At 41.7% G+C, this 67,763-nt stretch overlaps 2 protein-coding genes across 2 annotated transcripts; one reads left to right on the top strand and one right to left on the bottom strand.

Moving 5' to 3' along the window:
• Positions 1-27,290: 27,290 nt before the first annotated feature.
• CNRIP1 (cannabinoid receptor interacting protein 1) lies at positions 27,291-34,196 on the bottom strand. The gene is made up of 3 exons (XM_082047932.1): positions 33,955-34,196; positions 33,190-33,334; positions 27,291-28,736 (listed from the first exon to the last, which is right to left on the bottom strand). Exons 1-3 carry the CDS (start codon positions 34,131-34,133, stop codon positions 28,572-28,574), a joined length of 489 nt encoding a protein of 162 aa, XP_081904058.1. The 5' UTR covers positions 34,134-34,196; the 3' UTR covers positions 27,291-28,571.
• A 7,603-nt stretch (positions 34,197-41,799) lies between these two features.
• Positions 41,800-57,524, top strand: PLEK (pleckstrin). Its single transcript, XM_082048509.1, has 9 exons — positions 41,800-42,057; positions 45,469-45,624; positions 47,803-47,984; positions 49,205-49,296; positions 50,285-50,469; positions 52,090-52,194; positions 53,893-53,976; positions 55,303-55,372; positions 56,193-57,524. Exons 1-9 carry the CDS (start codon positions 42,010-42,012, stop codon positions 56,330-56,332), a joined length of 1,062 nt encoding a protein of 353 aa, XP_081904635.1. The 5' UTR covers positions 41,800-42,009; the 3' UTR covers positions 56,333-57,524.
• The last annotated feature ends 10,239 nt before the right edge of the window (positions 57,525-67,763 follow it).

Raw genomic sequence — 67,763 nt, 5'->3', positions numbered from 1 at the left:
ATACACAATGTCCTTTGTTAGTGTGTAGATAAGAGTTTGTAGAAAACCATAACTTGCATTTAACACGCTTTGCATTTTATTATCTGAATAGTGAATAGTATTTTTGCAAATATTGATATCTGACTGGTTTTTAGAGTAAGTTTCAGACAATGGTGTATTTAGTTAGTTTCTGATTTTGGTAAAGCTCCTTTGCAGCAAAATTACAACCAAACTCGGACAAATATGTATCTTCATGTAATTAAAAACTGTTTTGAGTTTTGAATTTTATTTTGGTTTTTAATATAGCATGTATCTTTGATCCCCTAAGCATATTTTCCTTTGTTTTGCCTTGTGCTCCTCTACATATAAACATCCCTTACCAATGTAGATGGATGTATTTGGTGTGGAGCCTTCCTATCTCTGTTAACCCAGGGTGAGGGCTGCCAGCTAATTAAATAATCTCCTGTCCTGGCCCTTAACAGGCTGTAAGCAGCTTTTCCCAGCAAAGCAGGTAAACCCTTGGGATGCTGCAGTAAAGGTTGAAAATACAGAATTTTTAAGCATATGCATGGTGTTACAGTATTTTATTAAAAAAAAAATAAACTACTCTTCTTTAATGCTCTAGAAGGGGTAACCTCACACACACACACACAGAAACAAAACAAAACCACCTTTTATGAACTGGCTTTGAGGGAAAGTGCTTTCAGCTGCGGTGGGTGGGGGAAGCTGCATTTTATCAGCAAAAGAGGAAGCCTTTTCAGATAGAAATGAAAACTGTCCTTTCTTGCCATGTTTGAATTGCCCCATTACTGCAGGTCCTGGACTCTAGTGCCTGTAAAACCCATGCACCACATTCGTCTGTAATAACAGGTAGAATAATAAGCAAATCTAAAGATACAACACTGACTAGAACTGACAAATAATTGGAAAGATGAAGTGCCTCTCATTGTGTCTCTCTTACACCTACATCTGTCAGAGAAAGCAAAGGGAATCTGCCCTTATTTTCTTGCATATTTGTGAGAGCGTGTATAAATTGCCAAGGTTTGGGAGGAGAGGAAGATGACACTTTTCAGATCCAGTAAGCAACTTGATTTCAAATTTCTAGAGCAGATGCAGGTGTACAGTTGCCTTTATCATATGTGCATTTACCAAAATGGTGGTTATAAATGCTTCTGATCTGTGGATCTTGCTGCCCAAGGTGGTGTCAATCCTGACAGTAGGATTATTTCTTCAGGTACCCTTTTCAGTTCTTGGTGGTAATTAACAGCCCTCAAGGATTTAAAGCCACAGATTGAAAATCACTGCATGAAGTTTCTTATTTTTCCCCCCTCTTAACTGGGTTATAAAGAGTGGTCTTCTGATTTCTAAGACTTACTGCCAGTTCTGGGTAGGATAAACTGAGGATAAAAAATGCTTTCTGTATCTTTGACCCTGTGTCTATAATGGTATCACTGTATCAGAAAACTCTCCGCAGAACAAATATATGGAAACAATTTGCAGGAAAGATTGAGACTGAAAGGTTACATTTTTCTTGAGACTCTGCTGCTGGCATAATAATTTCATGTAGTGATCTTATTTGCCTAGCAGCTGATAAGATTTCTTGATGGCATCCAGCTGTAGCTGGGGTTGGTATAATTGGCTGCTTTTTTTTTGCAGGCGTTTGTTCTGGGGAGCTCTGGTATGATCTGTGGGTTGACTGCTCAAAGGCCTTGCAGCAACTGGGGGTAAGTGCTGCAAGCACAAGTACAGTGTGGATTTTTTTTATTATATGTATTTTTTTACACTGTTTTGCTTGTCTACTATCATTGTAAAGGGTTATTGCTTTTGTTTAAGGGATATACATGTTTTGATCTGACTTACAAAGTTCTTATCTTCTTGCATTAACTGATTAGATTGGCTTGTGCAGGATATTAAATGAGCTATTAATGTATGTAACTTCAATCTTGTGGAAACAATCCCTTGAATTATTCCCAGGTAGTACCTGTTTTATCACTGGTCATGTGTTGGCTGACTGGTTCAGATTCAGGCCAGTACCAATTCTGAAGGTGATGACTCAGGCAGCAAACTAGGCTGATAATTTAATAGTGAAACAATAGAGTCTGAACTGAAACAATGCCAAAAGATCTTGATTTGTTCTTTCTTTTTATGTGGCAGAGAGAAAACTGGGAAATGGCTTGATTGTTGATCCCTTAACAGTTTCAGTTGGGAACAAATTTTGAATACCAGTAAGTAATCTGACTCTTTTTAAATGAATCAAAATAAACGTTGTTGTTGCGTGGAGTACCTTTTAGCATATCAGGAGGTGAGAGTTTAATGACCGTACTGTGATTTTCTGTAGCTGTTAACCTTTTTTGTTGTCATGGGAGAGAAAAATAATAGCTGTCTGTGGCATGATATGGTAAACTGCATCCATCTTAGCTGTGGATTTTTCCGTAGATTTGATTGCTGTGATCTCAGTGCTCATGTAATCTGTTTTCATTTACAGTGGCATCACTGTGTGAAAAATTAAGTACCTTGTTAGAGCCTTCAAGGAAAACATGATGCAGCATGATCACATGTGTTCATCTAAATGTTCAAGGCCCCCTCAGCTGAGGAGATGAGACCACGCTGAGGTGAGCACCGCATCTGTGATTCTCCACTCTGTGTCTCTGCCCATGCAGAGACTGTCTTGGGAATGGATATTGAGGACTGTATGGTTTGTAGTTTCAATTTGAGAAATAGGAGGGAGTATAACCCTATACCCCAACTAGGTCTGTTTGCCACAGGAGGTGTTGGTTTTGATTTTTGTTGTTTGGTTTTGCATGTGTTTTGTTTCCACAGGAATTTAGAAGTGTATCTAAGACCTCTCAAGTAACTAATTTGGTGCTACTACAGCATACTTTCTGTATTTTTATAGCCATGACAGGTTTTACTATTTTAGACATGGTGAAACTGGTTTTGGTGATGCTCATTCCTTGAGATGCAAAACTAGTGTATCATCTGTGCCTGTCCATTGGTGTTTGGATCATCATTGGATACTGTCTTTTACCACGGTAGTCTACGGATATTGTGGATCTGCAGTGCTGAACTAGAAAATCGCCACAGTTCTTTAGTGGTGGAGGAAGTTTCAGTCCTGCTGTGCTGCTTTCCCTAGAAGAGTGATGTTACTCTCAAGCTGCTTGGTGGGGATTCTGTGCTTTGTACCCAGAAGCAAGTTCAGGTCCGGAATCTGAAGTGTTTGTGCATCCTGGGGTTTATCCTTTTGCCCCGGTGCTGGAAGGGATGGAATCTGCCACTGAATGCTTGGTCTTAGCATGGTACAGTCACCTAAGGAGTCATATAGCAACTATGCTTCCTGGCTTTCCTTAGAGAAAGAATAGTTAAAAGACTGCAACATTTGTTGTACAGAGTTGTTACAGGTTCTGGTAGCTCTTGCTTTGTGCAGAGGCTAAAGAATCCCTTACAGGAATTATAATTTGGCTGGACTTGCTGTTAATCTGTTTTAATCTGAAGATCTTGTGTGATTTAAGTCTTTGGGCCTTCATGTTGCACAAGACTGCCTAATTAAAAGGGGCACTCATCGGGAATGGGGTACAGCTTGTTACTGTGGTATGTTTTAAGTCATATGTGCCATCTACTTTCTGGATTGCAATGGATGTATAACTCCAGTGGATTGAACCTTAGCTTCTGATCAATTGTGATGTTGCTGAGCTATCCCACAAGAAAAGGTGAAGATTTTCCTTTTCCAGAAGGACCTGCAGGGTTTCCAGAGGAGATTTCAAAAGTCAAAATAAAGACATTTGTGCATATTTTCATATCAGACTTAGCCTCGCTACTTCTGTCTCCCTGCAGACAGAAGGTATGCATCATGAAAGTGAAGTTCCTAAGTAAATACCATGTAATTCTGGGTGACTTAGGTATACGGTACTGTTTTTCTTCCCTCTGTCAATAGGGAAGAATTGTGCGCTCTTGAAATTTTGTGGTTTTATTTTGCAGCCTGCACACTAAAAACAACTTCAGATTTTGTATTACTGGAATTTTACTGTGTCCTAAACAATTTTACTACTGGACAAAAGTTTCCTCAAGTGTGCTGTCCCTATTTTAAGCAGCATACGTGCTCCAGGCTGCCCTCAATGTGACATCTAGTTGCAAATTACACTCCTCTAAGCCTTTTCTGTGGCAGGAGGAGTAAGACCAATAATGATTCTAATGCTTCTCAGCTGGTGGGGAACTCAACAGAATATCTTGTGGCTTGGGTGCATGTGTTTATGCATAAATAACCGAATTGAGGTTTAAGAGAACAGTATCACACAAAGAATAGTGCAGATCATTCATCATCAGGATAATACTAATGACATGAGACTATTTGTTTTGAAAAAAATCATATTATTGTGTAAAGAACTTCAAGTTTGTCTTTTCCCATTCAGCTGAAGGTACGTGACCCTTTCTCCAGACTTGGGGATAGTTGGTAAAATTGCAACAGAGTTAATGAGTGGGTAGGTGAAGTATGTGATTGTATTGGAGTGTTGTGAGAGCTCTGTAATGTATGTAAATCTTGGTATTAAAAGGAAACAAACAAACAAACAAACAAACCACAACCAAAGACTTGTTTAATGTTGTAACAAATGTGTTACCTCTAAGTAATGCTATGACTGCATGGATTGAAACTGGACAAAGCTTTACTGAGGTGTATATGGTTCTGCTGGACCCACTATTCCCAAGATACCAGCAGGCTAGGGGTGAGACAGCACTGCCATTCTGACAAACCTGCTTCGTATCGTTGCAGTCAGTGCCTTTTTCCTGTCATAGCTCTTGCCAATTTTGGACTGGAATAAACAACACTGTAGTGGCTTTTTGGTCAAAGTAATATGCAGTTTTCTGGCTGACTTGTGCTCACAGGAGCACTTTGCTACCTTCCTGTTGCTAACCAGCAGAGCTAAAGGGGTAGGTTGTGTCTGGGAAATGTTTATGTTGTGACCCTCTTGCAAATAGAAACTGTTCTGAGAAACAGCCCCCACGGCATGAGGAGGCAGTGCACTACTTACTGGTTTTGGCCTGTGTAGTAACGAATCAATACAAGTCATCAATACTATCTTGTAATACTTTGAGCAGGAACTCAGTAGCAAGCACCTGAGAGCTTTCATTCCCTGTGTGTGTGTCCTGTAATTGTACCCTGGGGTGAAAGGGCCAAACTGATGCCTCAATACCAGGGAACATGTAGGCAGTCTTCCACAGAGCAAACACTGGATTTAGTACTGGATTTAGCTTGGGATGGGGGGGTGGGAAGAGAAGGACTGCTGTTAGGGAGAAGGAGGGGACCATATAGATAATCATCTTGGGAGTGAATCCCTTTCTTCCTCCGCCAATCAGGACAGTCTTGATTGTTACCATGTCACATGTACCCACATGTAGTAGAGTGAGAAAATTTGTCTAGTGTGTATGGAGGCTTCCTCTTTGACACATAAATGAAGATCTACCTTTCATGTTCTGTCTGGTGACTGATGATAGGACCTGAGGGAATGGCAGGAAAATGTGCCAGTGGAGTTTAGTTTGGATATTAGGAAAAGGTTCTTCACCCATAGGGTGCTGGAGCACTGGGACAGGCTCCCCAGGGAAGTGTCACAGCCCCATGCCTGACAGTGTTCAAGAAGCAGTTGGACAACGCCCTCAGACACATGGTGTGAATTTTGGGGTTGTCCTGTGCAGGGACAGGAGTTGGACTCGATGATCCTTGTGGGTCCCTTTCAACTCAGGACATTCTGTGTTGAACAACCTGCAGCCCTCCTTGTATGGGCTGTTTTGGGTTGTATTTTTTTTAAGCACTGCTGTTTTGAGTGCAACAGCGAATATTTTAGATGAATTCTCCAGGGAAATTATTTTCAGTAAACCTGGTTGTCAACACTCAGAAGGCTTTGGATACAGCTTAAAACTGTTTGCAAACTTTGAAAGGTCAGGGCCTTTGAAATAGTTGGGTGGAGAAAGCAGTGTTTTAAAAATAAAATAGAAAAACTTGCCCAGAATCTGAGCTGTGTTGCTTCCAGAGCCTCCCAGTTCCTGTAAAGTCTGAGTGACCCTGCAAATGGACTTTTTAAAGAGGAAATGCTGCTACCTGATCAAGGCCCTTGAAGGTGCTAGAAAAGAGCAGAAAATGTCTAAACCCGGTAAATTTTGTGGTAGCAGGATGAAAAACACGTATCGTTGAAGTAGTCAGAGCTGGAGTCCTCTAAAGTGCTTGGGACCTGTGGACAAAGCACCAGATTCTTGGGAGTTCTGTAACAGAACTAAAATACAACTTAAGCAAGGACTATGTCATCTTTTAATTCATGTTGATGTGGAGTGAAATGTGTGTAAGAGTTAAAAAACAAAATCAAAAAACCCAAACCAAGAAACTTGCTCTACTGTAACTCCAGGTTTGGGAATATATCTTGTTTTTACAGTGGTTGATTAAGTATTTGGTTTGTCTAGTAGTTAAGGAAGAACTTGCCTCTTTAATGGTAAATAGTTTATTGGTATTTTAGTAACATTCAGTGCATGTTTTACTGCTTAAATGGTTAATTTGTTAGTGAACATGTACCTTTATCTTCTGAATATGTGGGTGTTTGTTCTGACTGAATGCATATATCTGTAGTTGAATGCTATATAATATAATGAAAGTTTAAAATATGTGATTCTTGGCATCAGAGCAGCCAGTTTAAGCATTTGCTCGAGATCTCCGTTCATGAGTAGCCAGCTTTGAGTCTTCTCCAGTATATTTCGTGACAGTGTTGAGATAATTATGTTTTGAGGAAGCCTGGGTTAGGGGGAACTTTGCAGGTAACTTCTAGTTAGGAAATTAAAATAGTTTCCCAGGGATCCTGGTTCTACTGAGATAAGAGCTCGAGCTGGAAGTGAGCTGAACCCCTGGGCAGAGCAGTGTCGCGGATGAGCGATTGAGGCTCCTGCTTGCCGCAGAGCAGCGTTTAGATCACTTAAAGAAAAGTGTAACTTAACAGAGTTTGATGGCGAGGTTCACTCTTACTACTGCATGGAGGAAACATGCCAAGCAGAATCGGGTGAGAGTTGTTTTTCAAGTGATTTCTCTGGGGACAGGAGATGCGAAGTAGGAGATGTCCTCCAGTTGAGTCATGAGGTTCAGAACAAACCCCCTTATTTTCTAAACTGCTTCTCAGAGAGGAGTCTAAGTGTGGCTAGATCCAAACTTAGCTCCTGACTTGATCATTGGTTCAAGTCTAAGAGACATAGAGGGTAAGGGAGAACAGGTAAGGGATTATACGTATATATATGTATTAGAAGGGGGTTGGTTAGTAGGTCGAGAGATGTTCTCCTTCCCCTCTACTCTGCCCTGGTGAGACCACATCCGGAATATTGTGTCCAGTTCTGGGCCCCTCAGTTCCAGAAGGACAGGGAGCTGCTGGAGAGAGTCCAGTGCAGGGCAACAAAGATGCTGAAGGGAGTGGAGCATCTCCCTTATGAGGAAAGGCTGAGGGAGCTGGGATTCTTTAGTTTTGAGAAGAGGAGACTGAGGGGTGACCTCATTAATGCTTGTAAATATATAAAGGCTGAGTGTTATGGGGATGGAGCCAGGCTCTTCTCAGTGACAACCAATGGTAAGACAAGGGGTAATGGGTATAAACTGGAACACAAGAGGTTCCACTTAAATTTGAGAAGAAACTTCTTCTCAGTGAGGGTGACAGACACTGGAACAGGCTGCCCAGGGGGGTTGTGGAGTCTCCTACTCTAGAGACATTTAAAACCTGCCTGGATGCCTTCCTGTGTAACCTCATCTGGGTGTTCCTGCTCCGTCAGGGGGATTGGACTGGATGATCTTTTGAGGTCCCTTCCAATCCCTAACATTCTGTGATTATATGTATTTATGGCCAAAGGATTGTATGTGCACACTTGATTCTGTATATAGCTTGGCTAGGCTTTCAAAGTTTTCTTTATTCTGCATCTCAACCTGCTTAGCTGCCCTCCAGCATCCTGATGTCAGGTTGTTCTGAAGTCTGGATCCAACGTCTCTCAAAGCAAACTTTTGGGCATTAAAGTTTGTAGAAATAAATGATTTAATGGAGTAGTACAGCAGTAGGGTTGCTCAAGCTGGGTGCTTTTGCAGAGATCCCAGCCAAGTGTAGAAATCCTTGGGATTTTATACTGTTACAAAATATTTACCCACCCCTCACATCATGATTCAGCCCAATAGCAATATTTGAGTCTGGGGTTCTCTTGCTTCTCATTGGATCCTTTTCACTGATCTCAGATGAGTCTTTTGTTTGCTGTAGATATTGTTTACAGTTCATAGCCTTGAAGATGTTGTTTTGTCGAAATGAATCCTGTTTCTTCTCAGCAAAGCGCAGAACAGGCCTTATCTCACAGATGTCCACAGTAAACTGTAGCTTCTTTTACATTAAGTAGATGCAGATTTGGTAAATATGAGCAGAACTTTATAGCGTGCAGCTTAAGGTTTCAGCAAATTCAGCTTACTAAGTAACATGAAGTAGACAGTATATTAAAAATCACATAACCTTAGAATTCTAAGTAATTAATGCTATTTAGCACACATTTACTTAAGCTAAATGACTGATGTGAAACTTACATTGGGCTCATCCAGTGATCTGTGAATAGTAAAAAAATAATTGCTGTACGGCCAGCTTGTGTAGCAGAGAGAGCTCAAAGCAGACTCACCCAGGCTGTCATATTTATGGGATAAAGTGGTTGGCCTGTAGTCAAATTGCATGCAGTGAGCCTTAGGGCTGGGATACAGGCTCGCCAGCATCCTGAAACTCACCCTGTGGTGTGGTCCTGTTCAGGAACCAGACCTTGGTCATATGTGTTCTAATGTATTCTTACATCTTTACTTGCATAAGGTTCAGCTTACACCCCATTATTTCTGTTCTGGTTTGTGGAATTACTAGGTGCTTCAGTACTTAAGTTTCCTGCAGAGCTGGGGGTGCCAAACCTTGATCAGGACCACAGTGGTTCTTTGCTACAACTATTAGCAAATCGATCTCTTTAACATCTATGAGGTGGGTAAGTGTTAACCCTAAAGCCAAAGACAAATTTTCTAGTGTACGTACTTTTCTGGATGGCACCAGGGTAGCACCTCCACTAATACTCTGTTCACAGCACTGAGTTTAAATAGGGAATTTTTACTACCAAATTTTTCACCTATTTGCTGTGTGACCTCACACACTGCGTGTTTCAGGTGGACATATAAACTTTAAGGTCTCCTTTGAAATGTCATCTTTGAAAGGCAATAACACTACTAGATGAAGGATTTAGAAATTCTTATACAAATACAGTGTATTTATATGTGCATTGATATTTATATAGTATAAACCATAATTACAAAGCAATACATATTTGCATATATACAATATATGGTAAACCCAACATTGCTTGACATGTCCAGCCTAAATACTTTTTTGTAGAGTGGTGAAAAAAAAATTAAGGATTCCTATTGACTTCTAAAAGCTTCAAAGCATAATATAAACAGTGTTAGATGAATTTTCTTCTTGTCTGCAAAAACCTTTGTAAGAGAGAAACAGAATAGCTCACTAATAATATTTCCGCTATCGAAAGAGAGAAAAGACTCAAAAGCTGCATATTTTCTTTGCTTCAGTCCTGCACTAAAGTCATGGTGACTCCAGTCTTTTAAAGATATTCAAGCAGACTTTACTGTTTCATGTGTAAATGAAAACAGGATCTCTAAGACTGTGTACCATCAGGTTTGAAAACAACTCAAAATATTAAAAGCATTAATAAGAAAATCCACTTTGAGTTTGCTTAGCTGTACAATAAGTAATTTACCTGGCTCTCAGCACAACCGGTAGCTTCTGTGTCAGTATTTGGGATGATTGGTCCCTTGCTATGGATTATCTTGTAAACATAAATGTTTTGTGAATTAATAATAGCATGTTTTTTAAGGATAAAAGGAGATATAAACCTAATTATCTAGTTATTGTATTTTGCAACAACACATTGCTCCCTACAGCTATAGCTAAATATCCAACTGAAACAAAGATCACTTCTATACATTTGTAAGCATTTTTCACTTAAAAATCCTTTGGTAAAAGATGCTAAAGCTGTAAACCTCGGTGTTGAGAAGATCTGATTTTGATCTGGATGGTCCCTACAGAGATATTCAGATTCTAAGTTGAGTTTCTTCCCTCAAATACATGCATTGTCTTCAGTAATAAGTTTGCATGTGAACTGGAGGAAGCTGTTTGGCTTATTCTTGGAGCAAGTCAAAATTACACCCGGCTTCTTCATGATCAGCTGTAGATCTTCCTGTTATCTCTTGTGTATTATTAATGTGTGGAAGGCACAGAAGAAAATCTTTGCCTTGGAGGAATTCACTGCCTAAATGTAGACAAAAATGAAATGTTATTAGACTATTTTATTATTAGGATTTAGATCTCACTATTTTTTTTACTACGAGGAGGAAGAGTATATGCTGTCAGTTTTGCTCTTCTTACTGGAAGTTTCCCCCATATGATCTACTTGCATGAACCTGCTTCCTAATTCAGTTCTTAAAATATTATCCCTCTTAGCTAAAACACTTCATGTAGTTGAAGTTTTTTCTACAGTTAATTACTCTGACAACTGGGCTGGGGAGCGAATACACATGCAGTTACGTTGGCAGACTGGGGAGAAGGGAAAAAATTAAATGAAAAGAGCGGTAATAAGTGGCAGGGAGTAGGAGCTTCTTCACTTTCCCGCTGTCACCAAAGCATCTCCAACCACAGGGGTAGTTCTTGACATCCATTGGATGAGTAAAGCTGGATTTTGTTATCAGACTGGAGACCAGGGCTGGATCTGGATCACGCTGAGTCGGAGTGTGGTGTATGTGGACACGGAAGAGCTGGCAACAGATGGCATCAGAGTGGAAAGAATGAGGCAGCTCAGCAGCTGGCAATGTTCCTGCTGCATTTTGCCAATTATTTGTTTTTCTTTAGGGAGGAATTTGGTGTTGCTTAAGTTTTGTTATTAGTTTTTATAGTCATTGATCCTAGGAAATCATCTTGTCTCCTCTGAATTTAGTATTCCTTAAATTTAAACCAATTTTAGATGCTAAGGAATATGACTAGTGATCACATTTTAGGCCTGGATTTTCTTAATTTAAAAAAAGTCTGAGTTATGCATAAACATTATGGCAAAGGGTTCCCCAAAACCCTCAGCAGAATATTCCACTCTGTGGCAGATGGTTCTACTGTAATTACTGATTCATAATCTTTTGAAAAAGGAAGGAAGCTACTCATGAATTTATGAACTAAGCATTTCAGCTAAATTAACTTGTTCATGTCAGCTTACTGCTTTCACAATAAGCTCAGTGTTAGAAAATACTGCTTGTATTTTACAAGTAGGGGTGATTTAGTTAGTGATTGCATAGAAGAAGAGGACTCATACTTTAAAAAAAAAATTTATAAGTATCTCTTAAGCTTTGTTAAATAGATATTTTTATCAATCATTCCTGTTTTTCTTAAGCAAAAACCTAAAATCTATAAAACCAAGCATTAAGTTAAGCTCTAGGAAGTTTAGCAATTTAGTTTTCAGAAGAGATGGGATGCTCATTGGCTAATTTTTCATGTGCTTTAAGTCTTGCCATAGGTTTAAATTATCAATAACTTGTTAATGAATAACAGTGACCATTAAGCTTGAATTTTAATACTTTTTATATGTCTGTTTAGTTAAAAAAAATATGCGTAGCTGCCTGTGAGGAGGACAACTGCTTTCTTGAAGGGAGAATTTATCTAATTATACATAAACATTTATTCCATGCTCATCACCATAGTAACTGAGGCCTGAAGTTGCTGTGCTTTGCTGAGCAGGGTTGCAAATACTGCGGTGAGCCGGGGCCTGAACCTTCTGTATGAAGATGCTGTTGGTGCATTCGTTTGGGGCACATCTTGTGCCACTATTCGTACTCCTGTGGCTGCAAGCGTGGTGGAAACAGAGGGCTAGTGTGCCTGAAAAATAACCTCCCCAAAAATTAATGTACACCAAATTGTCCTTCTGAGCTGGCTGACCACAATGATTGCATGAGCACTGGGGAGAGTCATGAATGTGTGATTGTGAGAAGTGTGGGGAGTGACAACTACAAATTAGGCTGATTTGAAAAGCTGCCACTGAAGCTACTTGTTTAGGGCCTGACTATGCTGCAGCTGGAATGGTTGAAAAACAGGTATTGGGTTGGGCGTTAAGCCAGCTTAAGTGAGGAAATGATCTAACCCATATTAATTTTGAAGTGTTTTTGTGACTTTAGCAGTACATTCCTGTGCCAAGTATATCTACTGCCTATACTGAAGTGATGTGCTGAGAAAGGAAAATGCTAAAAGGATGGAAATTTGATGTCTCATATGCTGACTTCTGAAAAGTGGCCACAGAATTTTATCAGAATGTTGACTTCAGAGACGCATATCTTTATTTTCAGTCTTATACTCTTTTTATCTGTACCTAGACAATTGCTTTCTGAGATGCCTGATCTTTTTACTTCAGCTTTCTTTTTAACAGCGGGAAGGGTAGTAGTGACCATGTTTCCCTGAAAATAAGACAGGGTCTATATTAATTTTTGCTAAAAAAAAATGTGTTGGGGCTTATTTCCAGGGGATGTCTTATTTATTTATTTATTTATTCTTAATAAAAAAAAATCAGAATTTATTCAAATATAGTCATGTGATCACATTCTGTCACATCTGTTCTGTTGCATTCTATTGCCAGTTAATTTTACTTTTTTACATGTGTAGCTGCCTGGACACTGTTTAAATTGACTTTTTAAAATGAACTGTAACTAGGACTTATTTTTGGAGTAGGACTTGTATTTTAAGCATCCTCAAAAATCCTGAAAAATCATGCTAGGGCTTATTTTTGGGGAAACAGGGTAGCTATCTCTATAGCCTATTTGTAAATAAATCTTAGAGATATTCCTTTTCTGCTACTCCCTCTGTCTTTTAAAACATTGTAATAGAATGTGTTTTGTAACTACAAAACTTTACAGACTCAGCTTCTGAAACATTTATCCTAAAAACCTGAGGGCTTTTACTTTTTATCTGTTATGTTAACTGCGCCTTCACTTTAAGCCTTTAAAATTACGGTGCTGTTTTATTTTCCAGTGAACTTTAGATCATCACTTCTCCATTCAAGGTCCTGATTCCATGGAGACTTGCGCATTTAACTGTGGATGTTTCGAGCAGCACCACTGATTTATTGCTGTTCCTCTACTGTTACCTGATTTGAAGACAGGTACTGGGGCATCTACATTGTTTCTGCAGTATTTGCAAAAAGATAAATGATTTGCAGGTGTAACAAAGCACTACAGTTAATCACGCAAGCAAACTGCACTGTGAAATGTGATCTCCTATAGCCATTTATAGTCTGAGTTTTTCAGAGCTGTAACTCTGCTGTTGGCTTCACTTCTGTGGCTGTTGTAGATTACACTTGCAATCGAGTTGTTGCCAAACTTCCACTGGATGTTAAGGTCATGTTTACTACTGCGCAACTGCATAATGAAGAGTTGCAGTAAAAGCAAAATAAACTTTAAGACTCTTGACAAAGCAGCTCAGCATCGCTCTATGGGAGCCTGATAGCAAGTGGACGTTGGGCAGAAGCTCAAACTGACTGTAGACTGAAGCAGAATGTTGTTGGCAGCAGTTAAATTTTACTGTTTCATTATAGCTGATGTGTCCTTGACTGCAGCTCTAATAAAAACATCATGTGCGTGTTCTGAGCGCTGTTTAAAAAAGAACGTAGATGTAAGAAAACTGAAGTGTGCGGCTCTCCATATGTGGTGTTAGTTCTGTGCAAGGTTTTTGTCTTGTTAACCAGATCGAGTGATCTGGTAGCCTCCTAGAAGAATCGTGCACATTCAATTTCTGGCACTGCTGATGAAAAGAAAGCTGTTACTGGAAGATTTGAGTTCTTGTTATTCTTTCAGGGAATGCATAGAAAGACTAAATGTGGTCCTCCTGGCTGAGGGTTAAGGTGTGCTGGCAGTGAGCTGCAATGGAGCTCACATTATGGCCAGAACTGTTCTGTATTACGCATTCACACACCCCTTTTTTGTTTGAAAATCTTGCAGATAGCTGTATTTTGCTGGTGTGTGAAAGCCAGCAGCTATTTGATCTTCAGGAAAACAAACCCCAAGCCAAAACCCAAAAAACACGTTACAGCCAAGGGAAGGAGTATGACTGCTGCTGACATTTTGAGAAGCCTTTTTTACTGAGCTTTAAGAACAAGGTGTATGCAGTGATGGTCAGCTGCATTTGACAAGTGAAATTCTTGAATACATTAAGTTCCTTGTGTGAAAACAGGCCACAGAGGAGAGAGATTATTTATTTGTTATCTTTATAGAAGGGAAGATAAATCTCATTTTTGTTAAACACCAAAAATCCATAAAGGACCAACACTTTATTGTCCCACTTGTATAAAAGGCTTCAGCTGGAGGGCTCAACTTTTTAAAGACTGGACAACCAAATATCGAATATTAGTGTGCAAGAATCAGAATTTTATTTCTGATACTATGGACTTTTTTTTTTTTTCCTTATTTCTCCCCAGTTTTCAGTTCCTGAAAAGCTGAGACAAGTAGTAGTTTGGGGGATTATTTTGCTGACTTTCTGGTGTGTCACAAAAACATGTGCAAAAGTTCACAGAATGGTGTTAGGATTGGAAATATAATAGTTATGGCCAGACCCAGCAAGGTTTGTATAATTTCAAATCCCAATGAACCTGATGGGGTCTGAAACCTTTTATCACAACGGGACTCAGCGCCTTTTTTCTACTGTCAATTACTTTTGCTGATCTATTTTTGTTCTACTATTATTTCCTATTATAAATATGATTAAAAGCAATTTGGAGTAATTCCAATACTTGTGTATCAGGGAGGATGTGCACTACCAAAACGGGATCAATTTTAGTTCCTCTGCTTCAATATGATCAATATCTTTTAAATATCAGTGAAGATGCTTATATGCTTTCTAAATATTTTTTCCTTAAGTATCAGGTATTTTTGTCGACAACTTTTAGTTCAACGTGGCCGTGTTTGCAAGCTCCTGCTCTTATTTCATTATTTGTGTTCAAAGTATGGAAGATAAAAACACTTTTGTCTCCATTGATATTTCACAGATGCACATTACTCAGAAATGGCAGCGCATCACATAGAATGTTGTAAATGCTCTCTTCTACCAGGCAGGTCAAATAACTTAAATAAAGCCATTCTGCATTGTAAAACCTCTGAAAGGTTTCAATGCGTTCTTGAAAGCTTCATGTATGTTGTAATGATATCCATACAAGTGAGCTTCCAAATCAATATATTGACTTTGCTCCTAAACTGGAGGTGCTGTAGTTGCTGAGATCCAAGTTTCACACTCAAATATAATTAACAGTCTTTTTATTATTTATTAATTATTAATTATATTAACAGAGATGTCCTGATAACTGTTCTGGTTTTCTATGCTTGTGTTTTGTGCTTGCTTTGCCAGGCAGGAGTCGAATTGACTGTATTTGGGCTCTCCAGTCACATCCCCTTTTTCTTGAGTTAAAATTTGGACATGGCTCCTGTGCCAGGTAGCACAAAAAAGAACCACATTGGGATAAAAAGTCTGGTACTCATCGATGTGCAGGGTTAAGTAGATATGTAACTTAGTAAGGATCATACCCTACCCTTTTGTTTTTTCTAATTTGGAATAAGAGGCTTGAAGCCAAGAGAACCTTGAAGAGCCAAATGACACTTTTAATCTTTCATCTTATTAGAAAGCAATATTGAAAAAAAAAATCACTGTTTATTAGTCTTATGTCTGGGAGCCATAATAATTTTACAGGTGTGATACATAGCGCACTAGGTAAGTAATCTATAATGTTGCTTAGTTACATACAATCTTAGTTATGAAATAGCTCTTTAGATCAAAACAGTTGTGGAAATTTTTCTGCAACAAAATTTCCAGCTACTAGATCGAATAAATTAAGCATCTCAAACATTGAGTTAAATTTTTGTGTGCAAATATTTGATTTCTACTAAATATGCTTGAAAATGAAAAAGCTTTGATAAGTTTTTAGTTGGCATGTGCTTTCCTAAACTTTAATATTAGGAAATGATTTAAATAACAAGGGACAATTGTTACCTTCTCAGAACTGTCAGTTATTTTTCTATTCTTACAACTTCTAATGTCCCTTTTTCTTTCAAGTGAAGTAAAGCAGATAGACATTCGGCAATTCTGAAATTCAAGCTGTATATCTAGGTATCGAGCTTTGGTTAAAATGTTCTGGATCAGTTTATATGGGTGACTATTGGAACTGGAGTGAAACTAAGTTCTTGTTTCCCAGACTTGAATTCTAATTACCTACCTTGTATTCTGTCCTTTGCCTTTTTATCTTAAACTAAATTCTGCTCCAGTGTTTTGTGTTTCTCAGTTGCAGTTTCAAGTTGTAAGAGGATTTATGTTTTTCAGGATCTTTAAAAAGCCCACAATTTATTTTCAAATACGGGGAAAAAATCATCTGCTTAAAGAAACAGAAAAAGAGTCATGGAATGAGTGTAAATATTGACATGTTGTCTTTGTAAGCTACCAGTCTTGCTAGGAAACTCGATGTCAAGTTCACTTTAAGTCATTGTACTCAAAATAAGTCAAATGAGTGATGAAAATGTGATGTTCCTCAGTAAGGACTTTTACTTGACCTAAGGAAATGATCTTTGCTACATGCCAAAATGTATCACTGAGGATGCTTTTTTATCTGCTTTCTATGTTCAAGCTGTATCAGTATTCACACCGAACTTCCAGGAGATTCTCTGGATGTTTCATTTTATGAAACATCAGTAACAGATGTAATTATGAAAAAAAAAAAAAGGGGGGGGGGGGGCGGCAACCGAGGCAGCTTTACACAACTGTCCCTTTTCCCTCTGGGACTTATTAAGTGTTATACAAACAAAACTCTCTGGGTGCCTTTTCTTGCATAGGGACTTAGTCTTTTCTCAAGATATGAAGATATGCTCTCTGACCTTTTTTGTTTCATTATTGATATTCTTTTAGCAATTTACATTTGTCACATAGCATGATAGTTTTGCAGGGTTAACTGCCTGTGAACAGGTGAAGTTTTGTTCTGAACAATTACTGTGAGCATAGAGTGTGATCTGATGTGGTCTGCAATTTGGATGCGTTTTGGCTTTTTTTGTTTGTTTGTTTTTCTAAAATGTTAGATAAGGCTTTGATTTAAGAAAAAATAAATTAACACCACTAAGTTATCACACCAGAGCTGGCTTTTCAGACTTAACATTTAACCTTCTGTTTAGCTGACCATGACCTGCAGTTCAATCTATCTTTACTACTGTTGATTATGTGTAAGCCAAAACGCAGCACGTGTGCTTATACCATAGCTGGCTTTGAAGTGATGGCAAGTATTGAAGACAGGGAAGACTTATAATATTTATTTAAGACTTTAATAGGAGGAAAGAGTTTTGAGCAGCATGTGCTATTTTTTATGTGGCTAGTCATAAATCAAGATTGTATGACATTTGGAGCAGAAAATCACAGAATCAACTGGGCTGGAAAGGACCTCAGAGATCATCAAGTCCAACCCTTGGTCCAGCTCCAGTCCATTGACTAGATCATGGCACTAAGTGCCATGTCCAATCTCAGTTTAAAAACCTCCAGGGACAGTGAGTCCAGCACCTCCCTGGGCAGCCATTCCAAAGCCTGACCACTCTCTCTGCAAAGAATTTCTTTCTAATATCCAGCCTAAATTTCCCCTGGCAGAGTTTAAGCCCATGCCCCCTTGTCCTATTGCTGACTGCCTGGGAGAAGAGACCAATCCCCACCTGGCTATAACTTCCCTTCAGATAGTTACAGAGAGTGATGAGGTCACCTCTAAGCCTCCTCTTCTCCAGACTAAACAACCCCAGCTCCCTCAGCCTCTCCCCAGAGGTCTTGTGTTCAAGTCTCTTCACCAGTCTCGTTGCTCTTCTCTGGACCTGCCCTAGCACTTCAATGTCTTTCCTGAACGGAGGGGCCCAGAACTGAACACAATACTCCAGGTCTGGCCTCACCAGTGCGGAGTACAGGGGAAGGATCACTTCCCTTGTCCTGCTGACCACACTGTTTTTGATACAGGACAGGATACCATTGGCCTTCTTGGCCACGTGGGCACACTGATGGCTCATGTTGAGCTTCCTGTCAATTAGTACCCCCAGGTCCCTTTCTGCCTGACTGCTCTCCAGCCACTCTGTGCCCAGCCTGATGTATTTTGCCTAATACTTTCTACCCCATTTTGCTCTACAGAGCTTTGACCTGCAGTTAGATCTGTGTGTGTAGGTCTGTATATATAGATCTGTATAAATAGCAGTTAGTTATTCATGGCAGAACCGTTTCTTGAAACTCCTACAAAGCTGGTAGCCAGGTGAGAAGTGTCTCTCTAGTGCTCTGAATGCACAAACCCTTCTGAGACACAGAAACTGATGTCTAAAAAACAGCCTTATTACCTATCACATGCAAAATATGTTTACCCTGATATTTTGAAATTACTACTGCAACAGGCCTCAGAGGGCTCATTGTCCCCTTTGTGTGCGTGTTATTCCCACTGTTGACGATGGGAATTAGCTAAATGCATCAGGAGGGGGATATACCCATTGGACTAGAACTTAGGCAGCAGGGAATATGAAATTCTCTAGCTATTAGATGGTGAGAACAGCACAGCTTACGCATTGCTCCCACTTGGCTTGTCACTTCTGTGTTTTGTGATTTATTTTGTTTTAATTTTTGTATATTTTTCACCACTAATAAAACAGTAGTATAAGCAGCAATTGAGAAGTGATCATAGCACAGTGTTACTGTGATAGAAATTGCAGCTCAGAGCTCTAGAACAAGCAGGGCACAGAATTTTGAATGATAGAAGTGAGTTGATTTTTCTAAAAGAAGCAGCCATCCGGGTTAATCCTAGTAAATGCTGAATGTCACTTGCTAGATTAATAAATGGTTATCCAGAAAGAAGATTGCTTTCATTTGTGTCCTTTAATATATTTTTTCAAATCTGTATTCAGTTATTTCTTTCATCCTCTAGGCCAAATTTCTTCTCAGGATTCTTTGAATTACTGTGATTTATTGTTCCTCTCCTAGTACTGTCTGGATAGCTGATACCTTTGGTCACATGAGTGAAGTTTGTGTATGTCAGATAAATCTGGACATAAACAGTGTTGAACTTGACATTATCAGGTTTTTCTGCTATATAAGTAATTTAAATATAGGTGGAGGGATGGGGTGGGGAGGAGCAATAGTGTGATATAACACAAGAGTCCAAGAATGGTTTAGCTTATAAATCATTGCCTTTCTGGGTGTTTTATTTCCTTAATTTTCTGAATCTTTGTTAATCCTGCATGGAAGCTGTCAGGCCTCGCGCCCTCCAGAACGGTTTAGAGCTCCTGCACGTTTCCAAAATGAGAACTGCGAAAGAGATTTTAGTCTTTGCAAGAGAAAAGCTCCCTCCTGTGGAAGAGAGGAACCTCTGCAGTGACGAGGAGCAACGTCGGGGCATAATACTGTGATGTTAAATTAGCAGGAAAAAAGGGCACAGGCTCTGTAGGTGTTTGCAGATGCTGGAATTCAAGACCATGGTCCCTGGTATTTTTTTCTCAGAGCAAGGTCTTGAGATGTTCTATTGGAATTCTTTCTAAAGATGTATATCAGTTATGGCTGTTTGTGTGCAGGCAAAACTAGGTAGTTTAAATAATATAATGTGGCCACAGTGGAATCTTTAGTGTTAAAGGGGTCTAAAGCAGCTGATATTTATACAGATCTTGCTTTCAGTAGCTCTTTGCTGAAAAACCTCAGTATTTGGGGCAGTACATAGAACTTACATTAGTTCTTTTTTTAAAAAATTGTTTTTATTTTTTCCTTTCCTAAGTGTGATAATCTGTTTTGTATATCCTGAAGATCTGTATCTGCTTTTGGATCTTGCTACAGTTGGGGGTCCTCGGTCGAAGGCTCTGCAGAGCTCAAAGCCTTGTCTGACTTGGAAAATACAACTGCAGAGGATCCAGAAAGATGAATTTGTGATGGAGAAGATGCAACTAGAACTCATCTTTTTATCGAATTTCTGCTAGAAACAGTATTTTTACCCTTGAGCTGAATAGAGTTCATGCTTGTGATCTGAAGGTGGAAGGCTCCAGCTCATTAGCAAAACCCCGAGGCATTTACTTCCATAAATGCTGATGTTATTCCCTTGAGGATGAAGCACTTTAGAGGGGGTGGGGAGCGACAGATCATTTAGCATCACACTGAAGATTTAAATTTACCAAGTCAGATTCATTGCCATTTAGAGGACTGAGACAGCACAGAGTGTGCTGAGCCACTGCGGGAAAAACGCTGAGTTTGGGTATCGGGATCCTGTTAACTGGCAAAATGCTAAATTACAATGTTGTTCAGAGCTGGCTAGGTTCTAGCTTGTGGCACACAGCAACACGGACATAACTTTGGTTACAGAAGCGTGCGATTTGGCTCATTCTTTGTGATATGTAACGGTGAAGTGCGATTCAGTTGCGTCTTTAGAAATTTATGATGTATCTGCTCATTTAGATACAGTTTGGAGTTATCTTTGAAATGGGAAACAGCTACACAGCTACAAATTGGATGGGGAGGATTTTTCACAGGGTTTACAGATGCCTCCTGGGTTTTTGAAGTTCCTTCATGGTACATATTAATATTTCCTCTTAGTAGCACCATCTAGTGATTGCCTGGAGTATTTTTGATTGCTGCTTTTTCCTCTCTGGCAGATCTAGGCTGGTTTCTTAAGAAATTGAAGTTTGTGCTAAGCACAGTTTGTCTTGCTCTTCTTCCTCCTCTGCACCCCTTCTCCCCCCACCAATACTAAATGTTTTTCATGAAAATCAAAAGAGAGGCTGAGGTCCAATGCTGAGTTGTTTTGAGTTTTATGAAATTACATATCTGAACAGACTACAGTGCTTGAAATCAGTGTCCATAATGACAGAGAGGCTGCAATAGGAGTTTAAGCCTAATATTAGAACACCAGAGAATCCACGGGAGGTGGAAAGGAAATTAGTGTAAGTTCCATGATTCATTCTGATATACTATGAAGAACAAAAGTAAAGTAAATTTTTGACTGTGCTTTTAGTATTCACATGGCAGTGATGCCCGTGAAGCAACTGCGAGCTGGAAGAATGTTGCTTCAAATCCCTGAATCTTCAGCAGTTAATTTTCTTCTACTGGAGTGGTGGGAATTGAAATAATGCTGAAAATACAGGGGAGAAAACTGAGCAGAGCTGGGTATTTATTCTTTACTGTAATTAATGACTAATACTTAGTTCGTTCTCACTTTAAACAAAGTCTTGTTTGAAAGTTTGTAAACCGTGGATGAAACAGAATGTTGCAGTGGGAAGTTCTGGTATTTTTACAGTGATTATTTAAAGTACCAGTTTGGGTTACTGGATGCAGATTGCATTAAACCTTGTCCTCTTCCAGGAATTCTGCATCAAAGGGGCTATACAGCAGGTAACTCATAACTGATCTGATGTAATATAGAGCCAGCCTACTTTTTCACAGCATCCTTCTTTAATCTTTCATTTCTATGTGGAGTAAACCAAACTTGAATTGTGGAATAGCAGGTGTTTGCATAACAGTTGTGATGAGCACATGAAAGAGAGATTTTTCTGGATTTGATACTTGAACTTGCCGTTAACTTGAGTTTTGGCCCTTTTTATTTGTAAATAGTTTTTAAAATAGGACTAATGTTTAACACATTAAAATGCTTATTGTTGCATGTGCTTGCATGTGTGAACATACATATGAGTATGTGAGTTCTTGTCTTTGTCTCCAGAAAGCTAGAACAGGATGTTTTACTGGATGTATTGCAAAAGTGAAAACTAGGTGGCTATTTAAGTAATTGCATTGTTTCTCCACACAAATTATTGGCTTACATCAAGATTTGTAGCATGCAGAAATGAAGGACCTGAAAAATAAAATTAATACAATTTTTAGAACAAGTGGATGGGAACAGTGATGGTGAAATCTGTCTCTCAGTTTTGCTGTCCTACCTTACACTGTCTTCACAGAGAAAACTCATATTAACTCCACACGATTTGGTGGAACTTTGTACCTCGAGTGCATTTGGCACCTTTTTAAGGTTTCTTAACCATCTTCCTCAAGGGCAGCAAAGTTCAGTGTAAGCGTTGTGTATTTGTAAATAAGGCAACCAGCACATTAATATATGACTGTTGCCTTGTTCTTATAGACAAAATGTTGCAAGCATCTTGAACAGTGTTCAGTCTGCAATAGAACCGAAAGACACATGAAGGCGTTTTGTTTTAATGATGTTAAACCTGTGGAGTGCAGTCACGTATATTCCGCACAGAACGGGGATGACTGCGGTTGTATTTTCACACAGTGGTATTTCTTGCATTTGTTCAGCTTGCCTGTAGTGTAGTATTTAAGCAGAGAAGTATCTCTGAAGCCACAAGTAAAAATAATACAGTTAATTACCACCTTCCCCCCTCAAAAACAGATAAAACCACCACCAACTTTAGTCTAAATATTCTATACATAGAGTTGGCCGGGGCTTGTTCTCTGCCATAAGTCTGAAATGTGGAAGTACCTTAGGTGAATCTGTTGGCATAGCAACTTAGACTGAGCAGGAGAGTGCCATCATAGTCAGAAAATAGTGTATGTTGTGATGTTATTGCTTGCTGCTGCCATTTCTCTGCAGAAAAGGCCCTCTGGGGTTCACTCGTGATGATTCAGTTCAAGCTTCTGAGAACATTTGGTCCCTGTAGCACATACGCTGAAGCTGAATGTAGATGTTGCCGCCGATGTCACAGTCACTCCCATATAGCAGATGGCACCTGAACCTTGCAGTTACCATGCTGAGAATGGGCAGAAGGTCCATCTTACCTCCAGCACAGTCATATGGTTCTTGCCTGCGCTGCCTTCATCATCATCATCAACTGAAAATGTATTATTCTCTCAGGATTGTTCAAAGGCTGCAGAAGTTACTGGATGGGATACCAGCCTGTTCCTGGCAATTTGGGATAAAGAGAGTGGGAGTATCTGTTCTCTGCGGGAGGGAAACAAACAATAGCATATGAAGCACTTGTATATGGCAGCATTGAGGCTCAATTTTCTCCAAATGAGGACAAACAAAATATCAAAGCCTTACACTTGGTTGATGCAGATGTGCTGTTATGAATTTTTTTTTTAATTTAAGATTTTGGGTATCAAAATTGATGGAAAAGCTGTCATTGTTTTTAAGCCTTGTCTCCGGTGGAGATCTGTGTGCCCATACCTGAGTGGTGCAGCTCACTGCAGTCAAAAGAACATAAACTCCAGTGATTGCAGTGGGAGAACTCACAAAAGCTTATGATTCTTCAGTTGTGTGTATCTTATTATACAGAGAAGTTCAGCGAGTTTCAGAGCACAGTGGGGAAAAATCTATGTAGTTGTGTGAGTTCTTGAGCACTGTAGTGGCAGATCGAATCATGGAATAGAATCATTTTGGTTGGAGGACATCCTCAAAATCATCAAGTCCAACCATAATCCAACTCTAGCACTAAACCATGTCCGTAAGAACCTCATCTGTATGCCTTTTAAGCACCTCCAGGACCTCCACCATTGGCCATCAGCAGTTCTTTCTGTAGTCCAACTTAATTATTTTTTTTGGTAGCTGGTCATTTTCTTCTCATTTCTAGTTGGGATACAGCTAAAATCCCTGTAAATTTATTCTGCAGGAAGAGGCAGAGAAGGTTATATATAATGTATAAGGTCAGTCATGGGATTATCCTTCCTGAGTGCACAGAACTAAGATGTGTCAACTAATAAGAGAAACAGTCAACAACTTTGAGGCAGGGGCAGAGAAAGCAAGGCAGAGAGGACCGGTTTGGCTCTTCTGGGTTAATTCAGCCTTTTCTTCCCGAGGCTGAAATCCAGGGCTCACAGGGATTTGAAGCCTTAAACGCTGATGTCAGGAAGAGGGGAAAAGGAAGCGATCCAGGGAATGCCGGTGAAAGCTGCCAAGCATGCAGCAGGGAAGGCCCATGGGCAGGAGCACCTGTCTCTCCTAGCCAAAAATCTGGATTAGCTGCACTAATGGGACTTTCCAGCCATCGCTTGGGAGCTTTGTAGAGCTAAGGGAAAACATGAGTGTTGTGAGACTCATTATACTGCTGCTTTGTGGTTTGGGGTTGATGCAGCTATTCAGGCAACGCTCAGTGTTTTGGATTGTGAAAGCCACAGCACTTGTTTCAGGTCTCACAGAGAGGTTTGCATTTACAGTGTGCCACGTCATTCTTTAACCAAAGCTTTACATGAAGACTGTAGAAGAATAGAACTGTTCAACATAGCACATGCATCAACATTTCACATAGCAAGGGAGGCAGGTGCTCTTAACCGAATGGAAACCAACCTCTGCTGGCATGTGAAAGCCTTGTATTACAAACCTTACAGCTTCATTTTACAGAATCTCTGTTCATATCTTTTATAGGAAGAATGTAAGAAACAAGGTTTTCTGATAGTCTGTTACTCTGGAATCACTGAGGATCTCTCTGCATCTGCAAAACAATTGACAGAGCCTCAGCTGAAGCTAGTGAAACCTCCCAAACTTGAGTTAGGGCATGGAGACTTTAGCAGTATCATTTATTTTTAAGATACAGTCTGATGGGAGGAGATAACAAAACCTGTAGTAGCTGTGCTAAACATAAAACCTCTTGCAAACTCTAGTGATCTAATACAAGCCTCATGCAGGATGGCAGCTGTAGTAATCATGACTAATAACTTGCTCTTGGATCCTTTTACTCAGCAGTCTGAAATTGGTAACTGCTACCTAAATATAGTGAAAAAGTGACTCTGAAAGATTCTGTGTATTTGTTTCAGTCTTTATTATGAAAATGAAAGCTGGACACTTCATGAGAAAAAGTTTGAAGTCTCTCATATAAAAGCCCTCAGATATGAGTGCTTTGCATTTTCAGCTGGGTTGACACATTGTCAGCATTTTTTGATGTTGTGATGGATAAAAATTAACATGTATTTAAGCTTGGCGTATCGTGTCCTGTTATCGGTTTTGCAGTTCTACCCCAAAATGGAAACACTAATTAGAAAAAAGGTGTGTAAAGAACAAACTTGGCTGGAAATTACATGCTGCTGATTGAATAATGCATCAGACTGTCACAGCAACAGTTTTGTAGTGACTCAAGCTTTATGAATATTCACCAGAGTTGTCCTGGATGGAAGAAATTCAAAACATTGCTTTCAGAGAACTGCTAAAATCTTGGGTCTCCTTTACTGGGAGCAAATGTTTGCTGTGTTAACAAAGCACTTGTTGTGCAAGGAGAAGTTGATGGGACTGTTTTGCTTTACACACACAGTATCAGTGCTGTCATCCGTGGTGGTGTGGGTACTCAACAAATACCTCATGAATAATCTTTTATTTAGGCAGAAATAATGCAAAACTATCAAGCCACACTTCTCTCTGCTTGATTTACATCTAGGAGAGAAGCATACAGCAGCTGATAATCACAGAATCACAGAATGCTGGAGATTGGAAGGGACCTTGAAAGCTCATCCAGTCCAATCCCCCTGCCGGAGCAGGAACACCCAGATGAGGTTACACAGGAAGGTGTCCAGGTGGGTTTTGAATGTCTGCAGAGAAGGAGACTCCACAACCCACCTGGGCAGCCTGTTCCAGTGTCTGTCACCCTCACCATGAAGAAGTTTCTCCTCAAATTTAAATGGAGCCTCCTGTGTTTCAGTTTGTATCCATTACCCCTTGTCCTATCATTGGTTGTCACTGAGAAGAGCCTGGCTCCATCCTCGTGACACTCACCTTTTATATATTTATAAACATTAAGGAGGTCACCCCTCAGTCTCCTCCAAGCTAAAGAGCCCCGGCTCCCTCAGCCTTTTCTCATAAGGGAGATGCTCCACTCCATCATCTTTGTTGCCCTGCGCTGGACTTTCTCCAGCAGTTCCCTGTCCTTCTGGAACTGAGGGGCCCAGAACTGGACACAATATTCCAGGTGTGGTCTCACCAGGGCAGAGTAGAGGGGAAGGAGAACCTCTCTGCACCTACTAACCACCCCCTTCTAATACACCCCAGGATGCCATTGGCCTTCCTGGCCACAAGGGCACAAATGCCATTTACACCTTCCCCACAATAAGCTGTTAACCTGTCCTCATCCTTTCTATCACTGCTGCTGTCTGTGAAAGAGGAGCTGTGGTCCTGGGCAGCAACATTCACTCAGGATATGGAGCCTGCAAGACACTGGCTGTTCTTCCTTATAAAAGCAACTCCCTCCATCTGCAGGCTCTTCCTTGATGACCCACTCAGCTGAATTTCAGCTGAATTGCTACAAGGCTTGCTAGGACCTGAGAAAACTGCTGCCCTATTTGGCATGAATATGAGCATGAGTATTTACCTTGGGAAAGTTGTGCTTCCAGGTAGCTTAGAATAATAGCCCTCCCGTGCCAGAAAAAGCCTGGATTTAATCATTGCAACATTTCTAAAATGGTGGAGAGCTATGACATCGTGGGCCAAGGATATCACAGAAGCTGAACTCAAGGTGAAGGTCTGTCTTACACTTTTTAATTTTACCAGAAGTTTCTCTGTTAATTTATGTATCATACGTATTTTTTGCTGATGTGCTCTCAGTTCACATGTACAAACAAGATAAACCAAAGTATGCCAATTGTTGCAGAATAAAATTGCAGAGCTATAACTGACTGACAGCTGGAAATCTGGTAGCATTGAAGCCTGTTATCTGGAAACTTCTGCCAAAGTGCTGACAACACTACTTCTGTCTGCGGTATAGATTTAATTTGAGTTTGGTCTGTTTATTTTTTTCACTTTGAAGAATTATTTCTGCAGTCTAGGAGAAGTCTATGAAAGAAGTTAATGCAGAAGATTGTTTCTAGGATTTCATCTTAGTTAAGTTTTCCTATGTAACATGCAGCTGGCTAGCTCACCATTCCTGTGGTGTGTTACATCAGTTTTACTGTCAGAAATCTGCAAGCAGTCAAGCTTTTTGATTAGTAATTCAATGGAGGAAAATATTTATTTGGTATTTTGCTTTTGTCCTAAATCTCTACTTTCCACACTATGTTAGTGCAACAAAACGCAGTTGAGTTTTATCAATGAGCTCTCCTGAGTGTTTGTCACATCATCTGTCTGCATTCTGGCATGTTGGATCTGTATTTCCTTGAAACAGTAGCTTTGGGTAAAGAACGTAAGATAGTTTGGTCTGGATTCTCAGAAAGCACTGTGTACCCTCTGCTGTCCAACTTTCTAAAACCACTGCCTAGTTGATACGTTACTTTCAACTCATTTAGATGGTCATACTAGAAAAGAAATTGTTTAAGTCCTTTATTACAAAGATCAAAAGTCATAGTTACCATTTACATACACAATTTACAAATTATTCACAAAAGGAATAACAGATACGCAAGAACCGACAGCTTCAACCCAAGTTGGGGATAGGACAGTGTATATATTTCCCTGCTTTATTTACTGGAAGAAAAGATATGTTTATTTTTTGTTCTCTGTATGTGTTAAACACTGATCTAGTGTTTATGTATTAATAGCACCTTTAGTCATAACCATGCAAATGCTTACATGTTTATCTTTATTTGAAAGAGTGCAATGCATGTTATAAGCCTGCGCTGGGAGCTGTACTCTTCACACTGCTGAGTGTTTGTTGGTCAGAAATCCTGTTGATTTTGGTAAAATAAAGTGGTCAGGCTTGAAAAAGTTGATGTGTAGGATTTCACTGATTAGAGCAATGTGTCATTAAAACAAAAACGGAGATTACTGTCAGAACTCTAAGAACTCAACTGAGTATGGCTGCTATATCTTTCAAGAATACTATATGAACTTTAGATAATAGCCATGTTGTTAGATGTCTTAGATGCCACAACTGATTTATTGCATTTCCTTTATTCAGGTTAGCATGTTTTATACTGTTTCCTAGAGCTATTTCAGAGACTGGAAAACTTAACAAAGAATCCTTTGAGAGATTGGATAAATTAGCAAACTTTGCAGAATACCTTACAGCACTTAACAAAAGGGAAAATGAGTTTCCACATCCCTTGGTATGAAAGCACAATATCAACAGTGCAGTAGCTGCCATTTCGCTAAACCTACAAATATCCATAATTTGCACTTTTTGCTGTCCACTGGGATAACATGTTTGACAAAATGCTTGAAGGAGCACACCGATTTAGGAGAAGATACAAATACAGAAATCACCAATGTGATGTTGTATCCAAATTCTAAGCAATAAAGCAAAACACTTCACAAAAGTTGATATGTCTAGTGGACCTGTTTAGTTGGCATAAGCCAAATACTTATGACACTATTATGATGATACAACTTTCTACCCAGCTATGAAATACTTTTTTATCATGAACTTTACAGTATTTGCAGGGCGACAGATAAAGAACATTGCAGATGCCATGGTAAACTTAAAATACTGTAATAGGCAAAGATTTCAGTGGCACCACCTGTACGTACAATGTAGTTGTTGGAACCTTATGGAACAGAACAAGGTTACAGCATGCCTTTGTTAAGGCTTCTTGCTGGTTTAAAAAGATAGATTTCTCTTTAGGGAGATTGTCCAGCAGTAGTGGTTTCACATCTCTTCAGTGGAAGGTCTCTTTATTGATCCACATCAGGCTGCGTGTTTCATTTGGTTTGCATTCGTACTCAATACTGCCAAAACTGTTTCCCCATTGGCAATGGTCTCGTTTGTGGTAGTTGTAGAATTTGACTTGCCAGACTGTTTCAAAAACACCAATGTCCTTAAACTGTGAGGAAGAGGGAATATCAGTATTAGTGAGCTCTCTCTTACTGAGAAACAATACTTATGAAACTGTGGAATGTAAAACAGCTGATATAAGCGCTATTGTTCCTCAAGTCAATAAATCAAAAGATCTGTAAAGCCTGTTCTAGCAGTCACAAAGTCTTTTATGCTTAGGCATACGTAAAGCATAGCTCTCCTTGTACTGTCCTCTGGCACTTATATCTGGGAAAGGCAAGGGAGTAAAAATGTTGAAGTTCCCATATGGATAAATGTTACTAACAACAAGAATCAAAGCTATAATCCTTCTTAAGATGGCCCAGCAGTAGTTGGCCCGATGATCGCCAAGTGGCTTGTGTATACTGTAGATCCTGTAGCAGTAGTCTGTAATGATACAGGCCATTGCTTCACCTTTATACCATACCCGGAGGCTGCAGTTCGGATTGAGAGGATTCCTTCTTTTGCTCAGTTTGAAATCTTTAACATCTCTGTATTTTATAGCCTGTGTATGCGGCTTCTGGACTGAGACATGCTGCTGTTAGACCACTTATTCCTTCCCTGGTATTTTGTTCTGCTTTTTACATGAAACTTAAGCAAAAGAAGCTCTTTGTGCATTTCTGTAATTGCTAGTTGGACTGTGATAGTGCAGCTTTTCAGACTTACATAGCAGTAACACAAGCTAGGAAGGAGATAATCTGTGTGTTTAGCAGTTAAGTGTCTAATATAGTGAAGGAGAAGTGAGACATTGACTGCACGTTGTGTGATTGTGCTTGCAGCTTTGATGTGAATGAGACTATGGCTATAGTGAGTTCTGTATAATTTGTTGGTGTTTTATTTTTAGGCCTGTGTTAGACTCTCTTACAATATCAGTAAAACCTTATGAGTGAGGCTTTCCAGGATAGATTATGATTTCAGTTATTATGCTGATGTAAAATTTGAGTTCCTGTGCCTTGAGACCTTGCAGAGAATCTGAAGTGTGGGTGTGAAACCCATATGTGTTGCTGCTGGTCCCAGCAGTATGGCTTGGTGACTATGTTGTTAGAAGGTAGTGGATTCAGCGCTACTGAATCCAGCACTGTTCTTCAACGCTTTTTCCTTTTAAATATTTCCATCACTCACTTCCCTTGACTGTTTTCCATTCCCATCATGTGCCTGGGAGCTGACCTTTGATCATCTGCCTATTATAATCATACTTGCAATGTCAGTATGAAAGGCCTTTTACATAGTGACTCTTCTTGAAAGCTTTCTGTATCCAGTTTTCTCAGAAGGACATGTATTTTTTAATCCAAGATGTGGCTTATAAGATGCTGCTGCATAATGGACATTGCTTTAAACCTTCCCCCAGCCCGATGTTATAACTTAAATTTAGCCTTGACAACAGCAGGAGTTGCTGTGTGCTGTTAGTGGAAGGTTTTTATTTGGCTGCAGCTCCAAGTGTTACCTTAAAGGAGTAGCTGAAATATTTCTGCTGCTTCCTTTGACAAAGAGAGAATCAGATGTACAGGCTACTGTATCTCTCCCAGCAACTAAAACCTTAATTAAGGATTTTTTTACTATCTTTGGTAGTAATCCTGATACACTCATAATACTAGATAGTAAAGGTTAAGCACATTGGATATTTCTGTGCACAATCCACACAGAGGAATTGTCAGAGAGGAGCATCAGACACTGTCAGTCTGGAAACTGAGGAAGAAAAGGCATTTCTAATATCCTTTGTAGAAGGTGATGTGATACAAGAGCAGTATTTCATTTCATTAATGTATGGACGATCTGAATTTCAACAAGATAGAGGAAGAAAACAAGTTCTGTCTTCCTCCAATGACCCAGTTTACTGAGCTACCCTGAGTAGTTTGATTGCTGTGGATTTCCAGGAGAAGGAAAGAATTAATTGCAGAGCTTTTCTACCATCATGTGCATCTCCACCAGCCAGTACTTAGCATATGCAGCAGCTCTGTGGTGTAAGGAGTGTTCTGCATCCTCGGAGCTTCCCTGAATTCCCGGAGCTCCTGCATCTGAATCCTCACTCCTCTACTGGGCCTGTATATGGGTATCCCCAGGGAGTAGAGGTGGCCTAAGTCTCTGTAGGTCAAGCTTAGAAGCTTATTTCCCTGCCTGCTAGTCTCTGTCATCCAGTGCTATAGGCATGAATATTTATATAGTTATTATTATATAGTTATTTAATCACCACATCTGAATTGGCATGGTAGGATGATTTGATGGCTATTTATTTCTGGGAATAGAAGTCTAGCTTCTGTATTCAATCTTAGATCAAGAATAAAATGAGACCCAAAAAGAGGTTTGTAATTTAATTCAGACTGTTTGCTAGACAGTTTAGCAGTTTCTGGATAGAGTGTGTAACTGAGTGTTCAGGTAACAGAAATATCTTCAGATTCTGGAATTCAGAAACAGGGTTGTTGTTTTATGTGTATAAACTATGGCTGTAGCAGGTCAGATGTCTACTAGCCAGTCAAAGTAGGAGCATAAACAATTATTTGCTTAGAGTTTTAAAGCAGATGGGGAGATAAATTCTTATGGGCCTTTATGGACCTTCTGTCTTTCAGGTGTTAGATTGGCAGTATGAGACTAGTTTTTAACTGCAGGACTGACCTCACAGTCTACAGGGTATTTCAGAAAGATGGACCCGATTTCAAGTGATAGTGATTTCAAATTGGGTCCATCTTTTTGAAATACCCTGTATTTGTATTGTGAATTCACTTTTTATGCCTTAAATAGTGTCCTTATCTCCCTAGGATGCATCAGGATCCTGCCTGTTCTAGAAAAGGAAGTGGGGGCAGAAGTTCCTCCTAGTTGGAGGAAGTAGGAAAATGTAAAACTGTGTGCAATAACCCAGTTTTGATGATTCGGGAAGTAGGTACTAGAAGCAGTTTTCAGACTGGGGTATCTGAAAATGGTTCCCTAAATCTGTTATGGTTCTGTCTAGCTAAGCAGCTAAATGATGAGTTAAACATGTAAATCCCTGTTGAGTTGCCTATATTTAATACTTAGAAGTGTCGATTGTGAACATTTAAGCCTGTGCTGAAGAACCTATCTATCAAGATCAGATTTTAAAAGGGGCTGAGGACCTGCTTAATGCTCAAAAATCATATTAGCTTCATGGTTAATATCCCAGGATTTGATTTGTAAAAGCAACTGTTTGGACAAATGTGGCTACTCATTCTGATGCTGCAATGAACCATCTCAGAGCCTGTATCTGAAAATCAGACCCTCCTTGCATTTCTTGGAATTACTTCATTTGTGATTTGATTTGGTTTTCTCCATAAGAAAATATAAACTTCCAGATTTCCAGAGTTCACATCAGTGCTACACTTAAGGGTAGAGGCCGCTATCAGAATAGCGATGCCATAGTCAAAGCAGCTGATTTTTTGGGAGCGCTGCCATTTCACCTCCTAGCATAAGGGCATTGTGAAATATAACTGCAATACTCAACAGTGGCATCCAGCAGCCCTCTCCTGCTGGTTGGGAAGTCATACTGGTGTTTGGTTTTCCCAGGTGTTAAAAGGAGGTGACTGTATAGAAAAGCAATCAATGTGGATAAATACTTCGGAGTAGTCTTATTAACCTAAGATTATGAAGTGGTAACTGTTAATGTGATGTGGGCCTCCAAAATTGAGTTGAGCATGCTGTAATTATTCGAAACACCAACCGGCGATGCTACAGTTCTTATTCAGAAGGGGATTGCCGTGCTAAATGATTATTCCAGAAAAAAATAGTGAAGATAAAGATCAAGATGAAATCTTGCATGCAGTGAACAAATGTGAGAAAAAGCTGAAATCTGGTGGGCTTGGTGAGGTCCTAAAGCCGTGTAAGTTGGAACAGGCCCTTAAGAGAGCTTCAGGTGAAGGTGGCTTACTGCCCAATTTCCATAGAATAAACAGCAGGAATCCCTCACAACTACTATGAGGAGAGGGAAAAAACCCCAAACAACCAAACCAAAGCTGTAACAGAACAAATCTCCCTCTGAACATAAGTGCACTACCCAAAGAGTGCTGTGAAAATCTGCCTGCTGCTCTTTGTGTCTTCTGTCAGCTCTGCTCCTGGCTGGAGCTTTTGTCATCTGACATTGAGGCCATGGCATGTACTGATTCTGGCCCTTGGAGATTTTCTTTATGTTTGGGATGGGAAGCCCCTTGAATAAGAGTTTAGCTTTGTGGATGCAGAAGAGGTGGGTGGTTCAGCTCATATTTCTTTCTGCTGCAGGGCTTTGCAGGTCTCTAGAAATCCCACTACTGCTTCCTGGCCTTTGCTGCTCCATTGGCTTCCCCTTGGGAAGCAGGGCTTGTGTTTTCCAGTTACATTCTGACCAGCAGTCCTACTGACACAAAGCAAAGAGAAGGGCAGCAGCTGTGATCAGACCGTGCCCTGGAATTTTCCCCTCTCTGGGATTTGACCCCCTGCTGCCTTCCCTTGCCTTTCCACGCCAGGCTTGGAGAACCACATACCTGCATGTTGACCTGGATGGGCTGTCTCTCCCCGCTCTTGGTGTGGGCCACACCTTCTGTGTCATAGATCCCCGTGTAAGAAGCCACCTGTGCATCTCTTGATTTCTCTTCCAGCGGGACACTGACACCCCCGATGCCCATTGTCCTGAAAAAGAGACAGGATCCAGCCTTTCAGCAGCCCTGCATGTCTCCTTCCCTGGCAGCTTAGAGCCAGTGTGTGGGCTTGCAGCCTGGCAGCCTCTGTGCTGAGGGATGCTCCAGGGATTTTAGCAGACCTGGAGGTGCTGCTGACTCACAAGGACTCCTGAAAAAATGTCAGGGCTCTGCGGTCACCCAGGGGAGGTGTAGAAAGGAAAGGCAGGAAGGATCTGATCTCAAGTCTGTGCTTTGCCCTGCTGCAGTGAGGCTTGGACGTGGTGCATCCCTGACATGCCAGGTTGTAGGGGCTCTTCCCTCTGCCTCCAGGGCAAACTGCAGGGAAGGAGGGGGAAAAGGATCTGGGGAGAGATGGGGATACAGATGGGGAGAGAGAGGGAAGGAAGTGACTCCCAAACGTGGCCTCTCTTCCGAGCCAGCTGAGCAAAGCAGTGGGAACAGCTGGGAAGGATGCAGAAACGGGGCCACCAAAGCAAAAGGGCAGGGAGCAAGAAATCACGGAAACTCCGTGCTGTCAGTCTGCCAGGAAAAAATATTAAACCTCTATAAATAAAGCAGTGGAGAAGGGAGGGCCGGGGGAGCCGCCCCGAGCAGGGAGGCTGCACTTACGTGGCCTGGACGGTGCCGGGCCGAATGGCCACCTCGATCTTGTACTTGGCTCCGGTCAGCAGCTTGATGGTGCGGTTCTGGCCGAAGCGCTGCCCATCCACCTTGAAATAGACCGCCCCGTCGTTGGGCTGGATTTTGAGGGAGACGCTGATTTTCACGAGGTTGGGGATGTCGCCCATCGCTTGTCGCCGGGGGATGGGGGGGCTGCGGGCTCTGCGCTCGTCTCGCCCCCTCCGCGGAAAGCGGCTGGTTGGGAGAGGAGAGCGAGGCTGCGATGGAGAGGAAGAGGAGGAGGGAGGAGGAAGAGGAGGGGCTGCCGGATCCCAGGCAGCCCAGCCCTTCCCAAAAGCAGCGGATGATATATTTGTTGTTTTGTTGCCGGTTGTTGTTGTTTTCCCCTTCCCTTAATCGCTGCATCTGGGCAGTGGATCCTCGCCCTTCCTGCCCCCCCCCCCTTCGCCCTATATCCCGGGTGGGTGCACATTTGCAGCTGCTGAGATTGCAGCCGGTTTCCAGGGAGTTAATCCGTCCCCGATTACTGCAGCGCTAATCGCGCCGTTCCACGGAGGGGAGCACGGGGGCGCCGGGCCAGGCGGGCGCCGCCGTTCAGCACCACGGGCGCGGACAGCGCCGCGGGCAGGGAGAGCCCACTGGGCTCGGCCCCTGGAGGGCAGCGCCCCGGGGCGGGCGGGAGGATCCCCGGGGGGACCCCCCTTCAAATCACCCTGATGAGCCCCTCACCGAGGGCTGGCTGAGCCCTCCCGGATGGGCTGAAGCATCTGGGAGCCAGAGCAGCCTGAGAGGGAGGGAAGGGCAGAGGGTTCAGGTTTTCTGGTGGGAATTTTTATTAATCACCCTATTGCAATCTTATTTTAACAGAAAAAAGTCAAACACGCCACTGTAATTGCAGTGTCAGACCAAAATCTCGTTTCTTTAAGTCTGATGCTACTCTTTATGTATGGTTGGTACTATTTCTTCAAGAAGAAAGATGTTTGAAACTGGAAGTTGTACTGAGGGAATGGCAGGAAGATGTGCCAGGTGGGGGTTAGGTTGGACATTAGGAAAACGTTCTTCACCCAGAGGGTGCTGGAGCACTGGAACAGGCTCCCCAGGGAGGTGTCACGGCCCCAAGCCTGACAGTGTTCAAGAAGGGACTGGACGACACCCTCAGACACATGGTGTGAACTGTGAGGTTGTTCTGTGCAGGGACAGGAGTTGGACTCGATGATCTTTGTGGGTCCTTCTAACTCAGGACATTCTATGATAATCCAGCCCTCTGCAAGTCTCATTCCTGTCTGACTGTCAGAGATTGCTTTTAAACCAGAAGCACGTTTGTGCGTCCTTTCAATTCTTTTGTGTTTGTTCCTGTTTGCTCTTAAAACCACAACATTCTTGTGGCTGACACAGGACTTGAGCCACAAATATATTTTTTGTTTGGTTGGACATTATGGCAGAATTAATGATTTTGTTAGGAGAAAGTCCCAGCTACATGTTGCACTGGACCTGACTTTTTCTTTGTTTTTCTAAAGCTGGGATGTACACATGGTAGTAGTATGTAGTATTGCTTAGCCAAATGGAAGATATAGCATTACTCAGTTGAATTTATTTGTGCGTGCAAGTTAGTGAATTAAATTTATTGTGAACATCAATAGAATACATTCTGTTGAAAACTTAACCTCTGAAAAAAAAAGCTGCTACTTTATTTGCCTTGATTAAGTATCTAGCTAAGAACAAGCTTCATAATGTGTTCAGCCAGCAAGGTTTCCACAAAGATAAGGGCAGGGCATGATCCCTGCATCTCAAAACTGTGTGTGTGATGGGTTTTGTGAGTAACATCCTACCTTCGATAACAGTCACTGGCAGCAGGGACTCCCCCATAGAGAGATTGCTACATACTGCAGTCGTTGCTTCTCACACTGAACAGCCAAGAGTGAAACAAATGCCATTAAAACAACAACAATAACAAACAAAACAAACAAACAAACAGCAATTCTCTATGATGAGGTAGCAGCATTATCAGTATTAGTGTATGAAAGGAAACTTTTGGGCTTTTTGAGTCACCCAAGACTCTTATACTGTCAAAGTGCACCTAATCAAAAGTAGTTGCATCTAATAAAGTAGGAAGTTGCAGGAGCTGCTCATGTCATACTGAGTGCCAACATTTTGTCATGAATCATACACTGAAGTTGATTTATTGCAAAGATCTTTGCTGACTTTAAAGGTCCTCAAAAGTAGACACCGCAAGTAGGTCAAATGAATCCCTCTGACCCTCATCTAGATCAACAATGAATGGTCTTGAAAATATCTTGGAAGTTATCAGATAAGCAAGTGGTACATACAGGTTTTCAGATGAGGAAGCAGCTGCTATATAGAGATATGTTTCTCCTATCAGTATGGTTCCACAAAAGAAGACCACATGTGCATATCTCCCCATCTTGTTTGCTCATCACAACACACTTCTCATTTTTTGTTATATTCTGCTGAAACTGCTGCACTTTGTGGCTTTTTGAAAGTTTCGCTTGCAGCAATTCCCGCTTCTGTAAGTTTAAATGTAATTCAGTACAAAATCACAGAGGCCTTACACATGGGGAATCTGATAGTATCACTTAAAGTGGTGTGTGAAGAATAATGGCCATTGCCAGGGATCAGTTTTACTCACCTCACAGGCCAGACATATCATGTTGTAGTAAATTGTGTGTAGCTGAAGACATTGATTGCAATTAGTTTCCCAAGCACACAAGAGGTCAGATCTATAATGAGGTTTTTTCCCATGTTATTTCTGCCTGAATGATCACCTTTCTGTGGACATGGTGCAGGCTGGGACTTTATTCCAGACCACTGTGGCAAAAAGCAGTAAGCTTGAGGGAGAACTAAAAAAGCATCGTATTGTGGATCATGGATGCACAGACTGAGCAACTGTTTTACTGTGTGAGAGTGAAACGTGCTGAGAGCAGAACATTTATGAAGAAGCAATTTTAAATGTAGGCCTGGCCTTTCTTTTTATCAATCTGATAACTTCATACGCCGTTAGCGCATTTTATTATCTGGTCCTACTAGATGCTCTTTATCAGTGTAGATCATGGGGAGGCATTGCCTTTGCCAGGTCTTTCTGGGAGGTTCGTTTTGTTACTGCCTACCTTAATGGCCCTGACCAGCCTCACCTGGGGCCTTCACCCCCACCTCTGCCCACCAGGCCCTATTTTAGCTCAGCCCTGGCCCTTTAGTCTCTTCCTAACTTATGCTTAGGAGTGCTGGTCTCCAGCTCTGCTACAGCCAGCTGTGGATGGGTTGATCCTGACCTGCAGACCTAAGCTTGACCTCAGCCCATCCATGGAGGTGCCTGATGCTATGGGCTGCTCCCTGGCTAGAGAAACCCATGTCCTTCCAGTCCCCATGGGGGTTTTCTATGTGCCCCAGCCCACAGGCTGCTGCATGGCTACCTGATATTAGTTGCTTGATATTCTGTAGAGAGCAAAATACCTGCAGGAAGATGGAGGCGGTGTGGTATTGCAGGAGCACAGAGCCAATGTGCTGACCTTTATGAGATTTAAAGCTAAACAGATAATCATAGATGTAGGGCAAGGTTCAGTTTCTCCTAAACCACAGCAGCAATTTACTTCCAGAAACAAAGAGGTAAACTTGTGTCCATTCCATCATTCTCTACACCTACATTTGAGAGGTGAGGGTTGGAATATTTAATGTCTTTACAAAACTGCTTTTTTCTGTTTGGTTGCCTTTTTTTAAAAACCTTCTTCAGCCCTTCAAATCTAGCTTTTGTTCCCCTGGCACCTGAGTCTTCCTAACCTGTTGTTTGGCATCAGCAATATACATTAAGCTCATTCCCTTCCCTTGGGACAGGAACATTGTGGCACTCCCCTGTAACCTGGCAACCCCTCAGTGATTTTGAAAGCAGCGGTGAGCTCCTTCAAGTGACCTGCAGCAAGTGTACTCAGCTATTCTCATCTCTCTTTTTCTTCCCAGAGCCAGGGAACTGCAGCCCTCACACTGAAGCTTCATCCTCCAAGACCTCTCTCCTGTCCCTGCTGCATCTGCATCGCGTGTATGTGTCACTGATGGGAAGCTACTGGAGGGGACAGGTGAGCGTGTCACAGGTGAGGTTGGATCCATCCAATGAAAAGTCAGAGCTAATATGCAGATAAGCCGTGGTGCGTGCTTCATGCTGGTCCAATTTGTCTGGAAATCCATTTGGTCTCTCGACTGTATCTACTCAATATGATCTCTCTGTGCAGGATAATATGTCAACCGCATAAGCCTTTCAGTATTGCTATTTATGCAGGCCTTCCCACTTAGAGTTAATGCGCTAATCCTGCTGCACAGTGCCACAATAATTAATTATATAAAATGTGCCTTGAGATCAGAACAAGATGTTTCTTTTGTGATGGCCAACCCACAGCATTTAGATTCCAAGGTGATGTGGACAATGTCTGAAATAGCCTTTTGGTGCTTTCCCCTCTGGTTATTTCTTAACACAGTGCTAAATTTGGAAATGTTCCGGTTTGGGGTTTCTTTTCGAGAATTGGATGGAAAGCCACAATCTCTCATTTGCTAAAAATAGCCATATGTGTGATCCTGTATGGCGTGAATTGTGCTGAGACTTGCGCTTCCAGCTCTCAATCACAGAATAGCTGAGAAACTGCATGTCTTCCTTGCAGATGACATGTTTATTTGCAAAGATTTGGCTCTGATTTTCAGTATAAAGACCCATTAGTCTCTCAGCTAGATCCCTTGCTCAGATAAATGGGGTGGGATTTGTTTGTTTGTTTGGGATTTGTTTTGTTTGTTTTTTTAATACTTGCAGGGGTGGACCCTGGAGTAGCAGAAAAAACCCAGACTTTTCTGAGGAAATTCTGTGACAAAGTCTCTCATACAAGAACAGATCACTTGTCAGTAAACTGAGCGAAGATATTCAGCTCTGTTGCAGATTGTGCTATTGTGACAAATGTCGCTAATCCAGCATCATGCACCTTTACCTACTTTGGACAGAAATGGGGTGAACAGGGTAAGTTATAGCAGGTTACCACATTACAGGTTACTTTCTCCTTATGCCAGACAAAGCTCTTTCCTCCCCTCTGTGGAGAGCTAGAACTAATACAGCCCTTTCTCTCTCTTGTATCCAGTGCTGCTCTTCAGGAGTGGCTGCACGAGGAACACACACGTCAGCAGTCCAGGCTGTCCCTCACACCTGCCATGGCCACTGTATGCTTAAGGACCATTTAGCTTCATGTGAATAATTTTGCTGATCAGCACATTTCTGCCTGGGGGAAGATGAAGTGTTGATTCTCCTGTGGCGATGTGCAATAACATGAAACTGAGCCTCAGTGTTAAAAGAAAGGGATCATTCCAGACATGTAAGTTAGAAGGGCAAAAGGAATAGCTGAGCTTTGAAGATGAAATAGAAACAATGTAGAGAAATAAGTGTTATAAAAGTAGTTGCTTCTATCTAGTATTGGATCGAGGTAATTTTATGCTTTGACACTGAGTTGCTTGAGTAGCTAATGGTAAATTCTGTAGTCATTGGCTTGGTGCCACCGTGTCTAGAATTTCATGTCACACCTCCAGGGGCTTTTCCTGCAGGTAAATGAGAAACTGAACTTCTGCAAAATTGTGGAGTCAGCATCCTTTTCTGTTCCTATTAAACCACTTTTTTCAGCTAAGGTCATTTAGTTGTTCTGTTTGAAGAGGATATGTCCCTGGACATTTCATATTGTCAATTTATAGCACAGATCCTGTCATCCTGACTCAGCACAAACGCTGAGCCAGCAGGAGCAGGTGAGCAGGAAAACCTGCGGAAAGGCTGCCTGCAGGGGGGGAAATGCTGGCGGATTCTTTTGGCTTTGTTCCCCATAAGCCCTTCTACCTGGAGAAGCGGTTTCCTTTCCTCAGGCCTGAAGGGCAGCAAGGTAGAGACAGAAGGAAGAACCAGTTCTTAGGCTCTGATGCTCACCTCAGGCTCCATAGCATTATGACCTCAAGGCAGCTAATAAAGGGATAGTTTGGCTTCCAGTCACACAGGGAAGGGTGTTTAATTTGAGTTGTCCTTGTCTCTGACCTGTATTTTGGGGTTATCCATTCAGAGAAGAAAAAAAAAAAAAGTAGTATACCCTTTCCCAAAAGGGAACCACTGGAATGAAAGGGAAGAGAAGGAAATCATTCATCTTCTTAAAGCAAAAGGAGTTACTGACAGAAAAGGACATTAAACAGGAGGAGTCTCTGTGCTCCAGAGTCCAGCAAGCGTCATTTCAAGGCTTATGGGAAATGAAGAAAGCCTTCACAGAAATGTAACTCAGAAATTCAGTTTGATCATCTCAACTCTGAAATACACCTTCAATTTATTCCCGGCCCTGGGACTGCTAGACAGATTCTTTGCTGTAAATATAACACAAAGCTTTTTAATTACTTTTTAGTGATAAACTTGTATCTTGGTTTCCAAAGAGCATGAAGTTTTTATTAGGTATGTGCGAGTTTCTGTCTAATAATTTTAGAACCTGCTGGCTGATGTCAAGCACACTCGACAGCCAGAGAATTGGAAACCATATATTGAATCTTTGATTTTCAAACTGCCTAATAGATGGTTGGCTTGGACAGCAATTATGGCCTTCAACAGCAATCAGGTCCTCACAATAGCATGATTTACATGAGTGAAGGAACAATGTATTGAGACTCTGAACAACCTAACAATGCATAAAAACATTGCAAGGTGAACGCACTGCCAAGCTTATAGCCTGAGATTGCTGGTACGCACAGGTGCTTGCTTGAAGATGGGACTGGAGGGGTCATTGAAGCAGCAGGTGGTTGAAAAGGTCTGGAAAGAAAAATTTCAATTCAGACAGTGAGGATAAACATTTGATAGTTTGAATAGTGAAGCACTAATAGAGATCACAAAGAAGGGGCAGAGTCTCATCTGTAGGAGGACCACTGAATAAGTATCAGTGAGGAAAGGCTAGGCTCTTCTAACCTTCTGTCCTCTATCACAGACCTTGTCAGGCTCTGTACGCTTCTGAATAAAGGCCAGGACAGTCAAACAGAGAGCAGGAATTCCTGTCTGCAGAAAAAGTCCCTGTTTGGGGATCTTTACAAGTGGCAGAGGTGACAGATGGAATAACCCTGGGCTCAGCTCTTATCTGAACAGGCTCAGCTATAAAAGTGGTTTGGAGTCTTATGTGTGGGGTTATACCTTGCTCTTGGCAATGCAACAGCCTCCTTATTGCCTCCCATATACCACCCCCCTTCCTACTGCGTGAGGAAGAGGGGTTGTAACTCTGGTATATATCAACTTTAGGAAAATTATTGTTTTGCCTTATCTTTTACCCAATATAGCCAGATGAGCTTTGCAGCAAGTAAAAGATGTTCATAGAAAGTGACATTGTGCGGTGCTTTGTGTAATACACTGGTCTAATCCATTAGTGCTGCTTCTTATGCATCTCCTTGGGGGGGCCTCAGCATCAAACTCCAAAGCCTGATCAAGTCTGATGAACAAATTTCTTGTATCAGCAGAGGGCGCATCTCATTAACCAAACGAGAGCCCTCCAGCTCGCTGCCAAACCCCAACTGCTCACCCAGTGTGGAGTCAAGACTTCAAAGATGGGATGAAGTGATGCAGTGACAGAATCAGTGAGTTGGAAACCTGTCTTGGAGATCCTTTTGGCGTGCACCAAACAGCAGCACACTGTGCCACCCTGTCTGTTTTGCTAGAGTTTATGTATTTGCAGAGTGGGCCTGATATCTTGGGGTTGGGCACTAAAATGCTTTAATTTCACAGGACTGCCACCAAGGCTGGCTGTATTTGATACAGTGGAGCGTTTTGTCAGGCTGTTGCCTGTTCTGTCAGAGGCAAACTATAAATACACACGTGCTGCTGCATTTCCCTATCTCTCATTCTGTAAGAGGAAATGGGCTTGTTTTCATGTGATTAGCAGGCAGAGGAACTTATGAAAGTGACACAGCTGTACTGTAAAAACGCCAGCCCGCGGACTTTGCTGCCAGAGGAATTTAAGTGCCAGTGCTGGCAGACCCAAGAGCAGGATCGCCTGAGTCATGGAGCGAGAACCGATGCGCATAAGGGAGGGCTACTTGGTTAAGAAGGTAAGTGGGCAGTTTTGGACTGAGTGGAGGAGGAAGCTAACTCTGAACAGGTCGGGGAGGTGTAGGGAAACATACTTTCATTTTAGTTATTAAAAAAGAATGATTTTTTCCAAACAGACAAATGAGCAGAATTCCTTGAGCAGTAAAACGATGTGGTATTAGTGATTATAGAGGTACTTGCTAGCAGTTGCATCCTGCCAGAATACTACACGAGGCATTTTGCACATATCTCAGATGTACCTTTGGATCAAAAGATTTGTAGTTTTATTAAGTAGCCTAATGCCCTTAGTGGAAGCTTGGCAAAACAGATAACAGCTTGAAGTGGCCACAACATACTCCATTGCACTTAATTTCTGAGTTAAACATCATGGAAGCATAGTGAAATTAAAGAGGTTGGATCACCTTGGCCTAGAGACAGTGTGTGGGGCTACAGGCACTTCCCTTCTTTAGGAAGGCAGTTGCTGCCCCACAGCAAACTCCCCTCTGGGGTCTTTTGTGGTAGAGCCCCCAGGATAAGGCCTTGACTATTGTTTAAATCCTCAGTGAGAGTGGTGTGGCTTAAAGCAGCCTAACTGAACAATGTCAGTCCCAGGGTGAGAGAGAAGCTCTCCTGTGGTGTCTCTGCTTATGAAAATGAGAATTTCACCTATACACACATAAAAAACAGCTGGCTGGAGGGATCTCTAATCTGGGACCAGTGTTGTCAAGAGTCCTCCTCAGTCTTATTTCCACTGACACTGGAAGAAAGTAACTTCATAAAATAATAGCAAAGCTGCTGTGATGCTGTCCTGAGGAAGGACTGAGCCAAATTTGTGCTGCGCAGATTCCAGATCTGTAGTTCCAATGGCCTGATATATAGAGCAAGTGCTCACAATCTGTATTCCTCCATGACAGGGGAATGGCTGGAAACTTAGACATTGGGAGAGTCCCAAACTGTGCATGTGCCTGGTTGGGCATGCTCGGGAAGAGATTCATACAGATGTGCCAGTGTCAGTCTCACGTTCCTGTGGGTGCTGCGTCTCCCCAAAGTCTCTCCGTGCAGATACTACTGAAGTTTCCTGCTGGGTGCTGTTGCAATGGCAACAGGGAAGTGGAAATTGTGCCAGTTTCCTAGAACAGCCAGCCTTGTAGGTGGCTCTGTCCTTGCAGAAGTGAGCTTTTTCTGAGCAGCAGTGTGCAAGAGGAAGAGCTGGAGGGCAAAAGGAGTAGAAGATACAGATCAGACCAGTGCCAGCTGTTTGATTTATCGGTGAGGCTACTGTGAATTTCACAGCCAGAGCTTCCAGCTAGGATGAGCATGCTCCTGATTAACCTTACCTGCTAATTATGTACTTTTTCTCCTCTCCTTCATTCCCATAAAGTGAAACCAAGGATTTTACTTCCCAAAGGAGTCATCGATGCAGCTACTGCTCTGTTTAAAGAGAGTGAAGGCCATTTGCTACTGACTCTCTCCTCATGATATTTACACCATACAGAGGAACATGGCTGTGCTTTGGGGATCAGTGCTTTGGCTGGGACAGTGTGACCTCCAGTAAACGTGCAATCAAATTAATTTAGGTCAGCTTAAAACTCTGTTTGTATATTTGGAGGACCTTGTGTCATCTTCTGAGAATAAGAAGCAGCTAATTTTCTGATCCTGTAGTGCTGCAGATGTTAAAAATAAAGAAGTTCTACCAAAGGGAAGTTGTGTGCGTTTTCAAAGTGGTTAATGATTTCAGAGAGCAATTCAAGGAACACTCGTCTGTGTCTGCAGTCTTTGGAGTAGGTGTGATAATATGATTTTTAGTCCAGAAAAATCAAATCCAGCATCCTGCTTGCTTGTCTTTCATGAGATGTCTTAGGTGAGAACAATGCATGGACTGCTAGTCTAACACTGCTCTGTGGTGGCTTCCATTGGCAGAGCATGTCAGAGTCTGGTCTTCAGGAAGTACTGGACTTGTCTGTTTATGAGCATAAGCATCATAACCTGTGGTAAACCCACAAGCAAAAGGGAATTGCAACAGTTCTTGTCTTGGCTCATCGTCTTAATTGATTTCTTAGCAGAAAATCAACCGGTGGGTCAGCTTGGACTCTCAGAAAATTCTTAGGGCTTATTTAAAAAACAAACAACCAACAACAAACAAACCACCCCAAACAACAAAACACAACAACCACAAACCAAAAACCCACCAGAAAGCAGCAAACACATATGTGATACCCAGAGGAGACTTTTTTTTAGTTCCCTGTTTAGCTGGGTTTCCACAGAGTTCCCCCAGGGCAGGGACTTTCCTTTGCACCTTCTGCTTCCAGTGGGGGCTGCGAAGGCTGGAAGCAGGTCCTACTCTTGATAAGATCTCAGGTGACAGTTTCCCCTCCCCAACCTGTAATTGAACATAAGGTTTGATTCGGAGTGCAAAGGGCTTTTCTTGGAAGGTAGGGCAGAAAAAGAATGTGACAGACAAAAGCTACTGCCCCATTCACTTCTGCAGAAATACAAAATGCAAATGTAACTAACTCTGCCCAGATAAACTTAGGTCTCTTTTTGTAACAGAAAGAACAAGAGAAGCTAATATTTTTGGAAGGATGACCTCTGTTTTGGAGCCCACACATGTCAATTGTGCTTTGGTAACTCTTCAGAGGAACTGTTGGTATTCAGCACATCTAAATGTTCATTTGGCTGGGCAGTAAGTCACTTGGGTATTTGGGATTATGGACCCCTTTTGAAGCTGGTTGCAGGCAGGACCAAAGAGGTCGTCTATGCAGCTAGAGTGCAAGTGTCTAAATAATTTTAGTGGTTCATCGTGCTCAACACAGAAATAGGTCATTCCTCTCCGAGTCGCTGAGAGTTTTGATGTGTTTCACTATATGTAGGTTCCAGCCCTGTCGTTATCTCTGTACTCCTTGCATCTAACAGCTGCGTTTCAGGAATAGGAAGTTAAAGCTTTAAAAGACGAAGTGAAGCACCTAAATTCCTCACCACAGCAGCTGGAGATCTGCAGCCTCAGACCCTTAAACTCTTCACTACTCTTATAGTTTGTTCTTACATGTCTAGAAATCCGCTGAGACGTGTGCTTTCTCATCAGACAACTGACTCTGTTGTAGCGTCAAGTCCTAAAAATGGCGTGGGATGCCCAGGTTAACAAGGCAGTCCAAAGGAGCCAGTTCGCATCCAGAAATTTGGAGGATTATTCATAATACTGCTACTATGTAATCTTTAAGACAGTGGTTGGAACTAACTGAAAACAAGGGGAAATTAATGGTCGTCAGAAGAATGACATCATTTTTTAACTGCATAGTAAGATGGGTGCGGTTGTGGTATCTTCCCCTTGAGACACTATAATTCTGTTAGCGCTTGGAAAGTCAGATCTGCAGTGATTATAATGTGAAGAATGATTTATTGAAAATAATATACACAGTGATTTATTGATTTAGGGCAGCATGTTTAATACGTGGAAACCAATGTGGGTGGTGCTCTTAGAAGACGGAATTGAGTTCTACAAGCGGAAGGCTGACAACAGCCCCAAAGGGATGGTCCCACTAAAAGGAAGCTCTATTAACAGCCCATGCCAAGATTTTGGCAAAAGAATGGTGAGTACTTTTTTAAATAACAGTGACTGACAGCATATTTATACTCCTGGAGATGCTGAAGGGGCACAAGGCTGGTGGTTACAAATTCTGTACATTTACCTAGTGGTGACTCCCAGTTGTCTTAGAAGGTCACACGCAGACTTGGACTTGCGTAGTGTTTGAAAGGTGTGATTGCTCAGTTTGTTAAAGTCAGTGGAAGTGATCCAAACAACTTCAGTAGGTGTTGGAGCAGATCTTCCTTATTGAGCCATGAACAGACTTTTATATTCATCTGATTAAATTTCAGCTTTTTGAATTAAATAGCTTGTGGATCTGCATCAGGGCCTGGCTTGAAACTTTGGTGCACATCACCAACACACTTTGTTCAATAAATCAATTGCAAAAAGCAGGTATTGAGGGGAAAGGAAGCAATCTTGAATTTGTTAAACTCTGATATAGCCTGTTCATAAGAGCCTGAAACTGCATATTTTGAGATTTTATTTCAAAATTAATTCACCAGTGTTCACTGTTCTCCATCTGCAGTTTGGTCATTGCTGAATGTGATGTTAATTCTGCTGTACTGGGCTTTCTGTTTTCCCCATGGCTTTCCTGTAAATAGCATTATCAAGTATGATTGCTTGTAGCCAGATTAATTTGTCTGAACTTAAACTATCTAAAATGTTGGTATTTAGTTCAGAAATGCTCTAATTTTCTCAAACCCACAAACAGATACACATCTTCAGAGGGAGGCTTTGTCACTTCTAGGATTGGAGACTCAAGCTCTTCACCAGTTTCATAGGAAGCCTGGATGTCCAGCTTAGTGTCCTGGCTTTCTAAAAGCTGAAGTTAAGAGAAAGAGCTTTCCCAGTCTCCTCTGTGTACTGCTGGAAATGAAAACTCTTCTTTAGCATTTCACCGTACGTTGCTTCTCAGCTCTTCAACTTTGAGAATGCTGATTTCTTTTCCTTTGGTAAAAGCTTGCTTTCATGTTTTGATATTTCATTCTGTTAATCTGGAGTGTTAGCATGACTCTTGGATATTGGGATTTGCAGAGATGTGTCTGTTTGCTTTTCACATGCACCGGATGTTGTTTTTCAGAAAGTCAGTTGGACTTCTGCAACATTTCAGGGTATCAGTATTTTTCCCATTGGTAACAATTTGGAAGATGCACATTATGGATGTTCAAAAACGTTCCATTTACAATCGTAGGCTTCAGTAAACTCATTCAGTGTCTTGAGTTAATTGCTGTAGATTCACCACTTTCTACTCTTTGACAATAGTCTCTGCTTGCCCTTATAAAGCCATGCTGTTTGCTTGCTGAGTAACCTGTCATTTTTAGATGCCTGTTGAGTCAGAACCTGTTGATTTATTCTAATACAGAACAACTTACAGTTCCACTTATGGGGAACTGTATTTTAGAGGAAGTGGAAACCCTCTTGACCCAGTAATTAGATCCATATTTTTCACCCAAAAGATTGCTGGATGAAAACAAGATCAAGGAGTGTGAACTTTGCAGTGTTTTTTTTTGTGTGTGTTTTTTTGATTTTGTTTTCAGGTTGGTATTATTTTTTTTCTGCTTAGAACCACCTTTAAAAGATCTTTCTTATTTTTGGGTAGCAGAGTCTTTCTACTGTCGCTAGCCTGTTTAGATAGGTAGTGATCATCAGGTGTAGCCAAGGGTTGGATGTATCCTCTCCCTAGCAACCCCTTAAAGGTTTGCTAGGCTACAGATGTGTTCAGCTGCTCTCCAGTGTGACTGTGACCTTTTTTTCCCTTGTGAATCAGTAGCTGAGCAACATGATGCATGTTTTTTTTTTCCTGTTTTAGGCAAACCACATCTATATCAACGTTAAGACAAATTTACACCCACTGTAAGCCTGCAAGGACTGGGCACTTCAGCCTTTCAGCCGTGGTGAACTTCTCAGCAAAAATTAAAATCAGCAGCTATATCGGTGCTAATCACTTTGGCTGTGCTGATAATGTCAGGTTCACTCACAGGGAAATAACAAAAGGAGGCAGTTACCTGCACTGCCTGTTCATGTTTTTCTTCAGGACCTTCTTTAGTTTAATTGTGGCTCTAAGGCAGTTCCAAAAGTCCGTTAGGCAGAGGCAGGCTGTGTGTCATGGTGGTACTATGTTAATTGTGCCCAACTGGCTACACTGAAGTAACTTTTTAAAAAATCATCATTTATCTTCTAGTTTGTCTTCAAGCTCACTGCAGCCAAGCAGCAGGATCACTTTTTTCAAGCTGCCTACCTGGAGGAGAGAGATGCCTGGGTACGGGATATCAAGAAGGCAATTCGCTGCATAGAGGGAGGCCAAAGGTTTGCCAGAAAATCCACGAGAAAGTCTATCAGACTGCCTGAAACAATCAACCTGAGGTTTGTTCTCGTAGCTCTGCTCCCTCATTTACTTCTGTCCGCAGGCAGCATGACAGATATGTGAACTCATTCTGCTCTGTCCATGCTACCTCTCTAGTCTTCCTCAGAATCCTTTCTGCATGACTAACTTTTTCATTGTGGCAGAAACGAGCTAGTGAGGAGAACAGGGAAGATCATTTTTAATACATCACCTGTTACCAAAACATGCTTATTTATCAAAGGATTTTGCTGATAAGGAGATTATTGAGCACACTGCAGTGCAAAAGGAGACCACAGCCAAAGCGTGCTTCTTCCAGGAGAGGCATTTTTATACAGTATATAATTCATTGCAAAAATATTTCAAACCTTTTGTTTGCTTTCCTGAGAAATACTGATGTTAGCCTAATTTTTGCGTGGTGAGGGGAGAGTGGTGCCTGCCAGAGAACTTGTAATTGGGAAAGGGAGAAGAAGAGATAAAGGGCACACACAGGAAGCCATCTGCCTGTCAGTGCTTTGAAAAATTAAGGACATTTTTTGCCTCTAAGCAGTAAATACCAAGATACAAATGAGACTGCAGTGCTCCTTACAAGACACTAAAACTGCACAGGGCCAAGATCCAACTAAATCTGACTTCACAGGCTTCAGCAGAGGATCACCCTGATTAACAGGCCAAAGGACTTAGCCTGTGACATTTAATATTTGTCCTTCTTGTCATTCCAGAGCTGCAGGGAATTAAGAGTTCTGAGCAAGTAAAAAGCAGGTGGGAGGAAGGAAGTCAGACCAGAGTCACTGAAGTTCCTTAAGGCCTCTGAGAGCATCCAGCCTTTGGAGATGTCACAGTGACAGGTTTTCTGCTCAGCCAGGGACCTCTGGGGAAATGCAGCACAAAGCAGTGAGCTCCCCTGTTGGCACGGAGGCTGTGGGGCCCTGCGATGGTGCCTCAGCAGCGGGTGTTGCTCTCTTCACACTTACAGTCACCACAAGTTGTTCCATTCTCAAAATATGGGGGTGTGGTGAGACATCTGTGCACTCGCCCCTCTGCTCCTGCAGCTCTGACAGTCATGTAGTGAGGCCTTCAGGCTTTGCAACACAATTTTTTCAGGAGATTAAACCATGCTATAGCTCTGCAGGACAATATGTCAGCAGAAGTTGAAGACCCCATGAATGACAATGATATTATTGTACGAATTGGCTAAAGCTTTTTATTTGCTAACAGTTTCTGTGGTTCTTTTTATGGACAGTGCTTTGTACCTCTCAATGAAAGATCCTGAAAAGGGAATAAAAGAGTTGAAGCTGGAAAAAGATAAAAAGGTGTTCAATCACTGCTTTACAGGTAAGGAGCTCTTGTCTCTCTTTTCCATACAATAAAGGGAGCACAGGGATGAGAGGCTAAAGATAGATAAAACAGCTCTAAGCTCTGTAGAGCACAGAGAAGTTTGAGAAGAAAACCTGGCAGATGTCTTCTTGACTAACACAGGAGGTGCTCAAGGAGCTTGAAAAGCGTTCAGTTATAGCCGTGGTAAGCAAGGGAGGAGGAAGAAATTGTAACCAGTGCCAGAAAGATTGAAGTAGATCTTTGTAGAAAGTTTCATGAAACACTTGATTCCAGAAGAATTACTGCATTCTGAATTTTTTTATTAACAAATTCTGTCACATTGTAATTCATAGAATCACAGAATAGTTTGGGTTGGAAGGGACCTTCAAAGCCCATCCAGTGCCACCCCTGCCATGAGCAGGGACATCTTCACCAGATCAGGTTGCTCAGAGCCCCGTCCAGCCTGGCCTGGGATGTCTCCAGCGATGGGGCATCCACCACCTCTCTGGGCAACCTGGGCCAGTGTTTCACCACTCTCACTGTAAAAAATTTCATCCTTGTGTCTAGCCTGGATCTCCCCTCTTCTAGTTTAAAACCATCAGCCCCTGTCCTGTCCTGCTCCAAGTCAAATCTGTGGGTGCTATAGTTGAAAGTCACCCTGTTTCGACAGCACTGTGTCAGTAAGATGGCCTGGAAGCCCGCCTTCTTCAAAGCTTGGCTGTCCTTTGTACTTCCCCAGTCCCTGTGGCCTCCCAGTTCAGCCCTGCATCCCCTCCCAGCTCAGATATGGTGTTCAAGAGCTGTACTGGCCCCTGCTGTCAGTTGGATCGGTTGTACCTCACTGGATGACCCAGGCATCTGACTAGATAAGCTCTCTGTGTTTTTAGCAAGGACATCTTCCAGGAGATTAGTGAATAAATGGAGTAGGCTTGTTGCCTGTATATTTTTAGGCTTCTTCGTGTCTGTCTCAGTTTGTGGCTGACACTGTTTGTTCCTTTGTAACCAGGCACCTCTGTGATTGACTGGCTGGTGTCCAGCAATTCCATCCGAAATCGCAAAGAAGGACTCATGCTTGCCTCTTCCCTCTTGAGTGAAGGCTACCTGCAGCCTGCGGGGGATACATCCAAGGCTGCTGCTGAGGGCCTGTCAGACACCCCCTTCTTAGATCTCAGTGATGCCTATTATTACTTTGTGAGTGTTGCATTCTGGTGGTTTTTATTATCTCAGACTTACTGATGCTCTGCTTTTCTCAGGCTTCTTATTGGATTTCTTATGTCCTGGAGGAACATTGTACAGAAATGGAGAGACCCTTGTTAATTGTCTTTCTCTACTCAGAATGAATTAGCTCACTTTAATATTTGTAAGCAGGACTTTTTTTCTTCTGGCACCCTTCTTAGTGCATATAGAGTGCTGAGATCAAGCTGGGTTCTTTTTTTAACTTAGATTTTGTTCCTGGTAATTTCACCAGTGACCAGAATTTAGCCATCAGTTCCCCTGATGATTCAGTAGAAGGGAAGAGAGTAACTCATTATCATGGGGCTTTCAGAGTGCCACAAGTTACAAACCCATTTGTGTGCAGAGCCATCAGATCAGACTCAGTGCATGTGTACGTGCATGCCCCCCCCGCCCCCCACTTACCTGTGAGTGAAGAAGCAAAAGTGTTTAATATCCCCCAATAATACATGTCCCGGGTACCCTACCCAATCTTTTCAGTCTGTTGCTTCATATTCTGTGAATTGATTTGAAGAACTTGCAATATCACAATCACTGTCAAATATTGTTTTAAAGATGTTTGGCTCATGAACTTATGCTAACAAAAAAGTATGCCTTCTGTCACGTAAAATGCTTAAATATTACAATTCTGTGTATATTTACCACATAGAATCACTCGACTTCAGCAAAATCAATCTCCCATTAATTTGTTTTCCTAGCATCTGTCCCTGGTAGGGAGACTTTACCTTTGCAGCAGTGGAAGAAGAGACACTGCTGGTGAAGGCAGCCTTGTGGCCATCACTGTTCCTGGCTACCTGGGACCCTTCTCCATGTTTCTAGTTTGATTCAATACCAACGTGGTGTGAGGAGGCTACAGCAGGTCGATGTCTGACTTGCTATCATACATGTAGGCAGCACAGAGGTTTACCGTAAGCCGTGTGAACAATTGCCTTCATTTACATAGTTCGAACAGTGTAAGGTTTCCGTAAGTAGCATCGCAATTTATCTGGTAAGGGATGGATGTGACGCATGGATCCTGAAGCATCCCATGCTCAGTGCACATATCACAGCTAGAGAAAAATTGCAAATTAACAAAAAAATAGGGCCAGTTCTTGTTACAGAAGACAGCCTAGACAGAACATTTCTTCTTCCTGAATTCTAGATGCCTTGTGGAGGAATAGGAAGGTTGTGTTGGGTGCAGGCACGGTCAGCCTGGACTGTATTGGCTGTGCCAGCATTGCTTCCTATGAACTGCTGCCTGTGCATTTAAAAGCCTGTGACATTAAGGTGTTGAGACAGCCTGTCCTTCGTGGAGGAAATGTGACGCCAAGAGTGGGGGCACTGAGATATATACAGATGCTCCAGCTCTCTTCAGATGCCCTGAGACACACTGGTGTAGTCCTACCTCATACTGAAATGCTTCCATGGTGACTTGGAGAGCTCCTCAACTTCACCAGGAGATTTTTCCAGTAAAAGGGTTAATTTTCTTGAGGTGTCAGAAAGCGGGGTGGAGGGAAGCCATAGAGAAGCCAGATTTGTATGTGTACATAATGATGCAGCAGCTGTGTAACTTCTGAGTTTTCTCTTGTGGTCATGCAGCCAGACAGTGGGTTTTTCTGCGAGGGAAATTCTAGTGATGATGATGTGGTCCTGAAAGAAGAATTCAGAGGCATAATAGTCAAACAAGGATGTCTGCTGAAACAGGTCAGTGTTGCACATGTTCCATCCTGTCCCTGGGAGAATGTTGCTTGGATACAAGATTACTCTTTTACACCTAAAAGCTTTAGGGAAGAGAGAAACGAGCTTATGCCATCTGCACACTTGACAGGTTTCATCTCTGTTCCCCTTGTCTTTGCACAAAGAATGCTTGCTGTAGCATGGCAGCAGAGCATTTGCCCAATGCTGCAACACTTACTGCTCTTATTACAAAATAAGCCAGTTGACAGTTTTAATTAGGAAAGAGTGCTAAAGCAGGAGATGTGACAAGTCATCGGTACGATGCAGAGCTAAACTCGGGTGAAAAGGCTGCCAATCCAGTGTCCCTCTAGACATACAACTGGAGTCAGTTGCCAGTTTTCACACGTTTTCTCAGCATACCTGAGCAAAGCAGACCTTTCAGTCACTAGCATTTGATCCCATCCCATCTCTAAGATGGAAGATAACAGCATACCTTCCTTTCCAGCAAAACATTAAGCAGTATGGTGAACGTCGTGATAAGATCCTTACTTTCTAAGGCCATTGCAAACAGATATTAGCGAACTGAAGGCAAGACCAGGATTCTTCAATGAATAGAATAGTCCAGTTGGAAGGAACCTACAACAATCATCTCGTCCAACTGCCTGACTTCTTCAGGGCTGACCAGAGGTTAAAGCATGTTATGAAGGGCAAATGGCTCTTAAACACTGACGGACATGAGGCATTGACCACATCTCTAGGAAGCCTGTTCTAGTGTTTCACCATCCTTTCTGTAAAGAAATGTTTCCTAATATCAAGTCAGAACCTTCACTGTTAAAACATCACTTGGGAGCCTAAAACCTTTTTGATGGTGCTCACTTTTATCTCTTGCTCAATCATATTACTCAGAAGCAATGGAATAATCAAATCTGTGTCTTTCTGCTGACTTTTACCCTGTCACGTTCATCTTTGCCTACTTAGTAAGAGCTTCTTTGCAAACGGCGTAGCTCATTGAGAAACTAATATTTTGAAATTGTGAGAGGAAGTGATTCATGACAGTCTCCCACTAGCGTTAGGCTGGATTTGATCACCCTCAGTGGACTGTGGATCATTGCCTGGAAGTGTCACTGCTTCTGCTTGAGGATGCTTTCAGCAGATCTAGATTTCCCCACCCATCATTTCAGTCTTGAAAACAGGAGATGAGGCATCTACATCTGTGTTAGAAGGTGATGTTATTTCTGCATGAGCTTCTCAGCCATGAATCCTCTCCTGAGTGCTTAAGCCAGCTAAACCTTTTCTGTTGTTGTTGTCTTTGCAGGGGAGAAGAACCTTCAGCTCATTCTTGCGAATAGTTCAGGGTACCTTCCTGTAAGGCATTTTGCAGCCATGTTTTCTGTCTAGCATTTAAACCCAGTTCTCACAGACCTCATGGGAATGTCATAGCTACCAAACTATGAGGCATATTTAGGGGAATCTCCCATGTTGAAGCTGTTCTCCTTTGTACAAAACAAAACAAAACAAAACAGAGAGAAACCATTGTGATAGCCCAATCGTTGTGGGAAATGGTGGGATGCAGAAAGGCCAGGTTCAAATCCTGCTCCAGTGAATATTTCTTGTCCAAAATATTCAGCTTTTTATATTTAGCTGTTCTTTCATGTGTGGGTAAGCTGACTGTAAGCACTTGAAGGCAAAACAGTTCATTACATTCCTGGTTTTGGATTTTCCTAGGGACATCGGAGGAAGAACTGGAAAGTGAGAAAGTTTGTTTTAAGAGACGACCCTGCATATCTTCATTACTATGATCCTGCTGGAGTAAGAGCCGTTTGGTCTACTTTGGTTTATTTCCCTGTTTGTTTTAAAGCTGTACCAATATCTGAGTGGAGTATTTTCATGTGTTACGGGGAAGACCAAGCAAGACAGTGGAGCTGTTTGTGCTCACTGTGTCTGGCCACCCTTGGGAAGAGCAGAGTGGAGGATGGTTTCTGGTTTGCCAAGTCAGGGTGGCAAGTGCCACCCAGAGCTGGGAACAGGCAGCACTGAACTGTGTTCTCACCTCTTATCTGATTAATTAGAATTAATGCAGCTCTCACTTGATTAGAATGAAGTAGGTCATAAGTGCAAATAAATACAATACAGTCATGTTGCAGATTACAGTTGGGGTATTTTCTGTGTCAGGCTGAGTTCCATTTCTTGTGTAATTCTAACAGGCCAAACACAGACCTAAGAAAGGAAGGGGCCATTGCCATGGACAAAACCTGCCCCCAAAAAGCTGCCATTTAGGTAGATTCAGCCCACAGGTTTTATTTCGCCCTGCACTGCTGCAGGAGCAGTGCTGTTGTGTGGTGGGTCACAGGTGCTTCATGCTGTGCCTGTCCTGCTCGGTACAGGCAGCTTAGACACCCCAAAGGGCTGAGATGTGTCAGCTTACAGGGGCTGCTTCTTTGAAACTTAGGCCAACAAGAATGCATCTTCACCCGTTCTTTGACTATCACAGTCCTCAAGTGCACAAGAGGCCAAATTGTAAATAAGGATAAACCCTGTTTCCCTGAAAATAAGACAGGGTCTTATACAATTTTTGCTCTAAAAGATGCTTGCTTTTTTACGTGTATAGGCATAGCTGCCTGAACGCTATTTAAATTGACTTTTTAAAATGAACTGTAACTAGGGCTTATTTTTTGAATAGGGCTTATATTTTGAGCATCCTCAAAAATCCTGAAAAATCATGCTAGGGCTTATTTTCGGGGAAACAGGGTAGCTGCTTTTACTGCTTGGTAAGACTGCTTCTAAGATCTACTATTTTTCTAACTAATCTTTTTGTCTATTCACTGTGACATCAAAAGAAAACTTGTATTTGGCACAAGGCTTATATTCTTCTTGTACCTCTATTCATGACATGCTAAATACTCTGCAGATCCTGAATTCCAAATCCCCAAAGAGATTTCCTATTTACTTGTAGGTCTTCCCCCTACCACTTTTCCCCACCCTCCATATCACACACAGACTGAGGTTCCCCTGGTTTCCCAGGTGACAGACTAAGTCAGCAAGTGCTTTTGTTTCCATTCTGGAGTTGTAGGCAGATATTAACTGTGAACAGTTTCAGAAGTGTTGCATTTCTTTTTGATTTCCTGTCCTCACCAGGGAGAAGAACCACTGGGAGCAATTCACTTGAGAGGCTGCGTGGTGACAGCGGTGGAAGATATGCCAGACTGTAAGGAACTATACTGAATGAGCTGTGTAATAAGTTTGTGGTGCATTCTTTCAATCCGCCTGAAATCACAGTGGTTTTACTCAAAAGCAATCTATGTAACTAGTCTCTCTATTGCTGTCTTAATTAGTGGAGAGGATGCTGTGGGAAAGGTAGCAACAGGGAATCTTGTGTTTTGTCTGTTGTTTAGAGAAGACCTGTCAAAAGGATGACACCATCACCACGTTAGGATAACTGCCCTTAGGCAAAGTTAAGCTGAGTTCACTCCTTTTAGTTGACGGATTTAGGTTTACATTGGAAATGGTTATGCCTACAAATTATTACTGTTCACATTCTGTTCCCTCCCTAAACTAGATGAACGGCAATAGTTAAACATTGCTGCAAGGTACAAGAAACACTCATTGCATGAATTCTCCTTTCCATGAGAGACAGACTGTCATACCAAGCAAGAAAGTCTGTTGGATTCTCAGCACCTCCGTAGTCTGTGCTGGCAGATAAGCAACAGAAATTTTTGGGTCTGACATGAACTTAAATGTCTTGTGCTTGTAGCTGGCAAGGCACAGGAGGATTTGGGGAATATGTATTCTCTGCAGAGCTGCAGATCCTTCTGTGATCGGAAACCAGTTAACCAGAGACGCTTCAAGGTTCTCTAAGACAGAGACCTATCTCACAGACACGATCTTGCAGTATATTTGAAAGGGCATATATGTTCATGCACAGCTGTAGAAAGGAAAGAAATCCCCTTACAGTGTGGAAAGAAAGAAACATTGTAAATACAAGACTTTATTCTCTCATAGCTGACTTCCTTATTTCTTCCTTGTAGCCAAGAAGTATGATGGTGACAACATCCTCTTTGAAATCATCACGGCAGATGAAATCCACTACTATTTACAAGCAGCCTCATCGACAGAGCGTACAGAGTGGATCAAAGCAATTCAGGCAGTTGCTAGGACTGGAAAATGAAGATGATCTGCCAGTGAGAAGACCAACAACTGAAATGAGTTACTCAAACCAGGAATTTTAGCATTTCACTGAGAGAAAGCAATATCATCCAGAAAAGCATCCTAGGGCTTGTGGGTTTGGGGTGAGGGCAGGTAGTAAGTTTTAATTCTATACCGGGCACTAACAAACTAACATTTTTCCACTTGTGTTATGGTAATATTTTACTAAATTATAGTGTAGAACATGCCATATTAGTGTGTGCTGCTTAGAGTAATCAGTCTACCTTGGTCAGGTTGTACCTTACACCTTTCTCTTCTGCCAAAGCTGATGAGAATTCACCATTAACAGAGGACAGAGTCATGTCACTGACTGTAAGTGCGGAACTGAACTACCTACCATTCAGCCTGTGTTGTGGTTCAGTATCTTCAGATATTTCAAAGTCTTCCCAAGACAAACTTTACACTTTCTTCTTTACCAGCCAGTGATCTTTCTGCTGCCATGTTCACCTGCACAAGTAATGCCATGGATTTAAGGAAAGAAATCAACTCACTTGGAAACCTAATCCACTTCTTTATAATCCTTCAGTGTTAATGAAGGGAAGAATGCAGACAACTATGGAAACATGTGGAAAGCAAGTACAACTCTGTGGCAGTAGTACGAGCTTCAGGAAAAGTCTCTTCCCGTGGTATTTCAAACGTGAAGCAATCTCAGTTCAACTTACTTTATCACCTGATTTTGGCCTTCGCTATATTTCTCTACAAGAATCTGCTCTAAGACCATTGTTTCCCTTCATTTAGGTCTCCAAAGCGGTTGCTAGGGTGTTATGTACTGCTGTATTTGACCTGCATTTGAATTAAGAATCTTGCAGGAGAAAGGAAAGGATCTATGGGTTACTTACTTGAACTACTGATTGCAGTGATTTTGTTCAGGTCTGTCTTTTTTAACCTCCAGCAACATACTCAGCCCTTGGTTCTGTGCCTTAGTAATGTAAGAGGAACCTTATCCTTGCTGTAGCTGCAATAAACATCATTATTGGACAGGGTCAGTTTACCTAATCAATCCTTATTTTTTTGTCTGACTGTATGTATCAAACTTCCAAGTCTTAAACTTGAAGCAGGAGCTGAAAGTTAATGTCCAATCCTACGTGTAGACCGTTTCTGTTGCAGACTGATGTTTCTGAGTGTGCAAATAAACTTAAAAGCTTTTAAAATTCTGTTTGTAGATGTAGTAGGGTCCCTTACCCTTAAGAATCCTGATTCAGATCTCTTCCGTGTAAAAATAAATCTGGCGCTAAAGCTTCTCTTCAGTTCTGCTTAGTTATACCTGTATCTGAGCTAATGAGCCTGAAGGTATTTTGCCTTAGTATTGCTTATCAGAAGGAAAACAGGCTGGCAGACATGGCATTGTCATGTCCATGTAAGACATCCAGAGGAAATCGGCTTCTGGCAGGTGTTTCCTGTGTCTCACACGAACTGGCAGGATCGCTGCAGCCTGCTCTGTCATTCTGAGTAAGGAAGACTTATGACAAAAAGCTCCAGCATTTGCTCAGCCTGCCTTCTTGATAATTGCTTTGTGGTTGCTGTTTGTTTTTGCTTTCAGAGCTGGCTAACCCAAAAATACCCTCTGGAACAGGAAAATAGATAAAAAACTCCACGCAACCAAACAACAGAAACTTGCCCAGCTTAGCAAAGAAAGGTTGGAACTCCCAATTTTTAATAAGACTGAAAAGTTTTACTACTCTTTGACCTTGTAATTTTTCCCTGCACCCTGTCAAGGGTACAGCTGCCTACCTGTGAATGGTGTTTTCTCTGGTAGATGATGCTAGTGAGTGTATTTGGGGAAGAGCTCTGATGTTTGTACTAGACTGTGTCAATGGGGTCTCTAAACCCATAGGTAGCTATTTTGAAGAGACATCACAGAGGTTTGTAGGTGTCTCTGCTTCTTAGAGGAAATAGGAAGATTGGAAGTGTATGTCTGGTGCCACCCTACCTACATTTCTTGCTATAAATGTTTTATTCACCTGAGACTGGTAGTGGGAGTGACTACAAACTGTTCTTTCTTGTAGTCAGATTCTCATGCGTTTCTTGACATCAATAGTTAGCTCCACATTCCACGGTGAATGCATTCTGGTCCATATTCAGACAAAGCCTGACAAGAAAAACAATACATTTGTGCCAGTCCCAGCCTTTTCTTCTTTTAGGATCAGGGATCACAGACCTTTCTCTCTGATGAGCTTTTCACAAGCGATGGACTGGGGACCAGGGTTATTATGGGGATAGTTTTCAAAGACACTCAGCTTCCTAATTCACAGCAGTGCTTTTGAAAATCAGAGTAGGTACCTGAATACCACCAGCTGTGTGACCTTGGGAACTGTGTGTGAGATAGTGATAATTGTCACAGCCCTTGAACTGAGTCAGTGCAGTCGCTTGGAGTTCAGACAAGGTGGTGAGAGCTACTGTAATCCATGCCCATCTAATGAGGCCATCTTAGTTACTCTGAAGGCAGGGAAGGGAAGAGGCAGATATCCTGAATACTGACACAAGAGAAGAGAAAGCAGGCGTAGTACAAGGAACTATTAATCGAAAGAGGAAAAATAGAAGAGCAGACCTTCATATACCATGCTTCCTCCATCTGTTTTCACCCTCTTTCTATTTGAATCACACTACTGCTACAAACTTGGCAAGTACTACATCAACTTCAGTTCCTTTTTTATTTTTTACTTACCAATTAGTTTTTTTCATAGACTAAAAGCAGAAGAAACCATTGTGAATAAGGACTATATTTATAACCTTCAGTTAGTGTAAGACTCACATGATATCATCTACTATAAAGATCCTCAGAGGTTCATATTTGACTTGCCTTGTCTTACACCAAGCAGTTTTCCTTCCTTTGGAACACTGATGATGTGCTTACTAGAGTCAGGTTTTCAGGAATGTTTATTAACCACGCACCCTTAAAAACATCCGTGTATATGCAGAGCTCCTTCTTCCACAGTTTAAATGAAAACAGGACAAGGCAAACCACACATGTATACATTGAAAAAGAACATCTGTGAGGATTGCAGCAGCCTAACAAGCTTTCAGCCACAGGTGTTACTTTTTCTCATACTTTAATAACCGTCCCCCAGATGGAGGTAGTTTTGTCTTAATGTGTCCCTAGCAATGGTTTCTTATACCTGTTTAATTTCCCTATGCTGCATCTCTCTTCTGAAGGGTAAGTTTAGCATAATTTCATTGCTAAATGTACTTATTTTGGTGCTGTTCTTTGCAGTATGCTGTTGTTGCTTTTTATTTGCAAGACTAGGTAATAGGAAGTGTTAAACATCCACTGAAAATGTGGTTTTAGTAATGCAACAGTTTATTGAGGAACCTTAAATCATATTCATAAAGATGAAAAAAACTAGATAAGGCCTGTGAGGTGTGATCTAGTGTGCGCTGTCAAATCTCGCTTTTTATTTGCATTTGTGCTTGCAATGTTGCAGGTAATTTTTCAGTGCAGTAATACTGCTTCTGTCTTTGTCTTAGATTTCACTTCAATATATATGTTAAAGGCCATAATTTTTTTCCTCATTTGTTCTTAGGTAATTTAGAAGTTATTTTAAATTTAAGGCACTTGCTTCACAGGGCTCTGGATAAGCTCTTCTTTGTAATGTGATTCTATTTGTTCTGAGTTCAGGTGTGGGGAGCACCAAAACTAAGAATCCTGAAAATTTCCCTTTTTGGTGAGGGCCAGAAACATTTTAGCAGGGTGTTGGTGTGTTTGTTTTGTTTTTTGTATATATGTTTTAAAACTGTAGGAGGAACTTTGAAAGCAAATGAGCGAGTAGGTTAAGAGTCCTCCACTGGTTGTCGGTTGTTGATATTTCTGTGTATGTCCTGAGTCTGTGGTTTGAAATGTGCACGTACTTTTGCTTGTGAGCTCTGGTCTTCTTGTTGATACGTAGAGGTTTCATTGTGCTTAGTGTGAACTTCTGCGTGCAATAGAAGACTTGAAGCAGGCTTCAAATTTCTCTTTGGGTTTGGTAGCTTTGGCAACCTGAGAAAACCACGTGCTATGCAATATATGATGCCAAGTTCTTTAGCCTGCCTACTTGAATAATTTTTAAGTAAATGTATTAAGTTGGGTTTGCCTTAAAGTAAACAGAAATGGAAGATATGTGTTCTCGCATGTTAATACTTTATGACAATATATTGAAGGTTCTTTTTGAAAGTTAGGATAAAATAAAATCAAGGCTGTTCACACAGCCGCTGGTTTGAAGGGTTGCTTCCAGGTAATACAATTAAGTAATTGCATAGTTATATTATTTAGCCTGTAAGCTGAGCAGTTCTCAATATATCAAGTGTCAGATGTTTGCCCTTCAATATCAGGACACAAGATGGAAATCTCAGTCCTGCTTCTTGTGGACCAACGTTGACAGTGAGTAGGGAGTCTTTCACTTTCTAACCCTTTCTCTGCTCCCTAGGAGTGTGGTTCTTGTGTCGTAGCTTTTTGTGACCTAGCCCTGCCTGATCTGCGAATGAATGTGCCAGGGAGCTGCCATCTGCATCTGTGAGTTGTTATTGTTGTGGGAGACGATGACAGAATTGAAGTCTGAATCTAATGCATGAAGAATAATTTGATCTGCAAGCTAAGCAAAAAACAAAACCAAAGAAACAAACCAACCCACAAAACCAACAACAAGCAAAAAAACCCCAAACACCCTTGAAGAATTTCTGACTTGAAAACAAGGCTCTGGCATTGTTGTTACTCACAAGACTTCTTGAAATGGAGTTTCTTGTTTGGCTTCAAAATAAATGTGCTGCTGCCGTCCCTTTTGCCTTTTGCCTCCTGGATTAGAACATCAGACTTCCCTGCTTTGCATTCAGAACCAAAACTGTGGCTTTCCACACTTTGTTTCCGGTTTTTGTAGATTGCTTAATTTTTTTTTTTTAATGTTGTTCCTTTCAGCTTAGTTTGAAGGGAAAGTAAAACTGTGTATAAAAGCTGAGGGAACTATAACAAGGGCAAGTGTAGAGTCTTGCATCTGGTTAGGAACAACCCCAGGTTCCAGTATAAGTTGGGGAATGACCCATTAGAGAGCAGTGTAGGGGAAAGGGACTTGGGGCTCCTGGTGGACAGCAGGATGACCATGAGCCAGCACTGTGCCCTTGTGGCCAGGAAGGCCAATGGCATCCTGGGGTGTATTAGAAGAGGGGTAGTTAGTAGATTGAGAGAGGTCCTCCTTCCCCTCTACTCTGCCCTGGTGAGACCACATCTGGAGTATTGTGTCCAGTTGTGGTCCCTCAGTTCCAGAAGGACAGGGAACTGCTGGAGAGAGTCCAGCGCAGGGCAACAAAGATGATGGAGTGGAGCATCTCCCTTATGAGGAAAGGCTGAGGGAGCTGGGGCTCTTGAGCTTGGAGAAGAGGAGACTGAGGGGTGACCTCATTAATGTTTACAGATATATAAAGGGTGAGTGTCACGAGGATGAAGCCAGGCTCTTCTCGGTGACGAACAATGGTAGAACAAGGGGTAATGGGTACAAACTGGAACACAAAAGGTTCCACTTAAATTTGAGAAGAAACTTCTTCTCAGTGAGGGTGACAGACACTGGAACAGGCTGCCCAGGGGGGTTGTGGAGTCTCCTTCTCTGCAGACATTCAAACCCACCTGGACACCTTCCTGTGTAACCTCATCTGGGTGTTCCTGCTCCGGCAGGGGGATTGGACTGGATGAGCTTTTGAGGTCCCTTCCAATCCCTGGCATTCTGTGATTCTGTGGAATGCTACTTTTAATACTTCATTGAACTTCCATTATAAGTGCAACGGGGTATAGTAAAACTCTTCACCTTTCCTCTGTAGACTCTGCCTTTTTTTTAAGATGGCACCATATTTCCTTCTCTTTCTCCATCCCACTAAAAGATGACTGAGAAGGAGGGAGGAAGGGAATTGAAGGGAAATGCTGATGAAACTGATGGAGTTTTGCTTCTAGCAGTTGAAAGGGAGAAAAGCTACGTCAGTAATTTTTGTAAATTTGCCTTCAGTGTGTCTTTCACCAAAATCTTGAATATTAATAAGACACAGTGATCAAGGGAGAGGAGAAGGAGGAACTGGGGATCAACTATAAGAAAACTATAAAAAATCCAAAACTAGACACCTCAATTTTCCCCCATCCTCAAACACAGATATTAAAAGGACATTGAGAACTTTTTTCTTAAGGGCATTGCCATTAGCCACTTTATCAAATATACAAGAACAACCTATTGCAGACCGATCTAGTATCAATTATATAGATCAATGTATAATTAGTCTTTTCATGTACCTGCTTCCATTGTAAGGAAAAGTCTGAAAAGCACCAAAGTATATAACAGAAAACCAAACAAGAAACTATCTCTGCTGTCTTTCAGTGCTCCTGCTTTTTGTGTGCGTAGGTGTCCTGCTTTTGAAGGCTTAAGTTGCTGTGTAACTCCCTAGTGTCCGATGGTGAAAGTTCAGTAACAAAACATGCGCGTGTGAGATATTTTTAGATAACAGGAAGAGTTGTTTATATCAGATTTTTAACGCTTGTGCCATTATCTGATTAATAAAAGGAAATATTTCATTCTTCTGGTACAGAAGTGGTAAAATAAGTTGTGAGTTTGTTTATTGTTCTTTTAAAATATATTTACTTGAAGGAATACTTTTTCTCCCCAAGTTACATATTCAATTTCCCCTTTTTCCTCTTCCTCCCACCCCACCTCCTTCTTCTTAAAGCTATTTTGACCTAAACTTCCTAATCTAAAAAGGGAGCCTGTGGCTCTGCTTTTTGGGCATCATAGAGTAGAATTCAGATACATAAATGCCAAGTAGCATTGTAGATGAGCTACAACATGCCACGTGGTCTTTAATCACCCCACTAGAACAGCAAAAGCTTCCTCTCATCTCCTTGTGCCTAAATGCTGTGTATGAGTGTTTGGTTAATTTATGGGTATTGAGTGCTATTACAGTCTCCCTGTTTAAGCATTTGAGAAGCCCCCTGTGTTATTATCTCTAAGATAAGAGTGGTGTGTTAGAATGATTTTTAAAACCAGTAAAATTTAGTGATAAAATTGTCTACAGACTAGTGATCTTCAAGAATGAAGGTGCATTAGAAAAGCTGGTTAGTTTAGTGGGTTGCCCTAGGTGAAACTTGAGGCACATTTCTGTTATTTGCTCTACTATCAAATGGCTATATACTGTATTTTGAGAAACCTCTGTGTTAGGATTTCCTAGCTGAACTTGTAGAGTACACTTGTTCTTTAGTGTTGTGGTAGAATAATAGTGGAAGCTATTGAAGATATTCCCTTGATTGAACATGTGTGTGAAGTTCTTATGGGGTATTATCAGAGTTTATTAGCAGTAAGATACTGCTGAAGAAAAAAGATATATATTTTGCCTTTTTCAAGTTGTCTTTTTTCCTCCCTTATGATTAAAGGCTTGAGGTATCTGGTTTGTTTGAAGTTTTCCTTCTGTTCCCAACTTGCTCAACCTCTACCTTCAGTTCAGCCTTCAAGCTGATTCCTTCAATAGGTAGCTGATAGCATCTTGTGGTCTTTGGTGTTCTGAAATCACAAAAATGCTTAAAAGCAATATTTAGTTCAATGGCTAATACATGGCTAGTGGTGTCCTGTGGCATCTGGAGAAGTCTTTGTGTGGAGTTTCTACTGTCTGACATCTCAGCAACAAAACAGGCTGTGCAGTGACACCCCCGTATTAGTAGAGCAGCACCTCCTTTGCCTGTTAAAAATTTTAGGGACTGTACGTTAAAATCGGCACGTGCTGTGCTAACAGTATTTTTCAATGTGGATCAAAAAAAGCTATCGTTGTACCTGATTTGCATGCTTTAGCAGGCTGCTTTTTATTCCCCTCCCTGCTTTGTGAATCTGTGGTTGCTGGATGTGGGTGTCCGTGTTGGACAGGATGACTTTGGGGACTCAGAGGTGGCTGCAGGTCTTGGTACATAGAACTGTCCTCTTGGGTTTCATCTCGGTAGGTCCCCCAGGACCTCTGAGTTTGCTGTCCATCACCTCTCTCCTTCTCCCCCTTCTGCCCACAGTTGTAGTGTGGGTTTTTTTTGGTTTACCAGAATAGTAGAAGTGGGTCTAACCCTTAGCACTGAGGCCTGTAAAGAAAAAACCCACACCACCAAGCCCCAATTTTTAGCATTGTTGTGCTGATCAGAAACTGCTGCTGACTCGTGGTGTTAGATGCAGCAGGGTGATTTTGGGAGCAGACATTTCTGAACAAGCAATATGCTGAAAACCACACAGTGTCAGAATGCTCTTGGGAATCTGATACGTCTCTACTCAGGTTCATTCGGAGAGAAAATAGCATCACCACCACTCAAGTCCTCTGATCTATACGCCTTTATTGCCTTCCTGTCAGCTCTCACAGGCTGAAGCAGCTGATCCCAGTCCTGAGCCCAACTGTTCTATCCTTCTGTTGGGGTAACTATGTCACTTGGGACCTTCCAGAGATGAGCAGGATAGAGACATGAAACACCAGTGCCTGCCTACCAGGAGAAACTCTTCTCTTGACAAAGTTAGCTTTGAAATTTGAGTGGTCTACTAAAAAGAAAAAAGTCTATGATTAAACATCTTGTGCTTTCTTTTTCATTTATTCTCACTCTTAATGGCAATGGCCCAAAAGCCACATCCTGCACCATGATGAAATAAAGCCACACCATCAGCTCCTCCCTTCAAAAATGGAACAGTGCAATACTCGGTGGTTGCAAGGAGGGTTCTAACACCACAGGCTGTTTTGGAGGTGCAAAAATAAAGTACTGACCTCAGGAGACCTGAAGTTGAGCTTCAGGGCTGGCATTTTGATGTCCAGCTGTGTGCAGCAGCTCAGGACATTTTGTGCAGAAGCCTGGCTGGTTTGAGCCTGCATTACATAGATGGGGTGTGTGGCTGGAGGACATCGTCTTTGCTCTGCACCGGACAAGCTTCATGTTCTCTCTCAAAGGTCTCTCTGTCTTAGGATGAGAGGAAATGGCCTCAAGTTGTGTCAGGAAAGGTTCAGATTGTTTATTAGAAAAAATTTATTCACAGAAAGGGCTGTGAAGCATTGGAACAGGCTGCCCAGGGAAGTTGGAGTCACCATCCCTAGAGGTGTTTAAAAGATGAGGTTCTTAGGGACATGGGTTAGTGCCAGAGTCAGGTTATGGTTGGACTCAATGACCTTGAGGGTCTCTTCCAACCAAAATGATTCTGTGAAAGCTGGGTAGGCAGGAAGGTCATGTGGCTGATGCGTGCCTTGGACACCTTTCTGCAGCTGATGGCTTCCGAGTAGGAGGGTAGAAGTGGCGTGTGAATGTAGTGGGAAGGTCAGTGGGGTTTGCTAGAGTAGAACTTTCCACTTCCTCAAAAACTTGCATGTAAGAGAGCTGGGCACTGGTTTGGAAACATGGTTTCACCAGCTACCTAAGCGTGAGTCTTGCTTGTGCGTGTCCTGGGGCGGTAGGTGGGTTTTACTTGTGTGGCCTTTGCTGCTGAGGATGCTCTCTGGGGAAGGATGCCTACTCATTAGGGCTAATTTAGCCACCAGTACGGTTTTTCCTGTCACTGGCATTTTGTTGGTTTTTGCTCACATGTAGGAGGGGAAAGGGATGAGCCTAAACCAGCTGGTGTAGGAAGTGCCACTGTTTGGAGTGATGGATGCTGCTGGGGCTCCCTTCAAAGGGAAGAGAACACACATCCAGCCTGCAGCGGGGCTCAAAGGCTGGGTGGGTGGTAGAGGGGCACAGGGGTGAGGAACAGAATCATAGAATTGATGTAACAAAATCTCCAGGGAGCATTAAAACCACTAAAGGAGGAGCTTAGAGTGGGAGGGGAACCAAGCTTTGTTTTCATGAGAACTTGTACTTCAATACTTTTTTTTCCCTTTCAGTAATAGATTTGTTAGGAGAAACACGTCTTCTTCTTCAGGTACAAAGATCCAGGCCTTGTCTAAATTGCACAGCTGAGTGTTTGATTCCTTGTGTGTTTGAAGAAGCGCAACCACCTGATCTGGACAGAGGTAGAGATGTGACAGATACTGGTGATACCTGCACTCATACGAGGACAGGGAAAAGCTCCAGTTAAGTGCGCAGTCACACAACTCTGTGTCAGGATTTATACTGGAATTATTATTCCATTTAAAACTTGCATCCTGAGACAAATATATGAGAACTGACAGCTGAGGGGCAGGAGAGGAGCAGAAAGAGGAGAAAAATGTCTGGGACTTAAACTGGAGGTAACAGATCCAGTATGCTGCACTTTTCCTGTCTTATGGTTAATAAATGGGGCACTCCTGAGGTGATGAGGATGGACTGCTAGTGTTATTCATTATTAAGTTATTTGCACTTTATTTTTTCCACTTCTAGCTCTCTTAAAGTCCAGGTAAAAGATACTCTGAGCAGGGAGTGAGGCAGCACTTTCAGTGGAAAAACTGTTGTGCTTGGGTTTTTTATTTTTTTAATTCATTTTTTTAAAAAAAATTGAGCTAGGTAGATATGATCTTAGAGCACAATAGCTAATAATGCAGCTGTGTTTGTAATTCATTGAGCTTTATGCTACACTCATTATGCTTAGCAGTGCTCTTTACTTGGAGTTACACCTGTTCTAATAAGGCTGAGGGAAGTGGATCAGTTTTGATGAAATCTGTTGAATGCTCCAAACTAGAAAAGGGATCAGGTAATATGCTGTTCTTGGAAGCATTTTGGAACTACCAGTTTCACCTGACTGTTCTGTTTATCCCTTGGCCTGTAGATATGGGCATCTACCGCAAACAGCCTGTGGACCCAGACGCTTGCAATTAAGGGGAGTAAAAAATACTAGATATTTTCACCAGATAACCTGCAGTGATTACATAATCGTGAGAAAATAAAAATGCATAAGTTGGAAGCAAGTTTAAACTAATGGTTTGTTTAACCACCAGCAGCATCAAACAAAAAGTGCTACTGGATCTTAGTCCAGAGGACCATGGACCGTATTTTCAGAGGAAACTTGCTCTACTGCTCCATCTACTGTTATTGGCTCCCTCTTCACCGTTAAAAGTAAGGGCTGGACCTCATTTAAGTGAACTGTATTTAACAAGAGCCTGATTAGTGCCATTGGACCTCATGTTCATGACAGGACACTTCTGTCCTTATGTTGCTAGGTCCTCTGCCAAAGTCTGCAGTTGTTGATTTGAGAATACTTAACTAAGTTTCATAAGCATGGTGGAGAATTGGTCCCAGGTTGGTGATTGAATTGTCTAGGAATACTTCAGGCAATAGGACCTTCCCAGTGTTTTCCCACTAACTTTACTCCTTAGTGGGAAGTAGGTAAGGAAACCAAATTGATTTTTGTGGTTGCTTTTAGGTTGAGAAACATGACAGGCGTTTCTTTTACTAGCAGCAGTTTTTAAAGTCAGTGACAAAAATTGCTGCTGGTAAAGCAGGGTTTGTGTGATGGGAGACCATCATGTGGGAA

Source organism: Streptopelia decaocto (assembly GCF_964273445.1).
Source record: "Streptopelia decaocto genome assembly, chromosome: 3".
Lineage (NCBI taxonomy): Eukaryota > Metazoa > Chordata > Aves > Columbiformes > Columbidae > Streptopelia > Streptopelia decaocto.
Note: the sequence above shows the minus strand (reverse complement) of the source record. Positions and strands in the feature narration are given on the sequence as shown.

Coding starts and splice junctions, on each gene's coding strand:
- CNRIP1 (XM_082047932.1), bottom strand. CDS start 34,133: ATGGGCGACATCCCCAACCTCGTGAAAATCAGCGTCTCCCTCAAAATC. Junction 33,335..33,954: donor CCCGGCACCGTCCAGGCCAC/GTAAGTGCAGCC, acceptor TCTCTTTTTCAG/GACAATGGGCATCGGGGGTG. Junction 28,737..33,189: donor CCATCCAGGTCAACATGCAG/GTATGTGGTTCT, acceptor TCTTCCTCACAG/TTTAAGGACATTGGTGTTTT.
- PLEK (XM_082048509.1), top strand. CDS start 42,010: ATGGAGCGAGAACCGATGCGCATAAGGGAGGGCTACTTGGTTAAGAAG. Junction 42,058..45,468: donor AGGGCTACTTGGTTAAGAAG/GTAAGTGGGCAG, acceptor TTATTGATTTAG/GGCAGCATGTTTAATACGTG. Junction 55,373..56,192: donor GGTGGAAGATATGCCAGACT/GTAAGGAACTAT, acceptor TCTTCCTTGTAG/CCAAGAAGTATGATGGTGAC.